The 70,499-nt window shown below is 53.3% G+C and overlaps 2 long non-coding RNA genes and 1 pseudogene across 2 annotated transcripts; 1 reads left to right on the top strand and 2 right to left on the bottom strand.

Moving 5' to 3' along the window:
* The first annotated feature begins 13,395 nt into the window (after positions 1-13,395).
* On the top strand, positions 13,396-16,551 carry LOC103347969 (uncharacterized). Its single transcript, XR_516457.5, has 3 exons — positions 13,396-13,670; positions 15,258-15,393; positions 16,265-16,551. It is a non-coding gene; the product is annotated as an uncharacterized LOC103347969 (long non-coding RNA).
* Positions 16,552-40,856: 24,305 nt separating this feature from the next.
* Positions 40,857-64,172, bottom strand: LOC127490801 (uncharacterized). Its single transcript, XR_016235530.1, has 4 exons — positions 61,544-64,172; positions 50,974-52,314; positions 42,582-42,802; positions 40,857-41,171 (listed from the first exon to the last, which is right to left on the bottom strand). It is a non-coding gene; the product is annotated as an uncharacterized LOC127490801 (long non-coding RNA).
* Positions 64,173-65,272: 1,100 nt separating this feature from the next.
* On the bottom strand, positions 65,273-68,371 carry LOC127490778 (myeloid differentiation primary response protein MyD88 pseudogene; annotated as a pseudogene).
* Between the last annotated feature and the right edge of the window lie 2,128 nt (positions 68,372-70,499).

The following is a 70,499-nucleotide window of genomic DNA, read 5'->3' as shown; positions in this document are numbered from 1 at the left end:
GAGAAAGAGAGAGAGAGAAAGAGAGAGGTCTTCCATCCGCTGGTTCATTCCCCAATTGGCTGCAACGGCCGGAGCTGCGCCAATTCGAAGCCAGGAAAGTGCAGGGGCCCAAGGACTTGGGCCATCTTCCACTACTTTCCCAGGCCACAGTAGAGAGCTGGATCGGAAGTGGAGCAGCTGGGTCTGGAACCAGCGCCCATGAGGAACACCAGCGCCTCAGGCCAGGGCATTAACCCACTGCACCATAGCACCGGCCCTAGTTCTCTGCTTCTTCTTATAGCCCCTCTCTGAGGCTCAGCTGCCTCCATTGCAAAATGTGGCTAAGAAGACCTGCCTCGGAGACACGGAGTGAGGAAGCAAAACAGCGCTGTGCGTGAACGGAGCCTGGAATCCACACGGTGTTCAAGGCACACCCGTGACCACGGTGGCGGTGCAAGTGGCCACCATCTCATGCTTCTCGTGGACCAAACGATCAGGCTGCACTGGCAGTGCCTGGCGGAGAAGCTGACAGAGCAGGCCTTCGCTGTGGAAGAGGGGAAGCCGCCCCTTCTTCCGCGTGAGCTGTCTTGTGTAAAGTGAGACTGCGACAAAGCGCAGCATGAGTATCAGGGTCACCGGGATGGGGCGAGGAATTCAATACATTCCCTACCATGAACGTTGAAGGCCTGGAGGGCTCTTCAGGGAGGACCGAATGATGCCAAGCATTTGCTCCAGCGCTCTTGAGAAGCCGCTGTTTTCAGAATGTGGAATGCGGCTGAGTGCTGGGGACTTGTGCCTGAAGCCGGGAAGGACTTGGAGTTAGGAGTATACTGTCCGGTGGTGGGACGTGGGTCACACACACCCAGTTCAAATCTCACCTCAGCAGTTTGCTCTGTGGATGGATGGCCTTGGACAAATGCTCCCGTGTCTCCGGACCCCAAAGTCAGGAGCCAAGAGCCCCATCTGAGTCTCCCATATGGGTGGCAGGAACTTAACTACTTTCCAGATGCATTAAGAGGAAGCTAGATCAGAAGCGAAGGAGACAGGACTCCAACCAGCCCTCTTAGATGGGATGTGGGTGTCCCAAGACGCAGCCTAACCCACTGTTCAGCAACACCCATCTCAGCAGCTCTTCTTTAAAATTTTTTATTTATTTGTTTAAGAGGCATAGAGACAGAGGCATATGTATGTAGAGAAAGAAGTCTTCCATCTGCTGGTTCACTTTCCAAATACCCATAATGGCCAGGGATGGATGGGGACCAAAGCTAGGAGCTGGAAACTCCACCCAAGTTTCCCTCATTGGTGGCAGACACCCAATTATTTGAGCCATCACTGCTGCCTCCCAGTCTCTGAATTAGTAAGAGCTGGAGTCAGGAGCTGGAGCTGGGTGTCAAACCCAGCTACTCTGCTATGGGATGTGGGAGTATTAAACACCATCTTAACTGCTGAAAGCCTATAGTTAGTAGCTTTTCATTGCTATAACTAAATCCCTGACATAGGCTACTTATAGAGGAAGGAGGTTTATTTTGGAGGTTCACAGTCTAAGATCAGGCGAATCCCATTGGTCTAGCCCTCTGATGAGGCTGGGGGGTGAGCACCTGTGGAGAACAGTCACACAGGAAGTCAGGAAGCAGAGAAGCCAGCCTCAGTCAACTCTGCTTTTATAACCAGCCCTGCCCTGAGAGCTACGTGCCAAGGGCATGACCCCAGGGACCTAAGGGCCTTGCACCAAGCACACCATCTCAACTCCGTCACTGAAGGAAGTTTCCACTCTCAGAACCACTAACCTGAGACTTCGGAGTTTGAACATGGGCGTGAGCTGGGGAGTGAAATCATGTCGAAACCCCAGCGGCAGGAAAGCATGCCACGTGCTGAGCGTGTCTCTCTTGCTGAATCTAATCCTCCCAGGGACCCGGTCACGGGGGATCAGCAGTTTTCTTTTTCTGACTTAGTGGAAACTGGACCTAGCCAATTGCATTTGCAACGTGTACGCCTTGAGCAAGCTACTGAACCTCTGTGCCTCAGTTTTCTCTTCTGAGAAATGGAGGAGCTAAAAATAACCTCTAGTTTCTTGAAAAGTGATAAAGCCTATCTAAATAAACGTCTGCTATTTTTATCCCATTGTAAAGGTCAACTTGGGAACTCCAAGCCCGGTCTACCTCATTGGAAAACACTCAGACTACACAACTCCACAGATAAATATGTAAGGGGACCCCCCACCAAGACCAACGCCTGATAAATAAATTAAATTTCATTGGCTCCTTTGTCCCAAACAGCCCCGGGAACAATCTTGGGAAGCCACAGATTTGTAAGTCGTGCTAAGCTGGAGTTTGCGAGGAGAGGGTGGTGAGAACAGGGCCAGGGACAGAGGAGGGAAAATAACTCCCCTACGACAGCCGCAACGCAGCCAGAGTGGCTCGTGAGATTCCAGACGACAACCATCAGCCTTTTTGTGAGTATTTGATGAGGGCAGTCTCTGGGAGCACGGCCTGGAATTCTCAGGCAGCCTGGGGTTTGGGATTGCAAGTCACAAACATGAAGCTGCAAAACGGAATCCCCAACCCAGGCCTCCCTCTCACCTGAAATTCTGCCTGGCCAGCCTGGAGCAGGAGTGAAGAGGAAGAGGAGCACCGCTCAGCACCGCACCACCCCCCCAACACCTCCACCATGTAAGGGGTCCTACGTGGTGCCATTAGCAAGAGCCAAAGCCACTTAGCCTGCAAGGGAAGAGCTGGGGTAGCGGGAACCAACTCCCAAGCCCCAAACCATCTTATGGCCGCCTCCTAGGAGCAGCTGGGGTTTCTCTCCCAGCCAAGGCTGCATTGCCTGCTCAAGTGGTGCTCAGCTGGAGGAGTCAGACTTTGGCAGCACAGTGAGGGTCTAACAGTGCTGGTGACCCTGGCAGCCTGTTGCGGCCGTGTGAACCCTCACTGGAGAAGGACGCCATGGAGACAGGCCGAGCTGGTTTCACTCTGAGATCTGCCACTTTCCAGCTCTGGATCTTGGGTAAATCATGGAGCCTCTCAGAACCAGCTGTTGCAACTGGGGCAAGCCATGCAAATCAGTTTGCTCAGTGCTTAGCTTCTACCGACTGCTTAATAAATATTAGCTACTTTTTAAGAAAAGATTTTACTGGGGCTGGCACTGTGGAACAGTGTGTTAAGCTGCCACCTACAATGCCAGCATCTCATATGGGTGCCTGTTCATGTCCTGGCTGCTCCACTTCCATCCAGCTCCCTGCTAATGGCCTGAAAAAAGCAACGGAAGATGGCCCAAGTGTTTGGGACCCTGCCATCCATGGGGGAGACCCAGATTTAGCCCCTACCTTCTGGTTTCTGGTTCCTGGCTTTGGTCACACCCAGCCCCAGCCATTTGGGGAGTGAGCCAGCAGATGGAAGATTTCTCTTTCTCTCTCTCAGTAGCTCTGACTTTCAAATAAATAAGCAATTCTTTTTTAAAAAGAGGAATTTTGGCTGAGAGCCAGGAGTAGGTGGGTCCTGTCTTTAGGACTGACAGAAGAAGCTGTCCTGAGGTCAGATTTCTCACCGGAGTCGAGGACAATGCTCCCCGCCTTGAGCTCCTTTTAAGTCACCCAGTACGCAGAGGGCAAGACCACTGGCCTCATGGGTAGGGCCTGCGTTGCACCACATGCTTCCCAAGCGTGTGTTCTTCGGTTCCTCCAGAGCCCCCAGGAGGCAGGAGCCACCGTTTGCCCTTGTTTCACAGATTCAGGGAAGCTGAAGTCAGCACACGCAGCCGGTGGGAGGAGAGGAGGCCCTCGACCCCACCCTATCTGTCATGATACAGATCCCGATGCTCTCAACCACACCACGAGGCAGCTCTGGGCGTGCCAAGTGCACCCTCCGTACAGGGCTGATAGACTAGAGCAGAGAGAACAGCTCTCCCCCAGAAGGAAAGACAGGTCGGCACAGTTCAGACTCCTGTGCCCGAAAGGTTTGATGACAGCCCGTGGCACTCGCTCTGCTCTGCCGGGCTGTGAGTGTGTGTGTGTGTGAGTGTGTGTGTGTGAGAACAGAAGGCCGCATTCTGGCCTCGTGTATCAGCCTCTCAGAGCGGCTGCGACAAATGGCTGCAGCCTGTAGGCTGGGTGTCAGCAGGGCTGGACTCTCCTGGGGTCCTTAGCTTGTGGATGACCTGGGGAGCTTGCCGTGTCCTTGTGAGCGCTTCCCTTGGCACTTCTCTGTGTGCATTGCCTCCTCTGCTTAGGATAGAGCCCGCTCTAATGATTTCATTTCACTTTAAAGACCCTCTTGAATTCTGAGACAGGGGTTGGGACTTCGGCACAGGGATTTGGATGATCACCATGCAGCTCCCAGCCACCCCTGACTCCAGGGGCCACAGTGCCTCTCTGGGCCCTCACACAGGCCTGTGGAATCCTGGGATGCTCCCCGCAGAGGCCTCCTAGCCTGGGGCTCCCAGCAGGCCCTGAGGCTTGCTCACAGACTGGTCCCTTTGGGTCTCCAGCTCGGGCAGACCCTACTCAAGAATCATGCCCACTAGGAGGTCTTTCCTGCTTGTCCCATCTAAAGAGCTCCTTTGTTCACACATCCTGCCCAGTTTTTATCATCTCCCAAGCTAGCTGGGTATTATTGGCTTGCCTGATTATTATCTCTCTCCCCACCAAAATGCCAACTCCATGGAGACAGAGATTTTATTTTGCTCTTTCTAGATCCCCAGCACTTAAAATATCGCCTGCGCCATGGGTTGTGGGGGGAGGGGAGGGGGAGAGGCACGGACAGGGGATTTGGGGGGTGGGCAGTGGAGCTGCTACTGTTAAGTCTGCAATGGTGGATACGGGTCACCGTGCCTCTGAGCAAACTCATGGAATGCACAACACAAAAACAATCCTCATGTCAACCAGAGACTGTGCCAATATTGGCTTACCAACTGTAACATGCCTATCCCACCAATGCAAGATGTCAGTCACACAGAGGAGGAGGGCATGGTGGATAGCAGTGAGAATGCTCTGTCCTTGGAGCTCAGAAAAATAAAAAGTCTACCCATTTTCCAAAACACACCTAGCAGATAATAAGAATCCTATGACTATTTGCCGACGACTGAAGGAATCAACCAATTAGCCTCAATTTGTGCAGTTTTGCTCCAAGCCCTGCTCTGTGACGTGAAAGACCTAGACAGCACAGACCCTGAAAGGGATTGCAGAATTAGCAATTAAAACACAAGGTCAGTGGCAAAAGGGATGTCAATGGTAATGCATTCTAAAGCTCTCTTAAGCCACGTGCCTGCAGGGAGTCTGAGCCGTGAGGTACCTGCAGACAACGCCCCCGCCCACCTGCAGAAATGCCTGGCAGTCCGTAGAGCAGGAGCGACACATTGGGGGACAGCCATGGTGTGAGCTACCCCGCGGGATGGAGCCTGGCTGGCCCCGTGGCAACCTGTTCATAAAGCACCAATGCAATGGTTCTGTCACCTCCTTGCTTCTCGCCAGGCTTCCAGTGGTTACCTCCCATGCAAAGAACTTACTCCAAACCCTTGTCTCAATGCCTGCTTTTGAGGGGACATGAAGGAAGACACCGTCCAGTGGCCAGCCTGGTACAGAGAAGTCACCCCCTCAGTGGTAGCCACTGTTACCGCGGCTCCTACTCATGAGAACAGTCCTCCTCCTCAGTGGGGGGTCTGCACCATGACCCCCAGCAGGTGCCTGCAACCACTCATCGTACCGGCCCCTTCTCCAACCCACCCGTGGGGCCGCCCCGCAGGACCAGGGTTCGTCTGCACTGCCGTCTCCTTCATAGCTCTGCTCTTTTTTTGTGTGTGTGGCCATTATTAGTAAAATCAGGGGGACTTGGACACAAGCACTGTGAGATCTGATCGCCCAGAAAGCCACTCAGGGACTAACAAGTGGAGCAGTGGCCACAGCATGGAGACGCAGACAGGGAGGTGACGCCCGTCCAAAGTGGATCAGGGCAAAACGGCAGGGGCATTTCATCGTGCTAATCGGAACAGCACACAAGTTACAACTTACGAATTGCTTGTTTCTAGAATTTTCCTTGTAACCTCTGCTGATCGTGGTTGACTGTGGGTGACTAAAATGCACGAAGCTAAACTGTAGATAAGAGGAGCTCCCATAGCAACAAGGATCGTAGCTGTGAAAAGCGGAGGCACATGGTGGGGGGTGTCTCTTGTCTCAGTCCACTTAGAAGGTCGATGGCAGACGGGTTCCTCATGTAGGTCTGTCCCATTCTAACTCCTGTGACATTCTACACACCTGCACACTGCCCCACTCTGCGCTCCCAGGGAGCAAGGAGGACAGATGATAAGGATGGCTGGAGTAATCCCAGAGAGCCTCCTGGAGCAGGAGGCACTGGAGCCTCAATGACAGAGCACAGACTAGGCTTGGATCTGTGGCCCTGGGCAAGGCGCCGTAATTGCTCAGGTCCTCGGTAATCCCATTAGAAAATGGGCGTCACAGGACTCGCCTCACAGCACGTTATGCAAATTAGATGTGTTGGTTGAAAGAATGAGTTTTAGTCTGAGGCAGCTCAGAGTTAGAGTTCCAGTACAATCACCAGCAAGTTTAGAAAAGAGGCTTGATCTCTCTAAGCCGAATTCTTTCATTTCTAAATGGAAATAATAACAGTTCCCAGCAAACAGAACTGTAGTGAGAATTAAGTAAGATAGCACATGTAAATTACTTAACACAGTGCATCCGTTGCAATAAATATGCACTAGATACTTGGCACTTTGAATCAGGATATTAATAGCTGTGGCATAAATTGGTGTAAACTATTTTGGATAATGATGCAGTAGAGCAAATCTGAAGTGCACACACCTCTGGTCCAGCCTTCCACTTTTAGGAATTTACTCTTTTTTTTTTTCTTACAGGCAGAGTGGACAGTAAGAGAGAGAGACACAGAGAGAAAGGTCTTCCTTTGCCGTTGGTTCACCCTCCAACAGCCGCCGTGGCCAGTGTGCTGCGGCCAGTGCACTTGGGCCATCCTCCACTGCACTCCCGGGCACAGCAGAGAGCTGGCCTGGAAGAGGGGCAACTGGGACAGAATCTGGCACCCCGACCGGGACTAGAACCCCGTGTGCCGACGCCGCAGGCGGAGGATTAGCCTATTGAACCACAGCACCGGCTAGGAATTTACTCTTAAATTCCTGTAAATGTAAGGATGGTGACTGAAGCATCATTTCTTATTTTTATTTATTGGTTATTACATTTGTATTTATTTGGAAGGCAGACAGAGAGATTTCTTCAATCCACAAGTTCACCCCCACCAAATGCCTGCAACAGCTAGGGCTGGGCCAGGCCAAAGCCAGGACCCCCAGACTCAATCCTGGTCTCCCATGTGAGTGCAGAGACCTAAGGTGCCACTGGCAGGAAGCAGGAATTGGAAAAAGAGCTAAGACTCAAATGCAGGCACTCTGATATGGGGTGCACGCATCTCGAGCAGTGTGTTAACCACTGGGCCAAATACCCAGCCCTGGATCTTCACCTCTAACAGTAAAACACTGGAAACAGTTCAAATGCCCATGGCTGGGGAACTGGTTTTATCAGATGCGGTGATACCCACAAGGAAAGACCATGTAGTTGTTCAAAGGAAGACTGCAGATGTGTGCATACACATAGAGAAAAATGTGCAAGGGGGCATTGCTAAGGAAAAAAAATGGTGAAATATTAGTCTAGGGTTTTTTTTTTCTTTAAAGGCATACACTTGTACTTAGAAATATTCTAAAAAGATTGTCAAGAAACTTTTTTTTTTTTTGACAGGCAGAGTGGACAGTGAGAGAGAGAGACAGAGAGAAAGGTCTTCCTTTTGCCGTTGGTTCACCCTCCAATGGCCGCCGCGGCCGGCGCACCACGCTGATCTGATGGCAGGAGCCAGGTACTTCTCCTGGTCTCCCATGGGGTGCAGGGCCCAATTACTTGGGCCATCCTCTACTGCACTCCCTGGCCACAGCAGAGAGCTGGCCTGGAAGAGGGGCAACCTACAGAATCTGGTGCCCCGACCGGGACTAGAACCCGGTGTGCCGGCACCGCAAGGCGGAGGATTAGCCTAGTGAGCCACAGTCAGAATTACACAGAGGAGAGAAGGAAAGAGAGAGAGAGAGAGAGAGAGAGGTCTTCCATCCGCTCATTCACTTCCCAATTGGCCGCAACAGCCGGAGCTGTGCCAATCCAAAGCCAGGAGCCAGGAGCTTCCTCCGGGTCTCCCACGTGGACGCAGCAGCCCAAGAACCTGGGCCGTCTTCTACTGCTTTCCCAGGCCGCAACAGAGAACTGGATCAAAAGTGGAGCAGCTGGGACCCGAACTGGCACCTATATGGGATGCTGGCCCTGTAGGCAGTGGCTTTGCCCACTACATCACAGCGCCGGCCTCATCAAGCAACACTTACCAGTGGAGGTTCTTGGCAGGACAATTTTGTCACCTCCTCCCTCTCCCACCTGGGGGACATTTTCCAAGTCTGGGGACATTTTTGGTTTAAACAAATGGGGAGTGGCACTGACATCCAGGGAATAAGGCCATGAATGCTTGTAAACCTGCTGCAGCACCGAGGCCCTCCCAGGCCCCAAGTCTCAGTGGTGCCCGGAGCGCAGCCAAGAAGACATTTTCAGGGTCATGCTTCTCTAGTGCCTGACTGTGTTGCGCGACCATCAGCAGCCACCAAAGCCCCTGCCTGCTCTCAGGGCAAGCTAACGCGTGCGCAGTGCCAGCGCCCGGGGAGCACTTGCTAGGTGTTCTCGCACCCTCGCATTTTCGGTTTCTGCTTCTGCAGAAGTCGTTGTGCCAACACCTGCTCGCCAAGGGGGCTGTGAGCCTCCTGTGGGTCACGATGATGCTCCACCTGCTGCGTGCAACTCACACGGAAGCGAACCACAGCCACCCTGCAGGGCCCGGAGACGGCAGCTGGCGGGGAGCCGGGGGGCAGGGGGAGACACACCTGATGCATGAGCAGGGGGCAAGCAGAAGCTTGAAGATGGGCGCGAGCTGACACTCTGAGGTCACACAGCCTGCAGCTGCTGGGGTTGTGGGGGGGGGATGGGCGGAGCTCCAGGGACAAAAACAGCCTGGACTGGCCTTCTGCTAGCACCTCCTGCAGGGACAGTGACCACAGGCAGGGTCCCCCTGGAACAGAGGGCTCCACACAGATTTGTGCCCAGCTGGGGAGCATGGGTGTGCACCTGGGAATCCCACCCTGCCTGCATCAGGAAAACGGGGACGTGTCCGTTTTCCTAAATGACTGTACACAAAAACATCTAACGTCCTAGTCCACTTTCTGTTGCTGTAACAAAATACTCCAGACTGGCTCATTTACAAGAATTAAAGTGTATTTGGCTCACGGTTCTAGAGGTGGGAAAGCCCAAGACATGATGCTGGCTTCTAGCGAGGGCTGCTGCTGCTTCTTTTTTAAAATCCATTTGAGAGATAGAGCTACAGACAGAGAGTGGGGGAGAGGTCTTTCATCTGCTGGTTCAATCCCCAAATGGCCACAAAGGCCGGAGCTGAGCTGATCCAAAGCCAGGAGCCAGGAGCTTTTTCCAGGTCTCCCACATTGGTGCAGGGGCCCAAGGACTTGGGCCATCTTCCGCTGCTTCCCCAGGCCATAGCAGAGAGCTGGATCGGAAGTGGAGCAGCTGGGACACGGACCAGCACCTGTGTGGGATGCCGGCCCTGCAGGTGGAGGCTTAGCCCACTACGCCATGGTGTGATCCCTGGCAAAGGCTTCTTGCTGCGTGACAGCATGGCAGAGGCATCATGTCGGGGGACAGGGCCGGCTGGCAGCTTGGGTCTTCCTCTTTTTATGGAGCCACCCTCATGAACTTATCTAACCCTAAAGACCTCTCAAAGGCCCCAGCTGCAGGTGCCATTGGCATACGACTCCGGGGGACACATTCAAACCCCAGCATCTACCACGGGGACAGTTCTTGCTACACATACATTTTACATATATGCTTTCTGTTCAGTGCTCACACCCCCCAAGGACTTGGGAACTGTCACTTTACAGGTGGGAAAACAGAGGCTCGGAGGGAAGAAGGAAGATTCTCCAGAGCTACGATCCAGGCCCCTGCCATCTGACTGTGGACGTGGCTCTGCCATCTGACAGTGGACGTGGCTGCTGACCACATCATCGGCCTTCCTCTGCCATTGTTATTCTGCGGCTGAAGACCAAGGGCCCCCTGCCTCTCTCGGCAGGGACACTTCTGAAAACCACACCTGAGTTTGAATGGTCACCTCCTTGCCTGGGAGAGAAAAGCCAGTAGCCCCACTGCCCACTTCAATAACATTTCCAAACCTTACTTTGCAGGACCCTTAACAGACAGGGCTGCCAGCCAAAGAGAGGACAGCTGGCCAAATGCCCCGTGCTGTATTTGGGACATACTGACACTGAACAATTACTTATCTGAAGGCTGATGAAGTTTAGAACTCTGTGTTTTGATTTGATATATTCAATGTTTGCTAAAGTCGACTGTCAAAGCAAGGAAGGCGCTGGGCTCATCCAGGAGAGATTTTGCACGTCTTGCTCACTTTCCATGGGAGCTCCAGTGTTCTTAGGGTTTACCCAGACTGATCAGGAGGAACTCTTCCGGAATCTGTTTGGTGTAAGCACCCCAGGGGCAGAGGGGTTGACAGCAGAGGGCAGAGGCTGATGGAGATGAGGCCTGAGGACGTCTCTGTGGCCTGGGCCCCATCAGAATCCCTAATGTGTGTTTGTATGTTTGGACGCTCTTTGCTAAAGAAAGGCGACACACTCTATGAGCTCCAGGTTCTACCTTGCCTGGCTGAGGGAGGCGCTCCCCTTGCCCACACCAGTATGTGACATCGGTGGTTGCTCCTGGTTAGCAGGCACTTGCTATATGGCCAGCCATGAACACCCTTAACCCTCACGCCCACACCCAGGGCTACAGCTCACCATGGGTACCCTACAGATGAGGAAACCGAGGCTGAGGGCGGTGGAGTAACTCCCCTATCACCACTCAGCTGGGAAGTGGCCACAAAGGATTGGAAGCCACATTGAGTTTCCTCCTTGCTATAAGGACAGCACTCAGGGCCCTGGTCCCCAAGGGGGGCAGGGAAGAGACTCAGCTCCCTGAGGGTCCCCCAGCTGTTCCAAGCACTGCCTGAAAGGGTGTCCCCTTGGGGAGAGCTGGGGCCCGCACCAGGGCCAGAGCAGGAGAGGGTTCTAGGCGCACAAATGAGAGTTTCAGAATTAGGCTTGACAGCCAGAAATAGCATCAAGCGCCAATCTCGGTTGCTAAGCGACTGCACAGCAGCATCTCATTTAACCCTCACAGCAGCCCTGCGGTGGCGGTGGCACCAGGGGCTGCATCTTGCAGATGAGAGAACTGGAGCTCAAAGAGATGGCGTGGGTGTCAAAGAGCACCCAGGAGGACAGGGGAGGTAGAACATGGGCGGAGGTGGATGGTGCAAGGCAGCCTGCTGAGAGCAGGGACTTGGCTGGGGAGCCAGGAGGGGCAGTCCGGTCTGGAGGTGCTGTGCGGGTGGCCTGTGGCTGCTGTTAGAAACCACTGCAAACTCCAAGGCTTTGAAGCCACACCAACTTATTGTCTTCCATTCTGGAGGCCAGCAATCCAAGTGCAAGTGGACTAAGACAGATGCGTCAGCAGGGCCGCCTTCCTCCTGGAGGCTCCAGGGCAGGACTCTGATCTTGACCTTGACCTCTTCCAGGTTCTAGAAGCCCCTTCAGCCTGGCTCCAGCGCCCGAGGGGCAGCCTCTTCCAGGCTCTCTGCACTCACTTTCTTGCCTCTTTTCTATCTTTCAAGGACCCTTGTGGTTGCACTGAGCTCACCTGGATAATGCAGAATAACCTCCCCATCTGAAGATACTATCAGTTCCTGACATCCCATTGGCCGCGCCAGCCACATAGTCACAGGTTTGGGGGGTCAAGGCCTCTCTAGGAGGGGCATTGTTCAGGCTTCCAGGGCCACCTTGGCCTTCGGCAGGCTTTGCCTGTGTTCTAGAGGTGAGGGATGAAGTCGCCATGGGTAAAGGTGGGCTCAGGCTCATGGGTGATGGGAGGCCATGGAGACAGGTCACCCCGAGTCTCAGGAGGACCACACTGGGCACTGCCATCGTTCAAGGGGAGCTTTCTGCCCACTGAGCCATGCTGGGGACCATGTGGCTGGGCACAGCCCTTCTGAGGAGTATAGCCAAAGCCTGTGTCCTTGGTGGGAGGAGGGAGAGGCTCTGGCAGGAGGACGGGGCATTTCCTGCTGTGTTAGAATAGGATAACTCTTTCACCCAAAAGTTCCATTCATGCAAGTATCCTGCAAAATGATAGGCACACACTTAATTGCTCCGAAGTCATCGTAGGTTGGAAACAATCTAGCTGTCCACCAACAGGGGACTGCCCTCATGGCACAGTCACAGTAGAATCTGTTCTGTGCTGCCATCAGTGTGGTGAAGAGGGGAGCAAGGACTTAGCCTACTGGTGTTGCCTGAGTCCCACACCAGAGCGCCTGGGTTTGAATGCTCATTACAGCTTCTGATGTCAGCTTCCCACCAGTGCAGGCCCTGGGAGGCCCTTTCTGGCTCCCAGCTTTGACCTAGCCCACTCAGGGACTTGGGGAATGAACCAGGGGATTGGATGCTCCCATCCCCCAGAAAAAGACAGAAATCTTTCAGACAAAAGGTGCAGAAAGTATAGTCTGCTTAGAATACTGCAATTAGTGCAAAAGGGGGCAAGAGAATCATAGAAAAAAATCTACAGGTACTGCAAAATGTTTGTGGAAAATGTACATCATCTTTTAATTCCAATCCTGAACTTGTTGAAGTCCCCTTTTGTATACAATATGTAAATATGCCTGAAACGTCATTGGATCATTGGGAGGATATGCAAGTCACTGAAGGCACTGGCTGCCTCTAGGGAGAAGCAGGTGTCTGTAAGCCAGGGAGGGAGATGTTGCACCCTCAACTCTTTTGCTTTTAAAATGTTGATCCATACATGCATGTTACCCGTCAATAAATGAACAATCAAAACATTGTTTTCAAAGGTTTTGCAAAATGCTCACAGAAACACTCAGTGGTCTGAGCTGTAAGAACTCGGAACCATTGAGCCGCGACCACACCCCCCGGAAGGGCCAGAGACGCTCCATGCCTGCAACACCGACTTCTTCCTTCCCACCGTGCCCTCCTTCTACACCCAAACCTTGGCACACAATGGTCCATCTCACTGCAGTACCCCCACTTCCTCTTCTCACATCTCTGTCCACAACAGTAGCTGCGTTTTCTTCCTGAGCGCACAGCTGGACTTCGGTTCCCAGCTGTTTCCCAGTTGCAGTTGGGCGTGGCCAAAAGATTGGGTTCAGGCCAATGCAATGTGAATGAAGGGCTGTTAGCCTATCTGGTCTGACCCTGTGGAACCACCCGTACCTGAGCCTGCTGGACTTCGGCGTGTACTCTCTGAGGACCGGAGACTCTTAAGACCTGGTGGTAGGCTCAGAAAGCAACAGCTTGGATCCCAGAATGACAGCGTGGAGCAGAGCCCCATTCCTTTCAGTGGACTGTGACACAAGCAAGAAACAAACTGAGCTTAAGCCACTAAGACCTGGGTTGTTACACTAATCGGCCTGCCTTGGCTACTATTTAAATAGCTGGGATTCAGCCTGCAGGCACTGGTTTAAATGTCACTCTGTCCTTTGAGTCGAACTCCCTGGTTGCTTTAACTGCCTGGAGCTGGGACAGAGGTGAGTGAACACGTTGGTGGGGTGTGTCTGGGGCTTGGCCTGGATTGAGGTGGGGGTAGGGCAGACAGGCATTGCACCATCTGCATTGCGGTGGGGCCAACGGCCAATTTCCTTGTCAAGCTAAACCAGTTTGCAGCAAGAGGGAATGGAGGCTCCCCAAAGGGATACCATAGTGGTTCTGCCAAGCGGCTTCCTAAGAGAAAGGCGACACCGCCTCCGGTGTGACAGTAAGGGCCACGCCCAGTCCGCACAAACTGACTTTTTTGAGGCTTGTTTTCTGTTGACGACTTCGATGAATCGTTCAGTGCTGAACGTATTTGTTCATCTAATCTTACTGAGCTCTTTTTCTGCAGCGGGCTTTGGGCAGGGCATCAAGAGTGCAGAGACTAGCAGCCAGCTGCTGCCCTCCCATGCTCCCAATCTAGTGCAGGAATCAGATACAATCATAACCCCCAGAGCTGCGTGCTGGGGCCCAGCCCTCCTGTAGGGGCCTGAGAGGCCAGAGGGACCCTGAGCCTTACCCGAGGGATCTGCCGTGCAACCCTAAGGAAGGTTAGCGTTCAGCTTAGAGAAGGGAGAGGTGACAGCATGTGTAGAGTTGTTTGTTCTGGTTTTGGTTTTTTTTTTTTTTTTTTTTTTTTTTTTGACAGGCAGAGTGGACAGTAGTGAGAGAGAGACAGAGAGAAAGGTCCTCCTTTGCCGTTGGTTCACCCTCCAGTGGCCACCGTGGCCGGCGCACCACGCTGATCCAATGGCAGGAGCCAGGTGCTTCTCCTGGTCTCCCATGGGGTGCAGGGCCCAAGCACTTGGGCCATCCTCCACTGCACTCCCTGGCCACAGCAGAGAGCTGGCCTGGAAGAGGGGCAACCGGGACAGAATCTGGCGCCCCGACCGGTACTAGAACCCGGTGTGCCGGCGCCGCAAGGTGGAAGATTAGCCTAGTGAGCCATGGCGCCAGCTGTTCTGTTTTGTTTTGACTGGCAGAGTTAGACAGTGATAGAGAGAGAGAGAGAGAGAGAGAGAGAGAGAGAGAGAGAGAGGTCTTCCTTTCATTGATTCACTCCCCAAATGGCTACTACGGCTGGCACTGCGCTGCCAGCGCTGATCCAGAGCCAGGAGCCAGGTGCTTCCTCTTGGTCTCCCATGCGGGTGCAGGGCCCAAGCACTTGGGCCATCCTCCACTGCACTCCCGGGCCACAGCAGAGAGCTGGACTGGAAGAAGAGCAACCAGGACAGAACCCAGCGCCCCAACCGGGACTAGAACCCAGTGTGCCGGCATGGCAGGCAGGGGATTAGCCTAGTGAGCTGTGGAGCCGACCTGTTTGTTCTGTTTAAACAGAGAATTCAGTTCTCAACTCCACTGAAACAATGGGCTGGGGAGCCTGTGGTTTTTTGTTTTTGGCTTTTATTTGAGAGGCAGAGAAACAGAGACAGAGAGAGAGCACGCTCCCATCTGCTGGTTCACTCTCCAATGCCTGCAACAGTCCAGACCCAGCCAGGCTGAAGCCAGCAGCCAGGAATACAATGCGGTTCTCCCACATGTGCACAGGGACCCAACCACCTGAGCTGTCACCGGCTGCCTTGCAGGGTACACACTAGGGTGAGACTGGAGTCAGGACCGGACCCAGGACGCAAGCCCAGGCACTCGGATACGGAACACAGCCATCCCAAGTGGCATCCTACCTGCTAGACCAAATGTCTGTGCCAGCATTTGCAGAGATAGGTAAGTGAGGGGATGCTGAACATTCGGGCTGCTAACTTGACCCAGGGTTAAGTAGCAAATAGTAACAACTTAGCCATTTTCATAATCTCCTTCTCATTTATATCCTTGACTTCCTACTGCCTGCCAGGCACTGAAGGAGGCGTCAGTCAATCCTTATAAGAACCCCAGGAGGAAGGCCCCTGGGTTCTCCCTGTTTCTTGCATGTTTTAGTGCTATGGACTGAAAGTGCCACCCCACCCCCATCCCAAACACACAGAGTTCATGTGTTGAAGCCCTACCCCGAATGGCCTATATTTAGATACAGGGACTTCAGGCAGTAATTAAGGTTTAATGAGGACATAAGCATGGGATCAAAATCTAATAGGAAGAAATCTAAAAAAAAATAAGGGGAGGGGCACTGCTGTGGCATAGTGGATAAAGCTGCCACCTACAGTGCTGGCATCCCATATGGGCACTGATTTGAGTCCCGGTTGCTCCACTACCAATCCAGCTCTCTGCTATGGCCTGGGAAAGCAGTAAAAGATGGCCCAAGTCCTTAGGCCCCTGCACCTGTGTGGGAGACCCAGAAGAAGTTCTTGGCTCCTGGCTTTGGATCAGCCCAGCTCCAGCCATTGTGGCCACCTGGGGAGTGAACCAGTAGATGGGAGCCCTCTCTCCTTCTCTGCCTCTCTGTAACCCTGCCTTTCAAAAAAATAAATAAATAAATCTTTAAAAAAAATCCAATAGGATTGGTAACTTTATGAGAAGATCCCCCCCCATAACTCGTTCAAATAAATAAAATAAATATTTTTGAAAAAAGGAGACAGTTGGGGGCCGGCGCTGTGGTGCAGTGAGTTAACGCCCTGGCCTGAAGTGCCGGCATCCCATATAGGTGCTGGTTCGAGACCCGGCTGCTCCACATCCTGTCCAGCTCTCTGTTGTGGCCTGGGAAAGCAGTGGAAGATGGTTCAAGTGCTTGGGTCCCTGCACCCACGTGGGAGACCCTGAAGAAGCTCCCAGCTCCTGGCTCCGGATCGGCACAGCTCTGGCCATTGCGGCCATCTGGGGAGTGAACCAGCGGATGGAAGACCTCTCTTTTCTCTCTCTGCCTCTCCTCTCACTCTGTGTAACTCTGACTTTCAAATAAATAAATAAATCTTAAAAAAAAAAAAAAAAAAAGAGGAGACATTTGTGTCCAGGAACCTCAAGCACCCTTAACTAGCTCCCGCATCTGCGATGAGGTGGCCCCTTAGTCTGGTGGGTGATCTCTGTGGGTTCTTTACCTTCCCAAAGTCTTGGGCCCTGGCATGGCTGGAGCCACCTTGACTCTCTCCCTCCACTTGCCCACATCTCCTCTGAGGGCCTTGGGAGAAGAGGCACTGCCTCCCTTCCAAGGGTGTCCCTACGCATAGAGAAGAGATGGAGTCAACCAGCCAGACCAGCCAAAGGCCCCTGCCGAGGAGCTGGGGGTGGGAGTGTGGGGGGCCAGGGAGGCTGCCGGCGCCTTTCCCAAAGCCAGACCGCAGTCTAATTACAGGCCGGCTCGGTGCTGAGCAGGGCGGGCTGGCTGGGAGGGCACGGCAGGGCTTGGGGGTGGAGAGGGGCAGTGAGTGTCAGGACCTGCAGGAGGGTCCTGGCTGGAGGCGGGGGCGGGGAGAGGCAGCTCTGTGTCTAGTGTCTGCAGACCACACATGCACTGGGCCTGCAGAGGGTGAAGGGCACACAGCGAGGAGAACCACGCTGTAGTACCGGCTATAGCTCGGGGAGGGGGGGGTTAAGCGACACCTTTTGCCCCCCACCTCTTTCTCAGGCAATCCTCACCCCTCCCCCGTCCCCACCAGCAGCCAAGACAAACAGGTGAAGGTTTGCTGTGTTTGACAGAAGACAAAACGGGAAGATCCAGAAGTGACACAGACCGCTCAGCGGTGACAACCTAGAATGACGTTGTGGGGCCCCCTGCTCACGGCAGGGGGTATCTAAAGGAAGAGGAAGGAGCAGGCTTGGCTGACAGGGGTTCCCCTCGCCTAGGCCAGATGGGGAGCTGAGACGTCCTGTGTGTTCACGCCCAGGGGACATCAGAAGGCACGGTGTGGCTCGGGGACCTGAGTGGTGCACATCCGGGCTCTCAGTTTTGCCTTTCTGACCTTGTTGTCCTTCCTCTGGGTCTGGAAGTCCCTCGGAAGTGAATCTCACTGGCCCCCGCCTCAGAGCCCCTCTGACAGCCCTCAGAAAGCTCCTGCCCCTGCAGCTTCTGCGTGGAGTGCCCAGGTGGTTCTTTAGAAGGCGCCCCATGCTTTTGACCTTGGGGGCCTGTTTGGAGATTTCAGTCCCCAGTGGCTTGGGTGCATCTCCGTGGCCCTAGGAGCTGTGACTCCCTCCCCCCGAGCAGCAAAAGCCACCGCCGTGCCAGGCTAAGCACTCTCAGCCGCTTTCGGCACCTGCTCCCGATTCACCGCGGGGACTGCCACACAGCTTGTGGCTTGTGGACGCAGCAGGCTTTCCTGTACTCGGATCCCGGCACCGGCCTCAGATCGCCGAGCACCCACTCATGGCCACTGGGGGTGCAGAGACTTTGAAGCTGCTCAGGCCCTCCCCTGTTATCTCATGCTTAGGGGCACGATCCATTTGGGTACCGGTGATTGTCTTTATCACCCATGGAAGAAGGAAGACACTGCTATGGTCTGAATGCATACCCCACGGTTCGTGTGTTGGCTACGTCATCCTCAAATTGATGGTATTTGGAGGCGGAACTTTGTGGGATCATGGAAGTTGGCTGAGGTCAAGGGGCTGGGGCTCCCGCGATGGTGTTAGTGGCTTTATCAGAAGAGGAAGAGCAACCTTAGCCACAGCTGGCTCAGTCTCCCTACGCCACGGGACACCCTCTGCGTGTGACGATACAGGAGAAGGGCCTCATCAGAAGCCAGGACATGCTCTGGAACTGCCCCGCCTCCGGAAGCACAAGTCGTGAACTATGCTCTGTAAATGAGCCAGGCTCGGGAGGAAGGCAGACACTGTCACAACAGCCCGCAAACAGCTCTTTACAAAATGGGAACTTCCTGGTGACAGTGACAGCTCAACAGGGCAGAGTTCTCTGCTAGCATCTCCAGGGCTGGGGCAGGAGTTGACTCACCAACGACCAGATGTGTGTCACACATCTCCAGCATCTCAGAGGTGGCTAGCAAGGGAACCCACAGGCCTCCACATCCACAGAGATGGTTAGCTAGCGGACAGAACCCGCCAAGGCAAAACAGCTGATGGTGTTAAAGTTTCTGGAAAAGGCTGATGCTAAAAGAGACTAGACCAGGCCTGGTGTGTGTGGCTCTCAGAGGCTCTGCCCACGTCTTGTCCGCCCCATGGCTGCTCTTGCCTTGCTGCGAAGGCAGAAGCAGCTGGCATTGCCATGGCAACCACGCAGCATCAACTTCCAACTCACTGCGGAATGTTCTATCACAAGAGCAAAGCCCCCTGAAAATGTGTTTGGAAATTGGGATCCACAAGCAGAAAATGATGGCAGGGAGCTGTGGAGAACTGCAGAAGGAGGGCGTAGTCACGTTTCCTGCCTCCTTACTTACCCACGAATGCAACCCAAAGGCACAAGACTAACCCAATTTCAAGGCAGAGAAACAGAGAGAGAGATATGTCATCAAGGCTTATCTCTGGGGAGACGCAGAGAGCAGAGGCACTGTTTTCATGACGCACAAATGCTCTGAGTAACTGTTGGCGATCAGCTCAAGAGGAGCTACGAAGACGGCACCTGCTTATCAGTGGGACAAAAGCACAGTGGGTCCCCGCTGCTTCCTCACCTGCAGACTCAGCTGTCCGTGGATGGAAAATTCTATTTGGAAAAAATAAAATTGCATGTGTACATAACAAGGACAGACTTTTTTTCTTGTCATAATTCCAGAAACAATTCAATGGAACAACTATTGACATAGCAATTACATTGTATTAGGTTTTAGAAATCACTAGAGATGATTTAAAGTACACAGGAGGATGTGCGTAGGTCCTAGGCAAATAGCACACCTTTTTATAGAAGGAACTTGCACATCTGTGCTCTTTGACATCTGCAAGTGCACCTGGGACCAACCTCTATGGATAGTGAGGGGCATCCTCTGTGTTAAACTGCTGCCTGCAATGCCAGTGCCTCATATCGGAGCACCAGTTCAGTTAAGCTCCCGGCTAATGCACCTGGGAAGGCAACAGATGATGGCTCAAGTGCTTGGGCCCCTGCCACCCACGTGGGAAATCTGGGTGGACTTCCTGGATCCTGGCTTCAGCCTGGCCCAGTCCCAGCTGTTGTGGCCATCTGGGGAGCAAACCAGCAGATGGAAGGAAGATCAAACTGAACCTCTTCTTTCCCATAAAGCTCCTCTCAGATGTTTTAGTTAAAGTAACAGAAGTCCAACCAACCCGGGAGGTGAGCCTCAGCAGGGCTTCACGACCTTTGTTTACCTTTGTGGCCAGATAACCCTCGCTGTGGGCAGTTTCCTGTGCACTGTAGCCTGCTTCCAGCACCCCGGCTCTCTATGCCTCGATGCCGTTAGCACCCATGAATTTTGACAGCCAAAAGCGTCTCCAGATATGGAGGGCAAATTCACCCCAGTTTGAAAGAACCACTGTACTAGATTAAGACAAAGAAATGGGAGTGAGGAAAGCAGGGGAGGTGAGGTTTTGACTTTCATCATCAAAGAGAGAGAACGGCAGGTGTGAGTTGGAGTCTCAGGAACAAGTGGACTCAGCCCCCGGAATATCACCAGAACATTCTCTCCTTCTTGCTCCTTAATCGTTTTCCAGCCCATCCACCTTGTTCTGTTGGAGGAGGTGGAGCGACGGCTGTGGGAGCCCGAGGTCACAGGGTTTAGCCTTACCAGAGACAGGGATTCTACTTCCTCCCGCCGGGCTTCACTCTGGGCTCTGATTGGCCCAGCCTTGGTCACGTGGCCCTCCTCGCCCCCTGGTGGCAGCGGGAGGAGCAGTGCGCGAAGTGCTAGGAAGATGAAACAGTGGTTGTCCCCCTTCCGGGGCAGCTGGTTTACCCAGGTCTTGGGGGTGAGCTAAGGGACTGTGCGGGAAGCAGCATTCGGCTCGCTTTTCCACGCAAGTGCAGTAAGGAGATGGAGCTGGCCCTGAGCGTGAGCTCCACACTGACCCGCAGGACGGGGGTGGGTTCTGCGTGGCGGGGAGGGGCCCCTCTGGGCTGTTAGCGGAGGCGGATTGATTTGGTGTCAGCTTGGACAGTGTCTCTGGAGGAGGTGAGCGTGTACAGTGTGGAGCTGAGCAAGGGGGACTGGCCTGGGTGACGTGGGCGGGCCTGATGCCACCGCTGAGCGGAACAAACGGGCACCAAGGGCTTCCCCAGCAGACAGCTCGTGCACTCATCTGTGCCCAGGCTCTGCTGGGGCTCCGGCCTGGCAGCCCACGCTGCAAATCTGGGGCGTGCCGGCCTCTGTTCTCCGGTGCCAGCTCCTCCGAATGGATCTCTTACCCTCCCTGTACTCACACTATTGGTTCTACGTCCCCAGAAAACCCTGGTGAATAAGACAGCTTCTCATCAGCTGCTCCCCGAATAAAGAGGAGAAAAGTGGATTTCTAGTTTCTGCAGGAGTCAAGAAGAAACACAGTGGGTTTTTCTTCCTAAAGGCAGAGTAACCCAGACAGAGGGAGAGACAGAGAGAGATCTTCCTTCTGCTGATTCGTCCCCACCACGTGGTCCCAGGGGCCGGGTCGGACCAGGCTGAAGCCAAGAGCCCAGAACTCCATCCAAGTCACCCAAGTGAGTGGCAGGGTTGCCAGCACTTGGACCATCTTCTGCTGCTTGCCCAGGTGCTTTAGTAGGAAGAAACTGGATTGGAAACGGAGTAACTTGGACTCAGCCAGCACTCCGATACGGAATGCCAGCATTCCAAGAGTGGCCTAACACACAGCCCCAAAGTGTAGTGTTTAAGGAAGGAAAGTGGAGGGGCTGGAGCTGTGGCACAGTGGCTTAAGCCACCACCTGCAATGCCAGTATCCCATATGAGCAAGGGTTCGAGTCCCGGCTGCTCCACTTCCTACCTAGCTCTCTGCTAGCAGACCTGAGAAAGCAGTGGAAGATGGCCCAAGTCCCACTTGGCTCCTGGCTTCAATATGGCCCAGCCCTGGCTGTGTGGCCATTTGGAGATCTTGCTCTCTCGCTCTATCTCTCCCTCTCTCTTTGTAACTCTGCCTTTCAAATAAATAAATAGATCTTTAAAGAAAAGGAAAGTGGCAAGCTCAGAACAGCACAGGATAAGGATCTTTCTTGTTAGCAGACATTGAAGAAGCTGGAGATAGGGCCAATAATATCTACAATGAGTACCAGGTGGGCCAGGTCGCAGCAGAGCTCAGCAGGGTGAGGAAGGTTGGGTGTGAAATTCTGACTATTAGAGCAACTAAAAATAGAAGCCATTGATTTCACTGCAGATGAGGGGACAGCAGGAGAGGGAGGCCAAGGCCATGGGCTGAGAAGCCAGGCGGAGGCCGTGGAGAATGAGAACAGGAACAGCCCACGGAGGGCGACAGCAGCCATCCCTGCTGCCTCAAGTCAGTGAGTTCCTGCCACCCGTGGGGCAGACCTGGGCGGTATTCCTGGATCCTGGCTCCAGGCTCCAGGCTTGACACATCCTTGGCTGTTGCAGGCATCTGGGGGAGTGAATCATCAAATGGAAGACTTTTGGGTCCAGCGCTGTGCCGTAGCCAGTAAAGCCGCTGCTTGCAGTGTCAGCATTCCATATGGGTGCTGGTTCGAGACCCAGCTGCTCCACTTCTGATCCAGCTCTCTGCTATGGCCTGGGAAAACAGTGGAAGGTGACCCAAGTTTCCTTGGGCCCCTGCACCTGCGTGGGAGACCCGGAAGAAGTTCCTGGCTCCTGGCTACAGATCGATGCAGTTCCAGCTGGGGAGTGAACCAGTGGATGGAAGACCTCTCTCTCTCTCTGCCTCTCTTTCTCTCTCTGTGTAACTCTGACTTTCAAATAAATAAATAAATAAATATTTTTTTAAAAAGGAAGCCTTCTTTCTCAAATAAATAAATTTTCAGCATTCTTTAAGATTTTTTAAATGTTACTATTATTATTTTTAAATGTTTCAGCACTCTTAAGGGGGCCCTGCTTGATTGTACAGTCACCTCTGGGTTTCTGGAAAGGGAGGGACTGGGGTAGGTCCCAGGACACCTGTAAATACCCAAATCTGTGGGTGCCCAAGTCTCTTATCTAACGTGGCAGATATTTGTGTAGAAGATGAGTATATCCTGTTTAATACTTTCAGTCTTTCTAGATGACCTACAATACCCAATATAAAATGTTATGTGAGGCCGGCGCCGCGGCTCACTAGGCTAATCCTCCGCCTTGCGGCGCTGGCACACCGGGTTCTAGTCCCGGTTGGGGTGCCGGATCCTGTCCTGGTTGCCCCTCTTCCAGGCCAGCTCTCTGCTGTGGCCAGGGAGTGCAGTGGAGGATGGCCCAAGTACTTGGGCCCTGCACCCATGGGAGACCAGGAGAAGTACCTGGCTCCTGCCTTCGGATCAGCACGGTGCACTGGCCACAGCGCGCCGGCCATGGCAGCCACTGGAGGGTGAACCAACGGCAAAAGGAAGACCTTTCTCTCTGTCTCTCTCTCTCTCACTGTCCACTCTGCCCGTCAAAAAAAAAAAAAAAATGTTATGTGAATGTTTGTTACACAGTATTGTTTAGGAAATGGCTACAAGGAAAAGTTTGTGTTCAGTACAGACATCATTTTTTTCTTTTTAATTTTTTTTTTTTTTTTTTTTTTGACAGGCAGAGTGGACAGTGAGAGAGAGAGAGACAGAGAGAAAGGTCTTCCTTTTTCCATTGGTTCACCCCCCAGTGGCCGCTGTGGCCAGCACGCTGCGGCCAGCACACCGCGCTGATCCCTAGCCAGGAGCCAGGTGTTTCTCCTGGTCTCCCATGCGGGTACAGGGCCCAAGCACTTGGGCCATCCTCCACTGCACTCCCGGGCCACAGCAGAGAGCTGGACTGGAAGAGGAGCAACTGGGACAGAATCCAGCGCCCCGACTGGGACTAGAACCCGGTGTGCCGGCACCACAGGCGGAGGATTAGCCTATTGAGCTGTGGCGCCGGCCGACGTCACCTTTTTAAAAAAGATTTTTTGTTTATTTATTTGAGAGGTAGAGTTACAGAGACAGGGAGAGGCAGAGAGAAAGGTCTTCCAACCACTGGTTCACTCCCAAAATGGCTGCAACAGCCAGAACTGGGCATAGAAGCAGGACAGGGAGCTGTGATGGAGCCGCACAGAGAGCAGCTCACGGGCCTTCAATGTGTCTTCATAGCAGAAGCTGCGGGGGCCAACAGCCTTCCTGCACAGAACAGCCCGCAGAGCGCCCGGGGTGGGGGTGGGGGTGGGGGGCTGGGGGGAGGAGAGGCAGGGAGCACTAAGCGGGCCTGGAACAGAGGCTCGGGCCAAAGGATGCTGAACCCGTCACTTTCTAGCTCAGGGTACTGGGAACAGCCAAGTCGCCCTCTCTGTGCTTGGCTGCCTCACACACGAGGGGACTTCAGAATATTTGTGGAAATGTCACCGGTGAAGCGGTGTCGGAGAGAATATTATTACCTTGGTTCTCTGTCTCCCACGGAAGGAGAATTTCCAAGCGGACAAGCAGAGAGATTTAAAAGCGAGAATTATTATTATCAGTGACTTCCAGCCAGGGTGGCATGGAGAGGGGCTTCCAAACGAGATAAAATCCAAAGGGCCCCTTGGCACTGGTATTTTTCTTTTTTCTTTCTTTTTCTTTTTTTTTTTTTTTTTTTTTTGACAGGCAGGGTGTATAGTGAGAGAGAGAGACAGAGAGAAAGGTCTTCCTTTTGCCGTTGGTTCACCCTCCAATGGCCGCCACGGCTGGCACGCTGCGGCCGGCGCACCGCGCTGATCCGAAGGCAGGAGCCAGGTGCTTCTCCTGGTCTCCCATGGGGGCACTGGGATTTTTAAGCCCAATTTTGAAAAAAAAAAAATGTTGACATTCAGTTACAAGGCAGGGAAAAAATCCATCAAAAGACCTGATTTGCAGTCCTTTCCCCTGTGTTCCTGGCTCTGGATAAGACAAAAGAGCCACTCCGAGGGTGGGGTCCCTAATTTGTTTTACAGTAAACCGGGAGCTCAGAAGGGCGGAGTCACCACTCCCCGGCTATTCTCATGATAAGATTGGCCGGCACTTCTGACCTTGCTAAGGATAACTTTTGGGGGGACATTTTCCACCCTTAATTTCCAGACTGCCTTTTAACTCATTTGACTCCTTATTCTAAAAGCTAAGCTTATTTGGGTGCAAAACAACACCTTTGAATTTCACATGCAGTTTTTTCCTAATACATATTTTCCATGGACTTCTTTGAAGATCCCTTCTACTACAGAAATAATGAAAATAACAACCACACTGGGTTGCTGTGCAGATTAAACAATGATAGGGTTAAGCCTGGTACACAGGGAAATGTTAGGGAAAATCCTGGCTCATTTTGCGATGAGGAACTGAGGGTTAGAAATGAAAGGTAGCAGGTGCTGCTAAGCAGGCGCCTGAGATACCCCAGGTCCTAGCTACAGGATTTCCAATGATCCTCACCACCTGCCTGGGAAGCAGGAGCCATTATTCCACGTGACTGACAGATGGGGAAGTTAAGGGACAGAGAGAGGAAGGGAGTGTCCAAGGTCAAACAGCGGGCCCACAAAGCGAAGACAGAGCTTTGTTTTCTAACTCGAAACCCCACCCTCTCCTGTCCTTAAAGCACCTTGGAATGTGCAAGGGGGATGAAGATTTATTGGCCAGACTGTTAAGAACTGCAGAGCAGAGGAAGAGGAAGAGGAAGAGGAGAGGGCGGTGAAGGAGGAGGGCAAGGAGCAGAAGCTTTCCTTGCTCGGACGCTGGGGGAGGAGTGCAGAAATGCTCTTCACTCTAGGATAGTCTCATCCCCATTTCACAGCTAAGAAAGCTGAGACTCACCCAAGTGAACGGCCCAGCCCCAGGAGGCACAGCCAGTAGCTACTAAACCGGGACTAAAATCAGATCTGGCTGTGCACCTGTTGTGGAGTTCAGTTATGCATAATTAATTCAAACCATGAGTTAGTTTAGATTAAGTACATTTGAAATTAAGGCTTAATAGTATGTAGTATGTTAAGATTAAATGATATAAAAAATGGGGCAACATATTAAAATCTTGGTCTTAAGAACTTTCAGGACCTGTCATGAGAACCACCGTTCCTCCATGACAGGCTTTATTTTAAGCCAGAAAAGATGGGCCTAGGGGTACAGGAGTGAAACTATTCCTGGAATTTAGATTCTTCCACCTTCCTGTGTGATGCCTAGCCCCTAAGTTGCTCAAATGCACCAATAAAATGCATAAATTTAGGTAATCACCATATAAGGAATAAGGAACTTGCCTACGTGTGTAGTGATATATGTACTTCTTGACTCGAGTGCATAAAAATGCTGGGAGGGAGAGGGACAGGGCTTCTTGCCTCAGCACTGCGCTGCATCGTATGTGCCGGTAAGAGCCCCAGCTAGCTGGTAATAAAATCCTCTTGCTGTTGCATCCAGCCTGCTTTTTGTGAGTTGTTTTGGGGAGGATCTCATACCGGACACAACACTGTTAGAGTTGCTGGCGCAGAGAGGTGCTCTATAAATACTTGTTGAATACATGCATGAACAGTAGGTGCTCAGTATGCTTTTTTCAAAGATCTATTCATTTATTTGAAAGGCAAAGTTTACAGGAGAGAGGGAGAGACATAGAGAAAGAGAGAGAGAGAGAGAGAGAGAGATCTTCTATCCAGTGGTTCACTTTCCAAATGGCTGCAATGGCCAGGGCTGGGCCAGGCCGAAGTCAGGAGCTGGAATACCATCTGGATCTCCCCTGTGAGTGGCAGGTGCCCATTCCTTTGGACCGTCTTCCACTACTTTCCCAGGCACATTGGCAGGGAGCTGGATCAGAAGCGGAACAGCTGAGACTGGAACTGGTGCTCATATGGGACTCCAGTGTCCCAGGCAATGGCTTAACCTGCTGCACCACAGCACCGGCCCCAGTGTGGTTTTTGTGTGTGAGTGAAATCAGTAACTGCATACTTAATGTTTGCTGGTCAGTTGTATGTGTGTTCCTACATTTAATGCTCATGAACAGCTTTTGGGGGAAGGAGTTGCCCCACCTTTTACAGATCAGATCAGAGAAGGTGAGTGACTTACCCATGGTCATGTGTCTATCGGTGACAAACGTGGGATTCAAGCCAGGTTCTGCCTGACTTCAAAACTGCCGCCTGTTCCACTCATCTGTGCTACCTCAAGATCAAGTGGAAACCAAGCCAGCAGAAGGCTCACTTCCCCAGAGGAATGTAGGGCTTCATCTTCTCACTTCCTGGCCAGAGCTACATCACCAGACCCGCAATCCGGTCGCTAGAACATGGATCAACAGGGAAGCTTCAGGATGATGTCCAGCTGCACCTGTTTGACGTGCATCTCTAAGATGCCGATGAAATAAGCGGCCTCATCTCTGGGCTGCCCCAGCCCTGCTGGTTTCAGTCCTGGGTTGTACAAGAGCTCAGCGAGGTGAGGTAGCTTACCCAAGGCCACACAACCAGGTCCTGGGAGAGCTGGCTGGAGTTTCCTCCTAGCTTGGCTGGACTCCAAAGCCTACATTTTCTCTAAGCTTTCTCCCTTTGTGTTTTATGTGTGCATTCTCAGGTTCAGGATCCAAATCACATCCCGTAGACATCGGCTCTCTTCCCAATCCCAAGTGATTTCGCTCTCAACTCCTTGGCAACTAATTTAAGTTTCATTTTGAATTTTCTCAGTATTCTTTGAGCCTTAATAAGAGTCTCTGGAGACCAAAACATATTGGGGGAGGGGGAATCCATTCAAATAAGCCTTTGAGGACAATTCCAATTTGGCTCAAAGATTAAAGTGTAGTTGATGATCATGATCCCATCTTTCCAGCACCACCTCTTTTTCCTGGGAATTATCCTAGCCCCACTCCAACCACTACCTGTAGCTTAAGAGGCTGTGTTTTGCCCTGGCGCTGTGGCATAGTGAGTAAAGCTGCAGACTACAACAATGACATCCTATCTGGGGCCGGTTCCAGTCCCAGCTGCTCCACTTCTGATCCAGTTCCCTGCTAATACAACTGGGAAAGCAACAGAAGATGGCCCAAATGCTTAGGCCCCTGCACCCATGTGGGAGACCCAGAAGAAGCTCCTGGTTCTAGGATGGCTTCAGATTAGCCCAGCTCTGGCCATTGTGGCCATTTGGGAAGTGAACCAGTGGATGGAAGACCACTCTCCCTCTTTCTCTCTCTCGTCTCTGTCTCTGTAACTCTACCTTTCAAATAAACAAAATAAATCTTAAAAAAAAAAAAGAGGCCATGTGTCTTGTATGAACAGTCTCCCTAGTCACTGTCAACTGAGCCAACCTGAGCCATGAGCCAGTCATGCAATCTCTTCTCTCAAACAGTTTATTTGTTTATTTAAAAGGCAGAGAGTTACAGAGAGGCAGAGACAGAGGCAGAGAGAAAGGTCTTCTATCCACTGGTTCACTCCCTAAATGGCTGCAGTGGCCAGAGCTATGCCCAATTTGAAGCCAGCAGCCAGGAGCTTCTTCTGGATCTCCCATGTGGGTACAGGGATCCAAGCACTTGGGCCATCTTCCATTGCTTTCCCAGGTGCACTAGTAGGGAGCTGGGTTAGAAGTGGAGCAGCTGGAACATGAATCGGCACCCATATGGGATGCTGGTACTGCAGATGGAGGCTTAGCCTACCACGCCACAGTGTTGGCCCCCTCTCAAACAATTTTGATTGATCCCGATAAGATCAATCAGAGACCTTCTGTGCCATTGTAATATAATAAGAATATATATGCAGACATAGTTCATGGAAAACAGAATTAAAAGATAAGCTTATTTTGATTCAAAAACTGTTTAAATCCACCGCATAAGAGGAGTCCTCATAGTGTCCATTGAGGCTATGTGTGGAGTTCAAGCATTTCTTACACCAAATACGCAAGCATCTTACTTCCATTTCCTGTGAACCTTTTAAGTTCCCTCTCACACACATTTGGTCTTTCTCCTGCATTCCTGGAGTCCCTCCAGGGCTCTTCAAATCCCTGTAATTTCCTGAGTGACAGGGATGAGAGGAGCATTTTTGGTGTGTGGTATTTGGTTAGTCCCTAGCTCCCGAGATCAAGGCATCAAAGTCCCTCGGAGTCTGGTGGCAGTGGCGTCAGTGTCTTTCTGCGTGGTAGTGAGGTGGCTGGGGCTGGCCACCAGAAAGACCAAGGCAAGAGAGGATGGTTGGAGCTTTCAGCCCCACCTCTGGAGAGGACGAGGGAAGAGAGGCTGGAGATGGACTCAACCAGCAGCGGCCAGTGATTTCATCAACTCCGCCTGTGTTGCGAAGCCTCCATAGCAACGGCAATCAGTGGCGCATGGAGAGGACCTGCAGTTGGCACCCAGCACGGGGAGGGGTTAGGAGAAGGGTGCATCTGCAGAGAGGGTGGGAGCTCCAAGCTCCTTCCCCCACGCCCCGCACACCCTCCCACCTGGCTGCTCCTGAGTCAGAGCCTGTATAACAAGCTGGCGACCATAAGCAAAGTACCTTTCCAATTTCTGTGGGCTGTTTCAGAAAATTATCCAAATCTCCTGATTTAGAGCTGATTGGTCAGAAGTGTGGGAGCCCCAAAACCTGTTCCTGGCATCTAAAGTTGGGGGAGGAGGCGGTCCTATGGACCCTTAACTTGTGAGGTCTGACCCAAGCTCTAGGTGGACAGGTGTTTAGGGACTTGGAGATCCGGTTATCAGGTGGGAAGCATCCACACAAGTGCGGCTGCCATGCTCTGTGAGACAGGCGTACGTGACTTCCTGCTGTGGTTTGCATGGGTGCCCCAGAAGTTCATGTCCTGGCAACTGAATCCCCAAAGTCATAACAAGTTAGTGGTCTTTGGAGGTGGGACCGTGGAGGGATTGCTAGGGTTCGAGGAGGTCATGGGGGCAGGTGCCCCTGGGATGGCGTTAACAGCCTCCTAAGAGGAGGCCATCAGCTGGCTCTGTGCCACCATGTCCTGCCCTCTGCCCTGTTGTGACATAGCCAGAGGCCCTCACCAGACACCTAGTAGATGCTCTTGAACTTCTAGCCTCAACAAGATACAAATACATTCAGATACAAATGTGTCTGATACAGATCCCAGATACAGATACAAATCCCAGCCCTGTTCGCTAGTCTCTGTAACCTTAAGAACTAGAAAAACCATAGTATCTTCTTCAAACAAAGCTGTAAAAGGTCAAAAAATCCTGCGGTAGGGAGTGCCTGAGAGCAGTTGGTTGCTGTTATTAATCACAAACGTAGCAAACGTCCTGAACTTCTGCAGTTGTCAAGAACTGGAGGCATTCAACCCTCTGGGACACACGAGTGCACCGGTCGGGGTATCCTCGGGGGATACTGGTGCCCCAGCCTGCTTCCTGGAAGTGCCAGCCACTAGGGGCCAGCCTCAGCTCAGCCCCCTTGGAAAGTGTCACTCTCTTCCCACTCCCCACCCTGCTAAGCCCAGTCTGAGCCCCAACCCCTTGAGATTAAGATGGCAAAACACAGGACTCTGGGATAAGCCCAGAGCCCTTCCCTTAGCGTGTGAAATCTACCCCGGAGAAGCCTCTGCCAGCCAGGCCTGCCCTCTTCTCTCCAAGAGACCAGGTATGTGCTGGTACCGGGGCTCAGGAACAACCTGAGCCCACGCACAGGCACGTACGCACCCCACGCCTCCTCAACCTCGCACAGGCACACTCCCAGTTAGAACCCTGAATTCACACATTCCCAGGATCTATCTGCAACCTTGAACTTAGACCTCACATTCAACCCCTGTACACACAGAAACACTCTCCCGCCTGGGGCACATGGGCACAGATGCATCCACAAATGTCATGCCATCACTCACACACACACACACACACGCCTGCATGTGACTCTTGTATGGCAGAGAAACTGATTTTTCTAGGGAAGCACTCAGAGCACAGGCTGAGCAAAATCAAGGGGGAGAGGGAAGTTAGCAGGAGACCAAGTGGGCTGGGGGAGGGGAGGAAGCTCTTGGCAGGAACTGCAAGGTGCTTGAGTCCCGTAAAGACCCAAGGAGCAGGCGCACCTCTTTCCTCTCTTCCTTGAGTTAGGCTGGAGTCCCTCGGACGGGGGCTCCCTCTATGCCTGCCCATGCTCAGTGGGCTTTTGTCAGAAGATTTTCTTGGGGATGCCTTCCCCAACCTCCCAACCTGACCATGCATGGTGCATTCCCCCCGCCACACACACACACACACACACACTCCCTAGCTCCCAGCTTGTTTTCCTAATATCAGCACGAAAAGACTGAAGACTTTACCTTCTTGTTGCTTTTTTATATCTTTTTTTTTTTTTTTTGACAGGCAGAGTTAGACAGAGAGAGAGAGACAGAGACAGAGAGAAAGGTCTTCCTTCCGCTGGTTCACCCCCCAAAAGGCCGCTACAGCTGGTGCGCTGTGCCGATCCGAGGCCAGGAGCCAGGTGCTTCCTTCTGGTCTCCCAGGCGGGTGCAGGGCCCAAGCACTTGGGCCATCCTCCACTGCCTTCCTGGGCCACAGCAGAGAGCTGGACTGAAAGAGGAGCAACCGGGACAGAATTCGGCACCCCAACCGGGACTAGAACCTGGGGTCCCGGCACCGCAGGCAGAGGATTAGCCAGGTGAGCGCCAGCCACTTTTTTATATCTTGTCCATTGTTTAGTCCCCTCTAAAATTTCCACTTCCTGAAGGCAGAGGTTTTTGTTTTGTTGTTCACTGCTTGATGTGCAATACCACAGTGCCATGCAAGCAGTAGGCACCCAAGAAAAATGAAGTTTTATGACTATTTCATTCCCCAAACCTCACCCTCCCCCACCATCACTCTAGCACCACGAGGTAGGGGGTGCGTGAAGCCTCGCCTCACAGGGGAGGCAGCGTGGAGTGGGTGAGGGACACCCCTGTAGGAACACAGCGACCCAGCCATCGAACCCAGCACGCTGGGCTACAGGACCTGGCTGTCAGAGCTGGAAAAGAGCACAGGGAAGCTCACCACCCTTGTCTGCACTCCAGGCGCTCACCTCCACCATGAAGTTCAGCACCACCCTCCCTCGGGCGGCCCCTCGCTTCCACTTTGAGATGTGAGGTCACGCAAGCTTGCAGAAGCATCGCCAAACAGTTCCCTGATTTGATCCCCACAAACCAGACTTCCTGCCCTGCTGCGGAGGCCCCTTGAGGTTCTGGAAGGTGAATCCCTGACCTGAGGTCTCACCCTTGGTTAGTGGTGGCTGCTGGCCTGAGGCCTCTCATGTCCCCAGGGTCCTGGGATGTGCGAGTGGCATGTACTTCTTCCAGCCTCGTCTGTCCGTGGTGGCGTGAGTCCAATGGCACAGGGAAGAAACCATCCTTGCTACTGCTTCTTTCTTTCATTCAGCGGATGCCAGTGAATAAATACCACATGCCAGGCACTCAGTGGACCTCCCCTGCCCCCAGGTGGCATTCAGGGCCTGTGTGTGGTCAGAGGACTGAAGGCAGAAATTGAGGGACCCTGGGGAGTACATGGGTGGGCCCCTAGGAGGCCAGGAAGCCTTCCTGCAGGGAGGAATGAGTGCTTGTACCGAAGTGGCAGCAATGAAGGGTTGTGAGCGAGTCACGGCCCTGGGACATCTCATCTAACCCACCATTGCCCCTGGGAACACAACGCTGCCTGGGGAAGTACCTTCCAAAGCCCCCAGCTGTTGCCAACAGGCAGTGCCTCCCAGCGCCACCCTCAGGCTGGCCGCTGCGGGCTTCTCAGGACCCCTGCAGGTTCCCTGCCGCTGGTTCGCCTCCTCCGTCTCCAGGCAGGCAGAGTGCAGCACGGGCCTGATTTATTAGCCTCATCCTGCGATCATCCCAGATGCTGGCGCTGGTCTCATTCACCGACCTGCCTGAGGGCCGGGGAAGGAAACTCATTAGGCCTGCCGAGCCCAGGGCCCAGCCCATCTGTCCGGGCATCTGCCTCCCCACTTCTCCCCTCCCCACTCCCCCCTCCCTTCTCTCAGTCTCCCTTCCCCACCTATCCTGTCCATTCCCAAGGGGAGGAGACCAGTGCCTGATATCTGGCCCAGGATTATCTAGGCAGTGACACCACGGAGCTGCCAGGCCCCGGGGGGAGGAACCTACCGCAGGCGGATGGAGCCAAAAGGGCCCATGGAAAGTCCTTTGCAGCCCATAGCTCTGTATCCTGCTCCAGGCCTCCTGCCCTGATCCGGGAAAGCCACACTTCCACCTGTGGATGGGGACACCTCCCTAGCAGGAACAGAAGGCAGGTGCACCGGGCCTGGCTGCTTTTCTGCAAAAAGTGTGACTTCGGAGAAATCAGCTCCTCTGAAACTGACAGTCACCTTCGAGGAGTTAACAGGCGGCCTCCAGGGCGCTCTCATCCCAACCAGGGCCAGCGAGATGCTAGGGTGCATCGCAGCTGATGCCCTTTAGTGCATTAGGTATCAGGGCGTGAAATACATGTCATTATATGGGGCTTTGTGATTTAGAAATGAATGGGGGGCCGGCACCGCGGCTCAACAGGCTAATCCTCTGCCTAGCAGCGCCGGCACACCAGGTTCTAGTCCCGGTTGGGGCACTGGATTCTGTCCCGGTTGCCCTTCTTCCAGGCCAGCTCTCTGCTGTGGCCCGGGAGTGCAGTGGAGGATGGCCCAAGTGCTTGGGCCCTGCACCCCATGGGAGATCAGGAGAAGCACCTGGCTCTTGCCTTCGGATAGGCGCGGTGCGCAGGCCGCAGTGCGCCAGCCGTGGCAGCCATTGGTGGGTGAACCAACAGCAAAGGAAGACCTTTCTCTCTGTCTCTCTCTCTCTCACTGTCCACTCTGCCTGTCAAAAAAAAAAAAAAATGAATTGGGGAGATTGCACAATGAGTCTGCAATTACAGGAGTGGGAAAGGGTTCCCATGTTCTGTCGCACAGGAGAATCACCAGCGTGAACAAGCACGTACTGTGTATTTCAAAATGCCTAGGAGAGAGGATTCTGAAACGATCAATGTTTGCAGTTGTGAGTATTCTAATTACTCGAATCTGATCATTACACTGAACCCTGTCACTGGGCATGGTTCTTATGTGTCCATTAAAAAGACGTCCATTTAGAGAAAGGCAATAGTGGTAGAGTCACACCCACTCTCTCTCTTTTTTTTAAATTACTGTGTTTTCAATGCTGGAGCTGTGGCACAGTGGGTAAAGCCACCAACTGCAGTGCAGCACCCCATATGGGCACCGGTTCAAGTCCCCGATGCTCCACTTCTGATCCAGCTCTCTGCTGTGGCCTGGAAAAGCAGTAGAAGGTGGCCCAGGTTCTTGGGCCCCTACACCCGCATGGGAGACCAGGAAGAGGCTCCTGGCTCCTGGCTCCTGGCTCCTGGCTCCTGGTTCCAGATCGGCCTAGCTCCAGCCACTGCGGACATTTGAGGAGTGAACCAGCAGATGGAAGACCCCTCTCTCTCTGCCTCTGCTTCTCTGTAACTCTACCTTTCAAATAAATAAAAATGAATCTTTAAAAAAATTGCTGTATTTTCATGTATAAGTAAGATTGTGAAGAAATAAGTGAACAAAAGTTACACCAAGGGGAACTCTGTGTGTCTACAATCCATATATATAAAATTATGACAGCACATTTAATCCTCAATTATATAGTCATCATTGCCTTGAATAAAGCTGAAATGGGTATTTATTTTTTAAAAACCATATAGGGTTAAATAAAAATGCTACATAAGTAGCCGTTACGAGAGGTATTAGAGTACTCTGCAATCACCCTAGCCTTCAGGATGTGTTTCTTTAAAAGAGCAATGCAGGGGCCGGCGCTGTGGCACAGCGCATTAAAGTCCTGGACTGAAGCGCCAGCATCCAATATGGGCGCTGGTTCGAGTCCCAGCTGCTCCTCTTCCCATCCAGCTCTCTGCTGTGGCCTGGGAAAGCAGTGGAAGTCCTTGGGCCCCTGCACCCACGTGGGAGACCCTGAAGAAGCTCCTGGCTCCTGGCTTCGGACCTGCGCAGCTCCGGCCGTTGCGGCCATCTGGGGAGTGAACCAGCGGATGGAAGACCTCTCTCTCTGTCTCTCCCTCTCTCTGTAACTCTGTCTTTCAAATAAAATAAATCTTTAAAAAAAAAAAAAAGAGCATAAGTAGTGAAGGCATCGCTCAGGTGGGACTTTTCTCCAAGTGAAGCAGACCGTGATGGACCTGGACCATTTCCCGGAGGGAAGTTGACTCCAGGTAGCTTGCTAAGTGGCTCCTGCCCTCAGCCTGCAGCGGGAACCTGCTCAAACCAGACATGGCATGTATTCCGTGATCCAGTCTGGAGATTTATGCGCACATGGCCTCAGGTCTGGGTGAGTGTTCAGCCTCAGTGCCTGGCCGGAGGGGGCACAGCCCGAGGTCCCTGCCCCTGGCAGCTGCGGTGGTGGGACAGGGAGGGAGAGCCTGGGCCAAGCCCTCCTCCCTGCAGTGACCTCTTCCGACTAAGGAGATGCTCAGATCCTCAGAGGCTGCAAGGACAAAGGCGAAGCAGTGTCTGCGGCTTCTTCTATGCTCTCCTGGAGTCAGCACCACCCCCAACACACTCACACAGTCACTGCACCCTGAGCGCTCCACACACAAGGCCTGTTCAGTCTCAGGACTATATATCCAACCACAGAAGACATCCAGCCAATCCCCGCCCTCCCCACCCCCGGCACACACAGCCAGCCCTCTGCAGCCGCAGGTTCTGCAGCGTGGATTCAGCCAAGGGCAGATGGAAACCAGGAGGGAAAAATAACTGCACCTGAACACACGCAATTTTTTCCTTTTCTTTATTCCCTAGAATCGGAGTCTAACAACTACTTGCACAGCATTTACATTGCATTGGATATTCTAAGCGTTCTAGAGATGAACCAAGGTATACAGGAAGATGTGTCTCGGTTCTATGCAAACACTACGGCGTGTACAGAAGGGACTTGAGCACAGGAGCATGCTGGTGTCTGCTGGCAGTGGGGGGGTGGTCTTCAACCACTCCCCTACAGCTGCCAAAGGACGACTGTACCCATAAAAGCACGTGTTCAGGTACTCATAACACACCGATATGACAACCACAGCTCAGCGTCTCCATCTCCGGGCACCTGTTCACACAAAGCTCTAATAGACTCGATATAAATCCTTGCACAGACAGCTGCAAGCCCAGTCAAGAGAAAGAGAAAAAGACACCGCATGTACAGAGGCACACCCATGTGTACCCAGGGCACCCTGGCACCCTTGCTTGCACATCCATAGCCCCACTGTGATACACACAGGGAAATCCACCGAGGGGGGTGCAAAGTAAACATCCTCCCAGCTGCAGTAAGGGGCAGCCCAGTTTGGGCTTGGGAACGCTATGTCAGGTACAGCAGGGCCAGCCCCACGCACGTCCCCTTGGCTGTCAGCTTCTCCACCCACAGAGCATGCCTTGGAGTTAAAGGAAGAGTGAAAAAGAAAGGAAAGACAAAGAGAGAGAGAGAGAGAGAGAGAGAGATCTTCCATCTGCTGGTTCACTTCCCAAATGGCTGCAACAGCCAAGGCTGGGCCAGGCCAAAGCCAAGAAGCAGGAACCCCATCCATATCTCCCACGTGGGTGGCAGGGGCCCAGGTACTTGGGCCATCATCTGTTGCCTTCCCAGGTGCATTAATAGGAAGCTGGATTGGAAGCAGAGCAGCCAGGATTTTAACTGGCATTCTGATTGGAGTGCTTTAATCTGCTGTGTGCCCCAGGGCAGATCTGGCCTCAGGGCTGGATGGGTTTTGTTTCTTTGCACAGAGTGAGCACCACATAGTTTGAGAAATCAGCATGTTTTTATTAAAATCCAAATTTATATTTTTTTCGGGAAAAACACAGAAATCATGGCCACCCCAGAACTGTACTGCTACCTGGCAGCAGCGGTTGGAACTGACCTATGGCTGCTGCCTTGGTGGGTCCTTGCTCTCTGCTTGGCCACAGTCCCCACTCTGCTCTGTTGTCTCCCCGTCACCACGGCCTGGTGTGGCCTGCAGAGTGCCATCACCCTGGAGCTGCGGGGTTGTGAACACGCGCCCTCTGGCCTGGGCTGTGGGCATGCATCTCTGACCTTCGAAAGAAAACGCTGTTAACATGAATCCATGCTCCAAGCCGTCTCCACCACACTCTCTGCTGTTGCACAACCCTGAGTCACTTCTCTCAAAATTCTCTGGGCAAATATGTTCCCTTGCCTCATCCACTTGGAAATAGAAAATCCTGCTCGTGGCCGTACATCCTCCACTGTTCATCTTCTTCTGGCTGCGGCCAAGGATTATTCTCCTCGTCGTTCCCCGGCCCCAAGTCCCCTTGCCTGTGATGCACTCCTTCCTGGGGAAGCCTGGTCCAGGCCGCTGCCTCCCCGCAGCCCCGCCTGGCTTGCCCTTCCTTCTTCACCTAGTGGACCAGAGGCTCCAAGGCCAGACAGCATTGCTAAGTGCTCTATTTATAGGGAGCATGCTATTTATAGGGAGTCGGGGATGGAGACGGGTCAGATTTCTTGAGCTTCTTGGCGCAGAAAAAGCAATCACCAGTTCCCTAGCCCCGGGATTTGCTCGGGACAGTGGGATGCCACCTCTGGACCTGCCACCCGCCCACCCTCAGAGCTGCCTAAATGAAGATGTCCCATCTAAGAGCCCCTCTCCTCAGCCCCCGATTCCGCTCTCCCCACCTGCAAATGTGCCACGGCCTGCCAGCCAGCCTGCCTGCTTCCAGCTCAGCCGCTCCCCCGCCATGTCTTTTCCACTCTGTCTCAAGCTTGGCGAGGTCTCCCTCCCACCTCAGTGCCATCAAGTGCTTCCATCACCTTCAGAATGAAACCCAAGCCCTTGACCAAGAAGCCCAAGCCCTTGACCAACCAGGTGGCTGCTCAGCCTCCTGGCTTCTCCCCACAAGCAGTTGGCACTCAGGCCGGGAAGCCAGGAAGGGTGCACCTGCTTCTGGGCTTTGCCTATGCTTTTTTCTCCAGCAAGAAAATAGTCTCTTGTGAGATGGGGTGCAGGGGAACATTCCCACGGATGCTCTGGGAATCAGGTTAAGCATCACCTCCTCCCAGACTCCTTCCTTCAGCACCTGTCACCACCCAAGGGCTTGGGTTGTCCAGCTTTTCCTCGGCTCATGGTCCTCTTCTATGCCTGCCTCGTTTCACTGTTTACAGATCTGACTCCCCTGGACTCTGAGGCTCTCAAACGGAAACCTCTCGTTCATCTCTGGGTCTTCAGAACCCGGCACGGGGCTGGCACGGTGTCAGTCTAATAAAGACCCAAGGAGTTGAACTGCGGCCACATTGAATTCCAGCAGAGACACAGAGATCTTGCTCACAGCTGGAGCGGCTGCCCGTGTGTCTGTTGAGGCTGCATCTCCCGCTGCAGAGGAACAAGGGCCATTCTTCAAAGACGTGGTCACGGGTCTGCGTCCACCCTTCCCGGCCACAGAGTCCTTCTTCATCTCCCTCACTGTCACAGGAAGACGTCTTTCCAGCACTGCGCACAGACCCTTGACCACCATATGACTTGGGTTACACAGATCATTTTCTGTGTCTAGATCTTGTGACTCAAAATGAACAGTAAGCTCTGTAAGAAAAACTGTGATGTTCATATCCGTCCATCTGCCCATCTGCCCACCTTCCAACCAACAAACTACCCATCCATCCATCCATCCCTTCATCCAGCTGTCCTCCTCTTCTGCCCACCCATGTACCCTTCCATCTGACCAGTCAGCCAGCCAGCCAGTCATCATCCCCCAATCCGTTCATTTATGTGACTGTTTTATCATGCACCCGCACTGCACCATACATTCTAAAAGGTGCTCAAGAGAAAACTGAGAGGGCCGGCGCTGTGGCTCAATAGGCTAATCCTCCACCTAGCAGCACCAGCACACCAGGTTCTAGTCCCGGTCAGGGCACTGGATTCTGTCCCAGTTGCCCCTCTTCCAGGCCAGCTCTCTGCTGTGGCCCAGGAGTGCAGTGGAGGATGGCCCAAGTGCTTGGGCCCTGCACCCGCATGGGAGACCAGGAGAAGCACCTGGCTCCTGCCATTGGATCAGCGTGGTGCACCGGATGCAGCGCGCCAGCCATGGCGGCCATTGGAGGGTGAACCAACGGCAAAGGAAGACCTTTCTCTCTGTCTCTCTCTCTCACTGTCCACTCTGCCTGTCAAAAAAAAAAAAAAAAAAAGAGAGAGAGAGAGAGAGAGAGAGAAAACCAAGAACAAAATCAGGTGGGACCTCTGACCTCAGCACGGCCAACCCCTCGTCCGGAGAGGAGACAATTACACATAACAGGAAGTGTGCACTGGCACACGTGCAGTGAAGGAGGAACCAGCAGCACCATGAGAGCTGGCAACAGGGAGGCTGGGCCTGGTGTGAGGCATGACCCGAGCCCAGTAGGGCAGCAGCAGGGGAAGCTGGCGGAGTGCAGTATGGCTGAGTGGGGCCACAGGCCCGGAGGCCACGCCCAGGGACCTCTGGGTAGATTAGCAAGGACCAGACAGTGACCCGTGTTTGGGCAGAATGAGTCCACTGCTCTGAGATCCAAATGTCTCTATTCACTCGTTTCTACACACATGCTCAGTAAGATATTTTTTAATGCATCTTGCTGGTGATGTCACTTTCTCTTACATAATACGACACTGTGTATTTATAACCGTGTCTGTCTATATATATCCAAATGCACACACGCACCAGCACGAGCACACGTGCACAGAGCTTGACACTGATGCGCAGCCATCACCATCCTCAGGCTTCCTCAGTATGTAACTCTCACAGTGCGCATTTCTATACAATAGTATGCATGTAATAATCACGTGACTCTTTACAAGATCAGCTCTACTCCCTGCTTTGTTTGTCCATCTCACAGACACAGAGCACTAAGACTCAGAGATGGGGAGCCACCGGTCCTGCGTCACACAGTGAGTGAGAGGCAGAGGAGGCAACCCCAGAACCCAGGTGTGCGTGGCTGCTCCTTCTGCCTGCAGTCCCCTTCCTAGCAGGGACCTGAGGGAGCCATCAGACAGCTGGCTGGGTTGGGAGCCGCCTGTGGCTGCCAAAGAGATTGCCTCTGTTTAAAGAAAGAGCCATTCAGTGAATGGGGACATGACCTTGGCTGCACTGACCAGCTGGGCTCTGGGGACTTGCTGGAGCTGCCCAGCCATCCACGGTGCCTGCACAATAGAGCCGCCGGCCCAGCAGTCAGAGGTGGCCCCCAGAGGTCACTGGCCTCTCACCCAGGAGAAAGAGCAGAGACCTGCGACCCCTTTTCCCATGGACCACACAGGGAGGGTGTGCGGGGACTCAGCTCAGATGGACAGCCTCAGGGCCCACTGGGACTTTGTCTGAGGCCCTGGAGGTCAGACTCGGATTCACATGCAACCAGCTTGGGGCTGCGTGTCTGACATTTGCTACATGCTGTCCCATGCATCTTTTCACCCATCCTCACAGTGACTCTTCGAGAACAGCTCTATTAGTATTCCCATTGAGAGGGCAAGAACGGGAGGCTCCGAGAGGTTCAGAGTCTAACCTGAGCACACACAGCTCCCAGGCTGCAGGGTCTCATTCCGGACACTCTTGTGAACTCGTCTGTTTATTTGTAGAGTCACCGTTTATGATATGTCTACTGTGTGCCAGAGACTGTTCTAGGTACTTGCAATACACAGATAAGCATGAATTAATTAAATAAACCAGCATGCATTACTTAAAGCAAATGCATTAAAATTATAAATGCTGCCCTTGTAAGGTTGACATTGGAACACTACCATGCCAGGGCCTGTGCAGTCACCATCCAAAGAGAAATCAGACCCCACTCTTGTTGTCAGGGAATCAATAGTCTAGTGCAGGAGCTGCATACATAGAAAGTTTCCAAGCCCTCCGAAAATTGTAGGGCCCTTCGAGATAAACTAGCAGAGAAGTTATGAGAACAAATGGTACCCATCAGGGAAGGCTTCCTGGAAGAGGTGTTACCTGAAATAAACCCTGCAGGATGAATCAAGGACAGTGAAGTCATTCCAGGGAGCAGTCACAGCAGGAGATGGAGTCCATCCAAGCCTGGCCTGGGCTGCTGGGCTCTGAGTCTCACACACAGCACCCAGGTCTGACTTGTTCTGCAGGTACAGTGTTGGCAAAGGCACAGGAGAAGCAGGAGGGGGTACACGTGGCCAAGGAAGAGGGGGTACATGTGGCCAAGGAGGAGGGGGTATACAAGGCCAAGGAGAACAGGGTGCTGTGGCCTTGGCCTTCAGGAGGCAGAAAGTTAAGAGGAGCAGGGGCCGGGATGCTGTCTGTGACTACAGAGATCACCGCGGGGCTGAGTAGAGGGACCCAGGGTTGAGGGGCCCAAGCAGACGCGGCAGCCATGAACCGGGGCTGCTCCAGACTCAGGGCTCTGGACTCCTAATCCAGTGCTCTGCAAGTAGTTTTTAGTATCTATTTATTTATTTGAGAGTCAAAGTTATAGAGACAGAGGGAGAGAGAGACAGAGGTCTTCCATCCTCTGGTTCACTCCCTAGGTGTCTACAATGGCCAGGGCTGGGCTAGGCAGAAGCCAGGAGCCAGGAGCTTCATCCAGGTCTCCCACATAGGTGCAGGGGCCCAAGCACTTGGGCCAACTTCCACTGCTTTCCCAGGAACATCAGCAGGAAGCTGGATCGGAAGTGGAGCCGCCGGGACTCAACCAGCACCCATCTGGGATGACGGTGTCGGCACCTGCTACACCACAATGCCGGTCCCTGAAAAAAGAAATTACAATAAATTTTAAAGTAATCCCTGCAAAACGTTTTAACTTGTTTATTTTAAAGGCAAAATTATCCTTGCTCATTAAAAAAAAAAGACAAGGAAATATAAGTGTATTTCAAAAAGTGTGTGGAAAACCGAATCATGAGCTTATTTTGATGCCCCTAAACCCTTGAAATCTATACTCACAAAGGCTCTTCAAAAAGTGCATGGAAAATGAGCCTTAAGAGTGGCTTTCCCAATGTTTGGTGCCAACACAAACTTTCCTTTTAATCCTGTCTTTCCCACTGACTTTTTGAAAAACCTTCCTGGAACATGATAACGCACAAACCCGAAGGCAAAGACCAGCCCGCCGTCCTCTGTAAAACTTTGGCGGCAAGGATCTCGGCCCAGGGGCAGCTGTATCAGCTCTATAGCACGCGATTACTTGAAGCGGAGCACAGCGTAAGAACTGGAACTTGGGGGCAGGCCAGAGCCTCCCCACACACACACCTTGGCCCCACCCACAGCTCTGAGTGTTTGCCAAATGTGACTGCGTCCCTAATCTCTGCTTGACGCGTTTGCTTTCAAACTTTGTGTCCGGTGCATCTGAGACCTGCCGCACGCTTCTAAATTCAGCATGAACGTGTCTCAGACTCGTCCCTGGGGGTGGGGTGCACGTGGCTGGCTTCCCTTCCCTCTCAGCACAGGCCCCACGTGACACATTCCTTTGCCCACTGGTGGGCAGTGCCCAGCTGTGGGCCACCTCCCTCGGTGCCATCCTGGGCGCTCTCATGATGTCCCCGGGGAAAGCTCGGGGTGGAGCTGCCAGGCTGCAGGCCCCAGTGCTCTTTGCGCGTCTCTGTCCCAAGTAGGATTCCAGGGGCCCCCAAGTGAGCCTTAGAGCTGCCATCCTGAGAGCTCAGGCCAAGCGCCCAGACCCGGCAGGACCCGGCAGGCACCCAGATGCTCCTCCTCGGAGAGCCAGAGCAGCAGTCCCCCAGCTGGCTACTAATTAGGTCACGAGACGGTGTCATTCTGTCACTCAGGGTTTGTTCCATTTCCTTCAGCACTGAGGCCAAGGAGGGCTCTGTTCACAGCCACAGGACCCGGGGCATGGTGAAAACAGCGGCCAGTTCACACGGAGCACACTGGGCCCCAGGCGTGGGCCAATACACACGCCTTCCCTCTATACACTTAGTCCTCGTAACCAAATACACAAGGCAGATGCTATTATTATTCCCATTTTATAGCTAAACGACTGAGGCACAGTCAAGGGTGTTGCCCAGAGTAATTTGCATTAATCAGTGGTGAGACCAAGCCTCAGACCCCGCATCCTGGTCCCTCTGCTCCCTCCCACTCGGCTATCCCATCTCTCAAAAACGTCAACCTCTTGCTCAGTTCTCAATTAGTCAGCATTCTTTTACCTGCAAGGAAAAGAAGCGAAAAAGTCCATCTTCCACAAGCAGCCAAGGGGCCTTCCTGACTGGAGGTAGGAGGAGACCTCTGACCCGCCAGGCCCAGGGAGACAGAAACGCCAGCCACCCCAGCACCTTTGGATGCCACGCCCTTGCTAGTTTCTGTTGCAAAAGTGCTTCCAGAGGCTGCCGGCAGCTCTCGGCTCCCCTTCGAACACACCTGCCAATTCCTGTTGAAACAAACAAATGGAGAACCAGGGGAAAGTCTAACTCGGGCCGCCTACCCACTCGTGATGGTCTAAATAGCTATGTTCCACCCACCACCCCTCAGCTCAAGCGGTGAAGCCCAAACCTCCAACGTGGTGATAAGAAGAAGACAGAGAGGGGCCAGCGCTGTGGCACAGGAGGGTTGAGCTGTGGTCTGCAGCACCACCATTCCATAGGAGCACCTGTTTGTGTCTGGGCTGCTCCACTTCCAATCCAGCTTCCTGCTAATGCACCTGGGAAAGCAGCAGAAGATGACCGAAATGCTTGGGCCCCTGCACCCATGTGGGAGACCCAGGAGAAGTTCCTGGTTCCTCACTTCCAATAGGCCAAGCTTTCAGTTGTTAGGGCCATCTGGGGAGTGAACCAGCAGGTGGAAGACTTCTCTCTCTTTCTATAACTCTATCATTCAAATGAATGATGAATAATGTTAAAAAAAGAAAAAGAGACATGGGGTGACAGGTTAAATGAGGTAGTGGGGGTGGGACCCTCACGATGGTTTTAGTGCTCTTATAAGAAGGGGAAGGAGCATCAGAGCTCTTTTCTCTGTGCTCAGGACAAGGAGAAGCCACAGAGAACCTACCTCCTCTTGGGAAATTAATGACGGCACCAACAGCTCTTTCTTCCTTGTCTTTACCCAGAATCCCACTCAACAGAAGGGAGTTCCCCTTTGAATGGTGTTCTTCCTAGCCTTCGGGGGAAAGAGGTTTCCATCGGGTGTGTTCAGCCCACAGAACCCATTTGTACATACTCTACGCCATGGAAGGCCCTGGGACCAGCAGGAGTCTGGAGAGACTCCGGAGAGAGACAGGCAGGGGGGAAGGGGCCTCCTCCCAGATCATAAGCGCTGCAGCCCCAGAGCCACACCCTGGCCATGCTGGACCCCTCAGACAGGGCCTGGGTGTTCACCCCTCAACAGGAAAGGCATTTGGGGAGCAGGAAGGGACCCGAAGGCCGGGCACTGCACAGGTGATTTGACTTCAGAGAACCCTGGAGAGGCCCAGCCTGGTCTGTGGCTGGGAATCCTCCCCCTAAGGTTCCCTCACTGTCAGCCTGTCCTGGACTCGGGCCACCCCCCTCCCATGAACCTCACAGAAGGCCTGATGTGTGCTCAGTGAATCCGGGTCAGAAAGCAGCCGAGCAGCAACTCAGGAGCCAAGTAGATGAAAATCTGGACAAGAGAACAAAGCCAACCTGTTGGCCAAGGAAACTCAATCCGATTCTGCCCCAGAGCCCCGTGACCAAGAAGAAAGGGTGCTTTCATGGGCCCAGCCCTGCCTGCCAGCGAAATACGCCCCACCAGGGTCCTGCCCCCTGTGCAGGCGGCCCACGGGGTCTTCTGATCCCTCACCCAGCCTGAGGGTGCACACAGGAAAAGAACCCCTTCCTCGAGTCTCAGAGGAGTCAGGATGTGGGAGAGGGACGTGAGGGTCGGCTGCGGCCAACGAGTGCCTTCAAGGTCGAGGCTCTGTAGATAAAGAAGCCAGCGCGTGTTTGTCCTGGAAATTGGCTCTCGGCAGATTAAATTTAGGAGTAACTGGGGCAGACACGCGGGGAAGCATGTTTCCTTAATGAGCCTGCCTTGATTTAACTGCTCCATCATTTACTGGGCCAAAAAATCTGGAGGTGACTGCAAAAGTCACGAGGATTAAGACAGTGACGGATGGTGCCTCGACAAGCCTGGCTCCGCCGACATCAATTCCCTGCCCCTGCCCTTGTCTGCCTGACGGGATGAGGGGAGGCTGCTGTTGCCGCCGCCGCCAGGCATAGCTCTGTGTGGGCCATCAGCTGCTTCGCTCAGCTTTGCTTTGCCATTTGTCGTCCTTGAAAGGGAGGTCCCTGGTATTTGGAAGAGTTGATTGGCCTCGTACCCTCACCCTCCAGTCTCCTGCATTCCCTCCCCTCCACTCCTCTCCAGCCATGCATGCACGCATTCACTCATTCAGCAAAGTGTTCACCAGCAACCAGTATATGCCATGTGCTTGTGATAAACCCCAAGAAACACAGCACTGAAAAAGTTCAGTGTCAATGTTGCCTTGTGAATGGGGTTCAAGGTGGAGGCACAAACAGGAAGAGCCCTGGATGGTGGAATTATACTCTACGGCCCCAGCATGGTGGAAATGGATGCCCATCCAACTGTGTAACACCAAGAGTGAGCCCTAATGCCCATTACTCTGGACTTCGCCATAGAGATGCATCAACATGAGTTCAGCTGGCGCAACAAATGTACCAGGGTGATCCTGACTGATGGGGAAACTGGGAGAGTCGGGGAGGGGGCCTACAGTTGGTCCCCGCTTTCTGATGGGCCTACTGTGGGTTTCTGGACTTTGCAATGGTGTGAAAATGATAGGCATTTGGTGGACTCTTTGGCTTTTCCAGTCCTCCCTGGTGATGCTGGCCCATGCAGGTGAACACAGCTCCAGCCCCACAGTCACCCAGGAGGCCACAGGGCACTGAGTCTCTGAGCCAGGATGCACAGGAGGGCAGGTGCAGTCAGTGTGCTTCCTGCTTAATGATACGTTCAGCTCACGATGAGTTTGTTGGGACATAACCCCATCCTAACTCAAGGAGCATCTATGTGGGAATCTGTATTTTCTGATAAGTTTTTCCGTAAGCCTAAAACCATAAAGGTCTGTTTTTTAAAAATGAAGACAATTGTCAGAGACCATCATAGGGAGTCTGGTTGGTAGCGGGGGTTTGCAGGCATGTATGTTGAAGTTGTAGTGTCAATGGCCCCCATGTAGCCCTGGTTGCAGCATCTGCCTGCAGGTCTCATTCTTTCACAGGGACCCAACTCTCTAGTGAGTGCCTGTTACGTGCAACTCATCACCAGGCATGGCCCGCCTGTTGTGTGTGTGATGAGGGGGTTTGCTCTTCGAAGGGGTGCACCAGGCTGGAAAGAGGAGCATGGGGGCTGTATAGAGAGAGTTCCAAACAGAGCAGCCAGCATACTAATAAATTTCACATTTTACAAACCAAAAATGAAAACCATTCATTTTGTAATATATGTTGTGGGAAAACTGGACAAAATGTCCTTGGCTTGTGGATGCACTTGAACTATGAGGATACTTCAAAAAGTTCACGAGAAACTAGATTAAAAGGTAAGGCTGCCCTGGTGTAGAAATAATGAAATCATCACATACAAAAGGATTCATGGAAAATGCATATTATAAAAAAAAAAAAAAACCAACTGTGTATGGGTCCCAAAACTTTTTGCACCAAAGTAAACTTGACTTACAATTCCATTTTTCTATGAACTTGTTGAAGCCCCCTCATGGGTGAGTGGACCCTTGTTTGTGTTTGGCCAAAGGAGACGCAGGTTAGAGAAGTCAGAGAAATACTGGCCTGTGCCATGGGAGTGTATTTCATAAGGTGAGCAAGATAATGCGACTCCACATTCCAGAATTATCAGCTCTGACTCAGCAAGCTAAAGCCACATGCCTGTCACATAGCTAATAAGTTCTGTGGGTAGAATTTGAACCCCAACTAGACACACAAGGTCAGGAGCCATCCCTGCCGATAAGTCATGTAAAGGTCTCCAGTGGGCACCAGTGCCGTTCCTTGGGAAACTGGAACTCATGAGCAGAGGGTCAGCTGGTCGCTGGGTCACCCTCTGCCTTCCTGCAGTGTGTGGGAGAGTGGCCTGCTGTGAACTGAGGCCCAGGTCCTTCCTGGGATTAAGGAGAGATTGGCAGAGTGGGGAACAGAAGAGGGGAAAGAGAATGCTTCATCTATGTTGTCTAACTCTTAACATGTTTCAGGTATCTTTTTCTCTTACCTATGTGAGAGACAGAGAGGCAGAGTTCCTATCTACCACTTCACTCCGCAGATGGCCTCAACAGCCGGGGCTATGCCAGGCCAGAGCTGGGAGCTGGGAACTTAATCCAGGTCTCCCACATAATGGCAGGGACCCGATTACTGGAGCCATCACCGGCTGCTTCCCAGAGTGGGCATTAGCAGGAAGCTGGAGTCAGAAGTGGAGCCAGGACTCAGACCCAGGCACTCTGCCCAAGAGACACAGGGCTGTCTTAGCTGCTAGGCTAAACTCACTTCTATTTTCATTATCTGTTTTCCAAAAGGAGCTCATTAAATATGGGTAGATGGGCCGGCGCCACGGCTCACTAGGCTAATCCTCCGCCTTGTGGCGCCAGCACACCGGGTTCTAGTCCCGGTTGGGGCACCGGATTCTGTCCCGGTTGCCCCTCTTCCAGGCCAGTTCTCTGCTGTGGCCAGGGAGTGCAGTGGAGGATGGCCCAAGTGCTTGGGCCCTGCACCCGCATGGGAGACCAGGAGAAGCACCTGGCTCCTGACATCGGATCAGCGCGGTGCACTGGCCGCAGTGCGCCGGCCGCGGCGGCCATTGGAGGGTGAACCAATGGCAAAGGAAGACCTTTCTCTCTGTCTCTCTCTTACACTGTCCACTCTGCCTGTCAAAAAAAAAAAAAAAAAGGGCTAAATATGGGTAGATGATTTCAGTTGCATGTCTTGCTGTCTTCCAGTGCAGGCTGACTACAGTAGGGCTTGGGGTCTAACAACACGGAGAAGTCCTGGTGCCTCCACTTCTAGCAAGTGGCCTCAGGCCAGCTGGCTGCTGTCTCTGAGCCTCAGCTTTCTCATCTTTGAAATGGGAACACTACCTGTCTGGCAGTTTGCCAGGAAGCTCTTATCTGATGCGATGCCTGCAACATTGGAATTGCTTCCTCACTGGCGTTACTGTGAATGTTGGGTGGGTGTTGTTTTCTTCTGAAATAGTCAGATGCCAGCAGTTTTTGCTTCTAAAAGAGATCAAACATCTCTAAGTAAAGCCCTCCCAGGCACGCTCCATTCCCCACCTAGCGTTTCCATAAGGACTGGCAAGTCAGTTGCCCATGGGCCCGACGCTGTCCATCAGGTGGGAGACTTGGCAACACTGAATAAAGGCAGTGGGTTTCAGTTACCCAGGATTACAAAGGAGGGCCTGGCTGTGCTCTACGGCCTGGGCCCAGCCGCCCCAGCGACCTGCGCGATCGGAGACTCTCATGTGAGACATTACCGTAACGTCCATTCCAAAAACGATGACAAGGTCTTGGGCAGTAGAATGGCGTTTGGTGGCCGTGGCTGGCGCTCATCAGCAGCAAGGATGAGATGAGCTGATCGAATCAGCACACAAGTCCGGCAGCTGGGCCTGGAGATCACCCAGGTGGCAGCATAGCCCGGCTGTGGGATGACTTCACTCAATGGAATCCTGGGGGCAGCACCCATGGGCAGCCGGGGCCAGGGGCCGTGGGAGGAGCAGAGGCTGCGTCAGCAAAGAGCAAACAGACGGGGAGGGAGGGGCAGGGAGGTGGACACCTGCGCCCGGTCTCTTGCTTTGTACGTGGGGGTTGGGGAGGGAGCCAGCACCTCATCTCCCATCCTTTCTGGAGAATGTGAGCTCCAGACACTGCTTGTGGTTCAAGCTTCCATTTTGTCACGTGCTGTGTGTTCTTGAGCCGGATACTCAAAGTCTGAGCATCCTCCTGCCTAAGATGGAGAGAGTGTTTGCGCCTAAGGCTGTGGCAAGGCTTCAGGGAAGTTCAGGCATCACGTTCATCACATACAGTGTGACGCTGCGAGTGTCCCAGAAACAGTGGCCGCTGTTCCTATTGTCATGGTCCACCCATTGTCACCTGCAGTGAAAGGTGACTTCAAAGAGGAAATGGGGCCATGGAGAAGTCACCAGACAACGACATGACTCCATGGTGAGTGTCCGTCAGAGAGGAGAGGAGTAGGGGGGATAGCCTGCAGTCGGGACACTCCAGCCCTAGAAATCCAGCCAGTGCCCCTGGAGGAGGTAACACCATGAGTGTTGTGATTGGTTACCCCCTAAGAATGGGTAGAAGTGACCGAGTGGGAACCACCTTGTCATTGCCCTGTCCCTTCTGTCTGAGCCCCTCCCTACTCCCACCAAGGGACCCAGACCAGGACCGTGCTCCTCAGAGGTGCTGTGTGGTCCCCGAGTGGCTCAGTGGGAGGCAGCTCCCACCCAGTGTGGGCTTCTCAATTCTCAGCCAGCCAGAGAACTCTCGAGGGAGGGGTGGGTAGGTGCCATGAGCCCCGGGGGCCCCGTCTCAGGGACACCTATCTCCATGGCATCCCTGCACCCACCGGCTCCAGCCCAGCGGCTGCACCCCTCACCCCCAGAACAGAGGTAAAGCCCACAGGAGGCGGTGGCAGCCCGCGCTGCCCCTGCTGCAGCCCAGCACTGCCCTTTGCAACCAAAAGACAGTCTTAGAGACCAGAAGTAAAACCATCATCATCGCACAGCCCGCCGTCCTCGGCAGCCTGGCTCCAAACGCCAGCTCTGCCTCTCGTGTGCTGAAGCCTTGGACAGCTCGCATCACCTCTCTGAGCCTTGGTGGCTTCGTCTGTAGTCAAAGCTGTAGAAAACTGACCTCCCGGGGTTATCCTGAGAATTAAATGCAAACGCCTTGACACTCTGCCTGCTTGAACCGGACAAATGACTGGACGAATGAACCGGAAAGTTTGTGCTGCGTGGAGAACTAGACATACAGTCTAGACACCTGGATTCTAGACCCAGCCCAGAACTGACTGCACAAGCGCACTTCAAAGTAGTCGTGGAAAACTGGAATTAAAAGATCAGTTTATTTTGGTGTAAAAAATTTTGAATCCTAGCCATGGTTTTGTTCATAACATACATTTTCCATGCACTAACTCTTTGAAGACCTCTCATATATATGATTTCAAAAATTCTTTTGGCACAAAAGTCAATAACACCTTTGAATGCCTTATTTCATGAACCTGTAGAAGTGCCCTTGTATAATAACCTTGGACAGGTTGTTGGCTGCACCGGGCGTCAGCGGCCCCACCTGTCAGCAAAGAGATTGGATCTGGATGACGACAGAGCTTGTTGGCAGGGTTTGCTGGTAAGCTATTATTCAGGGCGTGAGATCAGCAAAGGGCACTTCTTCGAGCCTTAGGTCTACCTGAAGCACAAGCTACGCTGCAATTTCTCCAGCGTTCAGCGGCGTAGCCAACCCTGTGGCTGGCACAGGGGCAGGGCCAGTGAGAAAGCAATGTTTCCATCACAGCAAAGACAGCGTGAGGAAAACCCACTGCCCTGCCATCTTCTTCTTCTTCCTTTCTCTTTTTTAAAGATTTATTTATTTATTTGAAAGCCAGAGTTATAGAGAGGTGGAGGCAGAGAGAGTGAGAGAGAGAGAGAGAGAGAGAGAGAAAGAGAAGTCTTCCAACTGGTTCACTCACCAAATGGCCAAAATGACCAGAGCTGGGCTAATCTGAAGTTAGGAGCTGGGAGCTTCTTCCGGGTCCACCACGTGGGTGCAGGGGCCCAAGGACTACAGTGCCAGCATCCCATATGGGTGCCGGTTCGAGTCCCGGCTTCTCTGCTTCTGATCCAGCTCTCTGCTGTGGTTTGGGAAAGCAATAGAAGATGGCCCAAGTTCTTGGGCTCCTGTACCCAAGTGGGAGACCCAGAGGAAGCTCCTGGCTCCTGGCTTTGGATCGGCACAGCTCTGGCCATTGCAGCCATTTGGGGAGTGAACCAGAGGTTGGAAGACCTCTCTCTCTCTCTGTCTCTGATGTGTGTGTGTGTGTGTCTCTGCCTCTGCCTCTCTGTAACTCTGCCTTTCAAATAAATAAATAAATCATAAATAATTAAAAGAAATGGGTTGAGAGCAGAGGTTCTGAACCCCAGAGGGACTTAAAAAAAATCACCTGGGAAATTTGGCAAATCCAGTGCTGGTCTCAGGCCAGCTACTCCAGACGCCCAGGGAGCGGCCCCCAGTGACTGTCAGTGAAAGCTCTCCCCGATGGCCCCGTGGGTCCCCAGCTTTGAGAGCCAGTGACTAGAACCAAAAGGACAAGCCTTAGGGTCAGACTGGCCTGGGACAAAATCTTAGCCCCAGGCAAGTCGCCTAACCCATCCAGCTCGTGGTCTTATGTATAAAGGGGGTGGGGGAGAGTGGGCCTAGACCCTCACCAGGACACCACAAGGATTCGGCAAGACAGCAGATAAAGTCGCAGGGCCTCCTATTTACAAGAGAGCATTTAATAAAGGCAAATTGCGCCTCGGATGGGCCAGGCTCCATCACTGCCCCATGTATGTATTTGAATTTGCTCATCGGTCTCAGCCCACCTTGTTGTAGGAAAATTGCTAGGACGGTCCGGTGTCGCTGCCTCCCCAACGTTAAGTTGTTCCAAGCAGCGCCTTCCAGGAGCACACGTGACTCGGGTCTTCAGTGTTGGCAGAGGGTCATCCCTGGGAGCTGACAGAGGAGCAGGGCCTGATCTTCGAGGGCAGCTCCATCTCGCCATCGTGGAAGGGGCCTGTCCCCAATGACCATTTGCCTCGTCTTGGGAGCCGCTGCTTCGTATCCTGTAAGTCTTCCCTTGTGACCCCAGAGATAGCTGCAGCTCCTAACCCACAGGGCCTGGTGCAGAGAGCTGGCAGAATGTTCCAGAAAGGAGCTGAATTCCAGGCTCCCCTCTGCTGGAGCTGTGTGGTTTCAAGCGGCTCCTACTGCCTCCCTGAGCTTCGGTCTCCCCATCTGTGAAGTGGGTGTGGCCAGGACTGCCTCCCTACTTTGCCTACTCACAAGGTGGGGAATCATGAAAGTATTGGTTTCCTGCAGCTGCTGTAGCAAATCACACACACCAGGTCACTTACAACAACACCAACAAATACTCTCAGTCCTAGAAGCCAGAAGTCCAAAATCAGTGTGGACTAGCCTGTGCTCCCCATGGAGGCCTCTGGCAGTGTGGACTAACCTGTGCTCCCTATGCAGGCCACAGGCAGTGTGGACTAGCCTGTGCTCCCTATGCAGGCCACAGGCAGTGTGGACTAGCCTGTGGTCCCCATGGAGGCCACAGGCAGTGTGGGCTAGCCTGTGGTCCCCATGGAGGCCACAGGGCAGAACCCTTCTTCCTCCCAGCCCCTGGGAGCACAGCACTCCTTTCTTGTGGCTGCAGGTCCTCCGGCCTCTGCCTCCAGTCGTCACGGGCTCCTCTCCTGCATGCTTTCTCCTCTCTGTGCCTCCAGTAAGGACATGATAATGGCACTGGCCTTGGGGTCCTCCCAGGAAACCCAGATTCGCCTCATCTCAAAGTCTTAGTCCATTCGCTGTTTCTGTAGCTGAATGGCACAGGCCAGGTCCCTCACAAAGAGCAGAGGTTTGTTGGGCTCACGGGGGGCTAAGGACTGCAAGTGCATGGTGTTCCCGTCTAGGAGGGGCTCTTGCTCCATCATAACACGGTGGGAGGCATCCAGGGAGGGCCAGGGCAAGATCCAGAGCTAAGTCTGGAAAGAAGTCTCATTCGCAGGTTCCGGGGACGGGGACATCAGCACGTCATCCAGAGGTCCTGTGCAGCACGCGACGGGCATTTCACAAATCTTGTCACTGTGCCTTGAACTACGCTGTATTGCAAGGGGCCGCCAGATTCCGCGGTACATGCCCATCTGTGGCTTGGGAGGGGTGGCCTACAGAATAAAAGCACACAATCGTTGAGCACCTACTGTGTGCCTGACAACGTGCTGAGTGCTTCACTGCTTGATCTTCACTCTAACCCACGCTGCTCTGTCCCCTCCTCGATGTGGTGACGCACCTTGGCCAAGGTCACCCTGACAGTAAGCGATGGAGCTGGGATTTGAACCCAAGCAGGCTCTTACTTGGCGGGTCATGGTCATGGTCACTGTTACCTGCTGCCTTTTCCAGATAAGCACAGGCCTGAGGCTGGGAGGAAAGGCCAGAACGAATGGCCACAAGTGACAGAAGCCTCTGTATAATTACAGCGATAGTAACTCCAATAATAACCACAGCCAATGGTCATTCTGTTATTATGGCACATGTTACTGCAATAATGAATACATCCTACAGCCAGTCACTGTGCTGACTTACTTTAAAAAAATGATTACTTATTTATTGGAAAGGCAGAGCAACAGGGGCAGAGATACAGAGAGAAAGAGATCTCCCATATACTATCGGTTCACTCCCTAAATGGCCACAAGAGCCAGGTCTGGGCCAGGCTGAAACCAGGAGCCCAGCACTCCATCCTGGTCGCCTACATGGGTAGCAGGAGCCCAGGACCGTGGGCCATCTTCTGCTACTTCCTTAGGTGCATTAGCGGGAAGCTGGATTGGAAGTGGAGCAGCCAGATTTGAACAGACACTCTGAGGGGGGAATGCCAGCCTCACGAGCTACTGCTTAACTTGCTGCCCCACAGTGGCAGCCCCTGTGCTAAGTCCTTTCAATGCGTTGGCTCATCTAACCTCACAAGCACCCTGTGAGAGCGATACTGCAAGCTGAGTACTTCTTATCCACAAGGTTTGGTATTAGAAATGCTTCTGTCAGGCTTTGCCAAGACTTTGGGATATTTGCATATGCATAATGAGTTCTCTTGGGGGTGGGAATTGAGTCTGAAGATGAGGCACTGTTAAGTTTCCCAGATACCTTCCACACGGAGGCGGAAGGTAATTTTATACGATGTTTTTGGTGCACCTGTATTTTGACTATGGCCCATCACATGTTATCAGGGACAGTGTCAGGGTGATGTTCAAAAAGCTCTGGATTGTAGAGCAATTCCAAGTTCAGATTTTCAGCTTAGCCTGCACAGTTATCCCCATTTGTAGGCTTACAAAGAATGCAAGAATGAAACGTGACAAGAGTTGAAAGCTGAGCAATTGGAGGGGAAGGAGAAGCGGAGTCACAAAGCCGGAGAGAATTACAAGGAGGAAACGTGGTTCAGAAATTCCGGGCTCTCAGTCTGGGCCCTGTCCCCCGCCTCGAGCAGGACTCGAGCCTCTGCTGGGTGCATCCCAGGCCAACGGAGAGGACTCAAGGGACCTCCAAGCTGGCTGCAGCTGAGCGCAACACCTCCCTCCTCCAGGCTGGCCAAGCATGACAACCGCACCCAGCAGGCGCCCAGGCCGGAAAGCCCGGCTCCTCCTCCTCCTTGCCACAGTCCGGTGTGGCCAGGAGCACCCTTGCTGATCTGAACTCCTACTCAGTCCTCAAGCCACGCCCAGCTCCCCTGTCCCACACAGCACCCAGTGCAGGCCTCCACCACTTTGCTTTCCCCCCTCATTAAATCCATCCTCTTCCCAAAGGCTAATGCAAAGTAAGCCAAACTGAATTCCAGCCACGTCATCCCCCAACTTGTGGCCCATCCAGGTCAAGTGCAAGCTCCGTAATTGTATGTACAGAAGATGCTGTTATCACTGGTGGCTCCCTCCCTTTCTGCCTCCACTTCCTACCCCTCCCTCCATCACCCACCCAGCTTCCCTAACACCAGCTTGGTTGTAGCCTCTACCTACAACTTGCTGTTTGTACCTCAGGGCCTTTGCACTTTCAAGTCTCCATTCCAGAGTGCCATTTCCGCCTCCCTGGTCTCTCTGCTCCACTTGCCACACTGCACACTGCCTGAGGGCAGTATTGCTCAGCTAAAGCCTGGCCCAGAGTAGGAGAACAACAAATACCTCTGACAAAGTGAAGCCGGTGCTGTGGCTCAGCAGGTTAAAGCCCTGGCCTGAAGTGCCAGCATCCCTTATGGGCGCCGGTTCCAGTCCTGGCTGCTCCACTTCCAATCCAGCTCTCTGCTGTGGCCTGGGAAAACAGTAGAAGATGGCCCAAGTCCTTGGGCCCCTGCACCCACATGGGAGACCCGGAAGAAGCTTCTGGCTCCTGGCTTCAGATCGGTGCAGCTCCGGCTATTGTGGCCAATTAGGGAGTAAACCAGTGGATGGAAGACCTCTCTCTCTGTCTCTTCTCTTTGTGTAACTCTGACTTTCAAATGAATAAATAAATCTTTAAAAAAAGAAAAAAGAAAAAAAGAAGTGAATGGACAATTTGGAGAGGGTCTGAGGTTGAACTCAGCAGGTGGCGTGTCTTCTCTTGGGTTATTTGTCCAGAGGCTGTTAGGGTAGAAGGGTTCAGCCTGAGGTTAGAGACCCAGACCCCCAAAATGCTTCCCAATGAGCTTGGCTGGGCTTACACAGCACTTTCTTTTTTTCAGGGTTTCAAATTATTGTCAATATTTCAACATCAGGCGATTTCATGAAAGCTTAAGTTCAGGCTTCTCTTGACAATAAGGGCCTGGTCCCCACGTGACGAGGATGGCTCGAGCTGAGTAGCAGCTGGCCCTGCAGCCAGGACACCTGCTGCCCGGTCCCCACCGGCCTGCCCAGCACCCTCCGCCTGTCTCTGTCACCTGCCTGGCCCCTCTGGCGTTTGCATCTGCAGGTGTCAGAACGCACCACTGGCATCTGTGAAACCTCCCTCGGAATGCGCCCGCACTGGGACTCGGAGGTGTGGCTTGCAGGAGGCTCTGCAGTGCACTGACGCGTGCTTTTCTTAGCAAAGCGAGAAACGAGATCACTTAGAAGAGCCACAGCACCCAGGAGACTTTCAGAAGCACAAGTTGTGCAGAATCAGCTCAGGTGCCCTGGTAACGAGGACAGAGGGCTGGGGCCTCGGGGCACTGCTTCTCCTGGGGCATCCTTTAAGATGTAGATTTTGGGGCCAGCGCTGTGGTGTAGAAGGTAAGGCCAGCACACCTGCAATGCAGGCATTCTATGTGGGCACCAGTTCGAGTCCGGGCCGTTCCACTTCCAATCCAGCTCCCTGCAAAAGTACCTCAGAAAGCAGTGGAAGATGGTGGGAGACCAGAAGAAGTTCCTGGCTCCTGGCTTCAGCCTGGCCTTGCCCTGGCCGTTGTGGCCATTTGGGGAGTGATCCAAAGGATGAAAGACACCCCCCCCCAACTTTGTGTAGCTCTGCCTTTCTTTTTTTTAAGATTTATTTATTTACACAGAGAGAGAAGGAGAGGCAGAGAAAGAGAGAGAGAGGTCTTCCATCCACTGGTTCACTCCCCAGTTGGCTGCAATGGCTGGAGCTGCGCTGATCAGGAGCTAGGAGCCAGGAGCTTCTTCTGGGTCTCCCACATGGGTACAGGAGCCCATGAACTTGGGCCATCTTCTACTGCTTTCCCAGTCCATAGCAGAGAGCTGGATCGGAAGTGGAACAGCCGGGACTTGAACCGGCGCTCATATGGGATGCTGGCACTGTAGGCAGTGGCTTTACCTGTTATGCCACAGCACTGCCCCAGCTCTGCCTTTCAAATAAATAGATACGCACCTACAGAAATAGGTGTAGATTTGGAGGCAATGGGGCCAGTGCAGGGCCTGAGACTCTGCATTTCTGCAGATCCCCAGGTGAACTTTCAGCTTCAGAGAGCCCCGGACACACGTTCCACAGCAAAGTTCAGTGACAGCTCCCGGAGAGGCTCGAGGGCCCTAAATGCCCAAGTCAGCAGCCCCTGAGGTGGTGCCATCACTCACGGCACCCCAGCCCCGCCGGGATGGACTTTCTTCTAGTCCATTCAGGTGACCTTGACCCCTGCCCCTTGCCTGGTGTCAGCACCAGGACCCAAGATGCCCTTGGCTTGGAAAACACCTGCTTCATTTGGGTTCTGGAAGGGAAATTCAGTAGGAAGAGTGGGGGAGGGGGAGGAGAGCGTGGGACAAGGACACGGCGGTGGTGGCTGGGCTCAGCCATTTACGCTTTGCGGCTGTCTTGCGCGGTCCCAGATGGAGGAAGCTCCCAGAGGGACCAGGAGATCCAGGCTCAAATCAAAGCCCAGGGTGCCAGCCTGTGGTTGGGAGCAGCCTTCCCGCTCCAGCCCTGGGTCCCTGCTGCTGTGTTACGTTTCCAGGCGGAACGAGGGACGGCCAGAGGAAGCAGAAAGAAACCAGTGGCCCACGCAGAGCAAGTGGATCCCCCGGGCTTTGCAGCCGCAGCTGGTGAACAGGAAGCACAGGTAGGCACGCAGGGGAACACCTGCCTTGGCTGCTTTGATTTGCAGTCACTGGGTTCATTCAGAAAAACCGAGCAGAGAAGACTCATCACCCCCACCTGTCTAGCTGTGGTGACACCAAGGCTCGGGACCCAGACCTGGTGGGGGGCGGGGCGGGTAGCTGGTGCTACAGGTGCAGAGAGAGGCCCTCTGAGGAATCTAACCCACCTTCCGCAGAGCCCCTCTTGGAGAGCCAACCTCTCCATGGTAGCTTCCAGCAGTGGGAACTATCAGGCCACCTGCTCTGGGCTTTCATTATTGTCCTTGGCTTTTTCAGCCTAGGTATACAGAAATAGCCCCAGACAGAATGTCCTTTATCAGCTATCAGGAAACAGGGAGAAAAGTCTTCTCTTCGCCAGCATCCAAAAGAGGAGGCTCCCCGTTCTGGGACACAGCCCTCTCTTTCTCGCTCTGCCCTGGGTGGAACACTACGTTACTGTTCCTGACGCCCACCGGGAGGGCTCCGGGCTCCGAGGAGGCTGCAGCCGGCTGCAGGAGGACGTCAGCTGCTCTCGGCCGGTCCGCTGCCAGCCAGAGCCCAGCCTTCCTTTCCCAGGAGAGGAGACGGAATGCAACCTGCCGGGGAACCTGGAAATAATTAACCACAGCAGGAACAGAATCCAGAGGTTTGAAAGCAGAAGTTGCAAGTCTGCTGGAGAAGGGAAAAAAAAAAAAAAAAAAAAAAAAACAGAGAGAGAGAAGTCTATTTGAAATGTTTGGCCCTGAACCAGGATCCCCACCCAAGCATTGTCAAAATGCCAGTGGATCCAGGGCCCTGAGAACCTGCATTCCTAACCAGCCCATGTGGTGCTGGTACTGCTGGTGCCTAGACCGCATGGTGAGAAGCAAGACATGAATGAGAGCCCTGGGGGTGGGGACAAGTCCTGACCTGAGATTGCCCTAGGCTAAGAAGGAGGGGAGCAGAGACAGACTCTGCCCACTATAAATTCAGGCCCCGCCCCCCGCCACTTAGCAGCTGGATGGCCCTGGCCAACGCTCTGGCCAATCCAAGCCTCGATTTCCCCATCTGTAAAATGGAGGTAAAGTCTACCATTTAGGGTTGTTGTCAGAATAAGCGAGAACACACACATACAAAGATATCTCATCAGTTTTACAGAAAAATAGATTTTAAAAATAAGTTTATTTCGGTCGGTGCCGCGGCTCAATAGGCTAATCCTCTGCCTGTGGCACTGGCACCCCGCGTTCTAGTCCCGGTCGGGGCGCCGGATTCTGTCCCGGTTCCCCCTCTTCCAGGACAGCTCTCTGCTGTGGCCTGGGAAGGCAGTGGAGGATGGCCCAAGTACTTGGGCCCTGCACCCACATGGGAGACCAGGAGGAAGCCCCTGGCTCCTGACTTCGGATTGGCGCAGCATGCCGGGTGCAGCACGCCAGCTGTAGCGGCCATTTGGGGGGTGAACCAATGGAAAAAGGAAGACCTCTCTCTCTGTCTCTCTCTCTCACTGCCTAACTCTGCCTGTCAAAAAAAATAAGTTTATTTCAATGTAAAAACAAAACAAAATAAAACAAAAAACGCTAAACTCCATGCACAGTTTTTTTTTTCAAGGTACTTTTCATAGTTTTCCCATGAACTTTGGTTAAAAAGATGTATTTATTTATTTGAAAGTTAGTGTTACACAGAGAGAGGGAAAGACAGAGAGCCAAAGCCAGGAGCCAGAAGCTTCTTCCAAGTCTCCCATGTGGGTGCAGGGGCTCAAGGACTTGGGCCATCTTCTACTGCTCTCCCAGGCCATAGCAGAGAGCTGGATCAGAAGTGGAGCAGCTGGTACTCGAAGCAGCACCCACATGGGATGCTGGTACTGCAGGTGGCAGCTTTACCCACTATGCCACAATGCCCGCCACTGCAATATGGTTTTAAACAAAACAAGTCTTATCACCAGGAGGATCATGAGGAACATCCCGGGGTGCTCAGAGCTGGTCAGGTGAGACGTGGGGTGGCTGTGTTTCAGGTAGGTTGTCTTGCCCGGCACTAACACCTGCTGATACTGTAAGGTTTGGCTTCTCCACAGTAGTACCATAACTTTCGGTTGCTTTTACACCAAATGGAGCATTCCTGAGTCCATCCTGGCTGATGTTAAAGAGAAGCTTTACCGGGCCCAGTCACAGGGAACTCTCCGGCTACGGTAATCCAGTCCTGGTCAGGGCCGAGAATTCTCTCACACTCAGCAAGTAGCTAGCTGTGAACCGCCCCCCCTGGCTGGAAGGATATCAGATGTCATCCACTGTCCAAATCCATGACAAAGAAGAAAGCCCATGTCCCAGTGATGGGATTTCTGGACATGCACCGTAGGATCTGGAACAAAGATTTCGGGGAGTGGTTGGGACACCCGAATGGATGGCCAGGGCTGCTGGTCCAGTTTCAGGGCACACTGTGACTACTGCCCCCTGCAGGCACTTGGATGGCACACTTCGATAACAAATGTGGCTTCTACCCTGCCTGCCCCCGGCAAGCAGGAGCCCTGGCCCTGCAGGACCCCGTGTTGACGCAGTCCCAAGAATCTGCTGATCAAAGCAGAACCAAACAAACATCAGTGCCATGCAGGAGGCCGTGTTGCTTTGTGTCTCAGTTCTGGTTTCTGTTGTGACCGAGCACCATGGCCTGGGTAATTTACAAAGAACTAAGGCTTGTTGGGCTCCTGGTTCCGGGGCCTGGGAAGCCCAGGACCACGGCCCCGGCATCTGCTGAGGGCCTCCGGCTGCATCACAGCACGGCAGAGGGCACGGCATGAGGAGACAGAGCAAGGGCATCAGTGTGGGGGTCTCTTAAGAAGCTATTAACCCCATTGTTGGCCCCCACCCTTACCACCTCATCCAATCCTAATGATCTCCCAGATCCCACCCACAAATCCTACCCGCATACAAGTATAGGGATCGGTTTCCAACACATGAACTGGGGGACTCACTCAAGCCCCAGCACCTTGCGTAACAGAATGGAGAAAGGCAAGAGAGGACAGCACTACTCTGCAGTTGCACAAGGCTCCTTTAAGATTTTGCTATGGGGCCGGCGCTGTGGCATAGCGGGTAAAGCTGCTGCCTGTGGCGCTGCATCCCATATGGATGCTGGTTCCAGTCCCGACTATTCCTCTTCTGATCCAGCTCTCTGCTATGGCCTGGGAAAGCAGTGGAAGATGGCCCAAGTCCTTGGGCCCCTGCACCTATGTGGGAGATCCAGAAAAAGCTCCTGGCTCCTGACTTTGGATCAGCTCAGCCCCAGCCATTGTAGACATTTGAGAGTGAACCAGTGATAGCAAGACCTTTCTCTCTGTGTCTGTCACTCTCTCTTTCTCTGTAACTCTGTCTCTCAAATAAACAAAATCTTAAAAAAGAAAGGGAGGGAGGGAGGGAGGGAGGGAGGGAGGAAGGAAGGAAGGAAGGAAGGAAGGAAGGAAGGAAGGAAGGAAGGAAGAAAGAAAGAAAGAAAGAAAGAAAGAAAGAAAGAAAGAAAGAAAGAAAGAAAACAGCAATACTCATTTTTCCGACCTTTCCCTGCTTAGTGCCTGCTCAGAGCAACAGTTTCTGGAAGGAAACTGAGAATATCTAAGGCTCAAGTTTGGGGACTGGTATTGTGGTGCGGCAGGTTGAGCTGCTGTCTGCAGTGCCAGCATCCGTATGAGTGTTGGTTCGAGTCCCGGCTGCTCCACTTCTGATCCAGCTCCTTGTTAATGCACCTTGGAAGATCCCTGCCACCCACATGGGAGACCCAGATGGAATCTCAGGCTCCCAGCTTTGGCCTGGCCCAGCACCAGCTGTTGAGGTTATTTGGGGAGTGAGCCAGTGGATGAAAGATTTCCCTCTGTGTCTCTTTGTCTCTCCTTCTCTCTGTAATTCTTCCTTTCAGATAAATGAATCAATCTTAAAAAAGTTGGGTGGGGGGGCAGCTGGCACTGGGCGTGGTGAGTAAAGCCGCCACCTGCAGTGCCGACATCCCATATGGGCGCTGGTTCGAGACCTGGCTGCTCCACTTCCGATCCAACTCTCTGCTATGGCCTGGGAAAGCAGTAGAAGATGGCCCAAGTGCTTGGGCCCCTGCACCCATGTGGGAGACCTGGAAGAAGCTCCTGGCTCCTGGCTTTGGATCAGCCCAGCTCTGGCCCCTGTGGCCAATTAGAGAGTGAACCAACAGATGGAAGACCTCTCTCTCTCTGCCTCTCTGTAACTCTGCCTTTCAAATGAATTAATAAAAGTTTTTAAAAAAGAAAAGAAAAAAAAAGGAGACTCCGGTTTTGGCTTCGATTCCTTTCATCTTGCCTTTTTCATCTGGGTAGGCTTCCCTTTGCACGGGGTAGAACAAACTTTCACCCGGTTTCAAAACACAGCTGCTGATGTGTGGAAAACCCCAAAGTTGCAGCCACATGTGCCACAAGCAGGCAACCTTTTGGCTTGCGCGTTCCCATTCTAGGCAGCTGATTGTCTTAGAGTGCAAGGCAGGTGATGCGCTAAGTATTGAGAACAACCCATCTCTGCTGGGAACCGGAAGCAAGGAGTGGGCGCGGGAGAAGAGGATTGAGGCTGTTTGTTCTTAGCGGCGCCCTTCTCTGGATCTAATGCAGCCAATTTAAGTCTACGGGAGTTCAGTCCAGGCAGCCACACAATAATAGACTCTGTGTGTGCCTCTTCTCTCCGGGACATGCGGGTGCTCCCTTCCGGCTTTGTAGAGAGTCCGCACACAGGGCGCCCGACCCGCAGAGCGTCCTGCGCCGAGACGTGCGCAGTGCGCCGAACCCCGGCCCACCACAACCAGGCTACGCAAGCGGCTGTAGGCACAGAATCCAGGAAGATTTAAGAGCAGGAATCCTCGCTCCGCCAGTTCCTAGCTTTGAGAGGCAGAGCAAGCTACTTACGTCTCCGTTTCTTCATCCGAAAAAAGGAGCATAATTTCAGATCCGCTCGACTGTGCCAGATTCGTGACTCATGGTGCTGGGCCTCGGTTCTTCACGTGCTGGCGGATCTGAAACCTGAACCTGTCCTCCACTCAACGGAGCCTTCCACCCCACCCCCTTCCACCCCTCGCCGGGGGCTCCCATCGGCACCGCCCACCCCTGCCCTGGCATTCCTTCTGTTCTTATCCTAAGAGCTGTACAAGCCGGCTTGGCATTCCTACAGCTAAAACACCTGGGAAGAGCTTCTTGGGAAGAAAGAGGGGTTATTTCAGCTGATGGTTTAGAGATTCCCAGTTCAAGATCAGGCGCCTCGTTCGTCTGATGTCTGATGAAGGCAGGATCCCAGGTCCAGAGATGCATAGGCGTGCTTGGCTTACAGAATCATCTCTCTCGCAAGAACTGTCTTCCCCTGGCAAGGCCCCCAGAGACCCGAACACATCCCCCCAGGCCACTCCCAGGCGCCATAATGCGATCAGGGCTCCACCTTTCACCCACTGACGGACCACGTACAACACCTGCATGGGCTTGGGGCACAGAGTCCTCTTCAAGGGGACTTCCAGGAGTCCACAGGGGAAAAAAAGGATACATTCCATTTTCCCCACAAAGGATGTGCCTTCACAGAGCGTTACAAAATTTCACCTCTGGTCCCCATACAGCAGGTTATATTTGATCCAAAGGGTATTTAAAAAGGGACAACAGAAAAGTACACAAAATCCCAAAAACAAGGCTTCCTCTTAAAAATCATGAGGCACTGCAATACCAGACAGTTGTTCCAGTGTAGTGACTGTCGGCTGAGACCACCCAATGGCCCCGTCCCTGTAGAGAACACACCTGCTCTCCATTTTCACAGTCCCCACCACTCCCTAATGTCCCTGCAGGTGATAGCAACTGCAACCCCACTGGACCACTGGCTTTCTTGGAAGGCAAGGTGTGCTTCATCCAGTTGCCTTGGCACATAATAGGTGTTCATTAGTGTTCATTGTGTGTGTGTGTGTGTGGGCACACGCACACGCACATGAGACAGACAAAGCCTGCTGAACATTCGGGATTAAATGGCATTGCAGTATAGACTTACAGTCCACCCACACCTTTCCCAGCCCTCACTCTCCAAACTCTATATTTAATCGCATGTGCACAACCAGAGCCTCCCAGCCGCTTCGTGCCGGAGATCCTTGCTACACGTCAGAAGGGCGGCAGCTTGGCCCGGCAGCAAGTGCGAGCCTATTAATAGCCCCGGCTGCCTCGGGAGCCCTTCCTGGCCAGCTGCATTGTTCTCCAGGGCGGAGAGGCAGCGGCACCTGCTAGGTGAGACCACCCCTCTGCTCAGCCAGCCCTCCCCTGCTTCTTGCCTCCCCCCTCCCACTGTCTGCCCATCAAGATGAATCAGGGCAGTGAGGAAGGGAAATAAGAGCCCAGGCCCCAGGTGAAAGTGCTTTGCCCGGGTCCCCAGAGAGGATCTTGTGTGGCAAGCGGCGCCAGAGGTCACGGTCACCTTGGCCCGGAGCTGGCCTGTTTACTGAAGTGAAATGAAGATATCAGTCAGATGTCAGGGGGATGTGAATGGCCAGTGCTTGCTCAGAGCTCGGGCCTGGGCCTGGCTGGCCTGGGGGACGCTTCCTTCCCAGCTCCACGGCACACAAGGTCCCCCTGGCTTAGTGTCTGCTATAAGGGGTCACCAGGCAAATGACAGGCCCTGATTGCTCCTCTTGGCCCTGTTTCAGGGACTCAGGGCTGCCTCCCTCCACTTCCCTCATCCCTCTTTTCTTCTATGCAGCTGGAGGAAGGGTGAGCATTTGTTAAATGGTCCCCCTCCCCCAACCCTTGCCCTATCTCTGGCAGGAAAGCGAACCTGTCCCCTGTGACCCGCACCTGATGGCACCATGCAAGCCAGCATTCTCCTCCTCCAGCCATAGCTGGGCAAGTGGAGTGTTGGCCACAGGGCGTCACATAGGAGGATGGATGTGGCTGTGCCCTGCAGCGGAAGGGGACAGGAAACAGCCGTGACCTTGTTTATCACAGCGTGATGGGTAACACGCCTGCACAGCATCTGAAACCAGAACCTCAGTGCAGCCAGGCCCAGAGGGAGTCTGCCTGTTAGGGCTGTCCCCGGGGAGTGGCTCCTTCGCATTCCTGCTGCTGCTTTTCCAACGTGGGGGCCAAATCCCAGGAGCGAGACAATCAAGCCCATATATCCATGGGAAGAGTTGCAAAGAATGACACAGCTACTGGGAGGGGAGGAATTTGTGACCCAAACTTGCAGTGTAGACCATCGTCTCTTTGCACCTCACATTCCTTGGTTCTCTTAATTTCCCATAGCTAAGTGAATAGTCTTGAACATGAACCATCTGGGTGCAGTTCTACTTCCCAAAAAGACCCAGCAGAGATTCCGTCTAATAATAACTCCGTCTCCATGAACCACACAGGTCTATTGTGGTTGGTGCTGTGTTCCACAAGTGAAATGGTGAACACGGAGCCTTCTCCATGGTCACCTTGCTAGCAGCCGGATTTGCAGAGTCAGGCTTATATCCCCTGCCTCCCAAACTACCACAGAATACTCAGCACCTCCAGCAAAGGCCTTCCTCTCCAGCCATTCCCCTCTCCCCCTCCCCCTCCCCCTCCCCCTTCCCTCTCACCCCCTCCCCCTCCCTCTCCCTGCTCCGGCCACACTGGCTTCCTCACTGTTCCAAGGACACGCCGAGCTGGCTTCCTGCACTTGCTGTTCCCTTCTACCTGAGATGTTCTTCCTCCTGATCTCTGCACAGCTGACACCTTCTCATCCAATCTCACCTTAAAAGTCACCTCCTCAAGAGAGTCCTCCAGTCTTTCTCATTCACATCACTCAATCTCACTTTTCCCCCAGAGCACCTGTCACTCCCCAATACCTCTCTGCTCATTTAGTGCTGTCCTCTTCCTCCCCTTATGAAGACATAAGCTGTGGACCCCCAGATAGAGCCTACCAAGCCTGGCTCCATCTCCAAGCAGCTCCCTGGCCATAGCTGCAGCTGCAGCGCCTGTCTGCTCCCTGAACAAGTGCTGACATTTTATTCACAGCGGCTTTGGAAATCGGATGTCAGGCCCAAGCCCCGTGACTCAGCCGACACCATGTGAGAAGGCTGGGTTGAGAACACAGGGCCCTGTAGGCTTCAGGGAGACAGTGCCCCAGGGAACCTGGCTGAGCACCATGCCAAAGGGCCAGCCTGCTCCCAGGAAGCCGACTCCCACCTGAGCCAGGCCAGCTCTTGCCATGTCACGCACCTGGGCAGTGTCCCAGCTGGTGGAGGCAGGTGTGGCCCCACTAGGGGTGATGACACCGAGAACGCTGGGGCGGTGGGAGGGATGAGATCTGATTTCTCTCTTTTGCACAGAGACGTGCCCCCTCCTCCCTGCCCACCCTGGGAGGGGCTGCACCCGGAGGCCGTGCTTCTGTGCCAGGCATTCAAAGCCCAGGGGCGTTGCTGCTTGCGTCAGCAGTTCCTGCAAAGTGCAATGGAGTTCTCTGCCTTTGAGATCTAATTGCCTGCCCGTGGCCCTGCGTTCCAACTCCAAAGGCCGTGGCAAAAAGAAGTGGGGGTGGAGACTTTGGGGGGGGGATGCATTTTCATAGAACCAGCGGAGATGAGCCAGTTTCAGCTTTTGACACTGTGCTTTTGGTGGGGGGGGGGGGTGGAGGAGGGAGGACCAATTTCAGAAACAACACCAGTCCAAGAATAGCCTGGCCAAGAGAGAAAGGTCCGCAAAGGCAGCTTCTGTCCGTGATGAGAAAATGGAAATCGCAGGCAGAGGCCGAAAACTCATTCTGCCAGAATCTCCAACGATCTCCAGAATAATCGTGCCCGTCTCTCGAATCACGAGGTGCACAGTGACAGCCCCGGGTTTTCCTAGGAGGGTCAGATGGGTGCATTTTTTTAATTGGCCTCATTTCCAAGCAATGTGCTTGCCCTGCTGCTTTAATCCCAGCCCTGTGCCCCAGCAGCAACGCCTCGTAGCTCCTCGTCTCTTGCAAGCAAATGCAGCTTCTCCATCGGGAACCAGCAACCCCGCTCCCTCTCTTGCAAACGGGCTTCTTATCAGAGGACTGATCCGCTGTGGGTGAACTTGCATTTCTCTTGCATAAGAGAGCAATTTCCCAAAGAAGGAAAAAAAAAAGGAGGAGGAAATCAAACTGCTGGCTGCTCCTTGTTCCCATATTAACATCTCCAGCCTCCGCTCCTGAAGATAATGGGAAAGAAGTGGCTTTACATCACAGGACGGATATCAGTCCTGCAGGTGCCTCTAAGAGGCAAAGGGTTTCCTCGCATTTGTTTTATTTGGATGGAAATCACAAGAGGGAACAAAACCTCGGACAATTTTAAGGGCTCCTCCAGGCAAAATGATAACTTTCTGATGAAATCTCCAAGCAGGTTAAAAGTCAACCATGATTAACAAATTAGAAATCTCCGCCATTATAGCTAAATATAAATTAGCAGGGGCTGGCGTCATGGTGCAGTAGGTTAAGCATCCCATATGGATGCCAGTTCAACTCCTGACTGCTCCACTTCCAGTCCAACTCCCTGCTAATGTGCCTGGGAAAGCAGCGGAAGATGGCCCAAGTCTCTGGGCCCCTGCCATCCACATGAGAGGCCCAGAAGAAGTTCTTGACTCCTGGCTTCTGCCTGGCCCCAGCCATTGTGGCCATCTGGGGAGTGAACCAGCAGATGGAAGACCTCTCTGTCTGTAACTCTGACTTCCAAATAAATAAATGTTTATTAAAAGGGAGCATGGCACTAGACACTCTAGGAAATGGATATGCCACATAGGAATGGAATCGTCTGGTTTTACAAAAGAAGCTAGAAGTCTATAGACGTTGAGCTGAAGTTGCTTGATCTTTAAATTGTGGAAACCAGCATGCTGTCTCCCAAGCAGCTGCAGAAAGGCTGTGAGCACCGGGCAGCCCTGCTTCCTGGCCACCCCCACTTCCACCAGGACACGCCCACTCCAGGCTTCTTCCTCAGCTGTCTCCAGGGCCTTCTGGAACCCAAAGAAGGTGCTGGCTACTGGGCCAGTTTCTGGGGCTCCTCTAAGTCTTGCATATTCCTGGGCTGTGGGCATCAAGAAATTGGGATCAGCGTGTTTCGCCAGCAGCTCAGCCCTACCACTGGACAGTAGGGCCTTGCAGCGGGCAGAGGCCAAAGCCAGCTGGTCACTTTCCAGGGCAGAAGCCAAACAGCACACCCATCATCCCAGGAACACTGCCAAAACCTCCCACCCTCTTGCTCCTCACCAGGGTGCACAGTGATGGAGACACCAGGGATTCAGTCCCTTTAATGCCCCTTCCCCTCCAGGCTCTGCTGTGCCTCTGAGCACCACAGCACCCTCCACCCGTTCGCTCTATAGAGACAGAGTGCAGGCTCAGTCTGTGCAGGCAACTTGAGGAGGGCTGGAGGCTGAACCTACCCCCACCCCCTGGAGCTCCTCCAATCTCCAAGCAAGTGATACTGGGCATCAGTGTGTCCGGAAGGAAAAGAAAGGACAGCGTGTGATGGAGCCAGGTGCTCATGTGTGGGAGGGAGCAGAGCCCTAGGGAGCGGTTTTCAACCCAGAGCCCCGTGATGGGATGTGCAGAGAAGGAGGAAGGCCCCGGTGGCTGTTCCATGAGGACAGACGGGGCGGTGGGCGCTCCCTGGTGGGTGGCTGCTACAGGGGCCCAGGAGGAGGCGTGGAAGGAGGGTGGTGGCTTGCCGTGGGCAGTTTTGGGCTATATTTAGGAGGAGTTGGTGGCAGTTTGGACGAGTGAGTGGGCAGGGGACAGGCTGCTGCCTGCCTCTGTGGCTCGTGGTGCCTGTGCTGAGGCGGGGACTCCTGGGGGCGGCAGGGGTAGTGCTGAAGCAGCCTAGGCAGCTGCATCCCACCAATGCGTTCCCCCAGCACTTTCCTCTCTCTGCCAAGGTCCGCGTCAAATGCTCCTTCCTCAGGCCCAGACATCACCATCACCATCCAGCAGCACCTGGCTGCAGGTTCTAGGCAGACCTGCTTCAGCATAGCCCTAGGCAACCACCCAAGGAGAGGCCCACTGTGCCCAGGCTACACAGGGCCAACATCTGGACCCCTAAGCAGGGCTGTCGTGTACCTACCCCCATGCACCTGTTCTTGATGAGCTCAGTGGTGGTGGACCAGACAGAAGTGCCAGGCAGGATACTGAGGTCAGAAACAACAGCTCCAGCGGGTAGCTCGTCTGCACCAGCTACTGGATCTTCTCTGGCACAAACTGCATGTCGCTGGAGCAGTCACAGATGAGGATATCAGAGAGCTCAGGCACTCGGCTCAGGGGGTCATCCGCCAGCTCCGGTGTCCGCGGAACACTGCTGTCTACAGCCGCCACCTGTAAGGGCTTCTCACAGCCCTGTCGCTGGCAATCCTCCTGGATGCAGGGGCCCAGCTCAGACAGTAGGCTCTAGCGGCCAAGCACAGCCACCAGATCGAGCAGGTGGTCCACCCAGGTGCTGGGGAGACCCTACCAGGCATCCAGCAAGCTAGTCCACTGTGGGGTGGGTGTATGTCTCCAGCAGCCAGATCTCCAAGAACAAGAAGCCCACTTCCCTGGCCAGCGCACTCCAGAGGGGCAGTCACCTGTATGTGCATGTGCGTTGCCGCATGCACAATTTGAAGTTGAGCCCAGCCAGAGGCAGGAAGGACAGGGAGCGCCAGGGGCTGTGTGGAGCACCGTGGGCTGCATGCAGGAGAAGGCACTTACAGCTTGTTTGCTGCCAGGGCCCGCACCTGCCCATCAAAATCAATGTTTTTGGATTCCATGTACAAGTAAGGGCATGCAGCATTTGTCCTTCTGTGCCTTGTTTATTTCATTGACATAATGTCCTCCAGTTTCATCCATGTGTGTCATTTGAATAATTATACCCTGTGTTATGGCTGAATAGTATTCCATCGGTATGCCTACCACATTTTCATTGTCCATTCTTCCATCAGTGAACCCCTCGACTGGTACCACATCACAGCTTTTGCTACTGCCCTTTTCCATGGAACCTGAGCTCCATGGCCCATCTCTGTCCCGACCACTGTGACTAACACTCATTTCCACTGTCCCCTTGGCCCTGTTGACCCTGGTCAGCATCTAAAGTGGGCAGGCAGCTTTCAAATAACCTGCTGCGGGGTGATCATAACTGTGTCGATGAACTTGAAGGCAACGCCCAGTGAGTGAGTTCCAGGAACCACCTGGCTCACCTTTGCCACCCTCCAGGGCACGGCAGTATGCCTTACACAGAGCCGATGGGAGAAAGCTGTGGTCGTTGGCATTGTCTCTGCCAGGACAGACTCGGAGATACACGAGGGTCCTTCAAAGAGTTCATGGAGGGGTGGGCGTTTGATGCAGCACTTCGGCCGCCGTATGGGAGGCCCACATGGCAGGGTCTGAGTGCAAGTCCCAGCTCTGCTCCTGATTCCAGCTTCCTGCTGGTACACACCTTGGGTGCAGCCATGATGCTTCTGTCCCTGTCACTGACCTTGGAGGCCTGGATGGAGTTCCCAGCTCCAAATGTCGGCCTGGTCCAGCAGCAGCTGATGCGCACATTTGGGAAGTGAACAAGCAAATGGAAGACTGATCTCTTTCTGTCTCTCTGTGCCTCTCTCTCTCTCTGCCCTTCAAATAAATAATATTTTTTAAAAAATCATGTGAAAATAGCATTAAAAGATAAGTTTATTTTGGTGCAAAGACATATTTTGAAATCCATGCATAGTTTTTTCCTAAAGTGCATTTTCCATGTATACGTGGGATCTCCAAAAAGTTCATAGACCATGCAGATTCTCATTTGATTCCATCTGCATGGGCTTTTGGACGTGTCCTGTATGTTCCCGAAGCAGCAGGTGTGTTCCTTATCTAGCCCTAAATAGACGAGCACCCCCTGAGGGCAAGGTTGGCTTCCCTCACCCAGCAGCACCGAGGTTTGCCACAGCACTCAGCACGCAGAGCCCCACAGCCCTTTATTCACTGACATCTTCAGTGTTGTGGAAAGGATAAAACTGACCCATCAGACAGACCTGCGTGCAAGTGGAGATTCCAGCCCTTAGCAGCTGCACCGTGGGCAAGGCATGGGTCTGGGTCCAGGAGAGGAAGAGGCCACCAGCAGGTTCAGAGCAAGGATTTACTATTGAGCTTGTTTTCCCACAGTGTGGGAGAAGGAAGGTCTGGAGTGGGCGGTGGAGGGTCTGAGGACCACCAGTCGATTGGTCTAGGGTGCCAAGGGAGCTACTGGGAGGGAAGCCAGGTCTGCTGTTAAGAGTGAGGGTGGGCAGGAAGAGCTGGACACAGACCAGCAGGTGACAACCACCCCGGGACACCTGCTGGCATCTTGGTGTCTCACTGTCACCACAGCCAACGAGGCTGGTCTCAGAGAGTGGTGGCCACTGCTCCCCTCTCTGTACAGATCCCCACGGGCAGGGCTCTTTTGGTCAGCTCAAACCAGAGCCACGTGGGGAAGGGGGTTCTGACCACCTTCACACAGTGTAAAGCACTGAGGCCAAGTATTGGACCTCCCGGACCCTCTGTTTGCTCATCCAAGAAATGGGCACATGGATACTTAGCACAGGCTCTAATCTACGACAGCACTCGATTAGTACTTATTAACTCTTCCCTGTTGCCATGGCGGTGCCTTGAAGAATTTCCCTCCACAAAGCCCAGGGCAGTGACCTCTGAGGGCTGCCCCAGCTACATTTAAAAATCTGGAGTTTTGAACACCATGAAGTCACACCGTACGGGAGTGGACTAATATCCGGTGCTAGAGTAGTTCGCAAAACCAGATCTACCTGCAGGATAACGCGCTTTGGAGCTCATTTCCCATTTCCCGCTGGGCCTGTTTCCAGGGTCCTACTGACGTCACAAAGGGACAGGCATCATCCGAGCCACCCCTGGCAGCCTGGGGAGAGCAGG

The sequence above is a fragment of the Oryctolagus cuniculus genome, chromosome 6 (genome assembly GCF_051225735.1).
Source record: "Oryctolagus cuniculus isolate XC-2025 breed Fujian yellow rabbit chromosome 6, ASM5122573v1, whole genome shotgun sequence".
NCBI classification, from domain to species: Eukaryota; Metazoa; Chordata; class Mammalia; order Lagomorpha; family Leporidae; genus Oryctolagus; species Oryctolagus cuniculus.
The sequence above is the reverse complement of the archived record's forward strand: the minus strand, read 5'-3'. Positions and strand labels throughout refer to the sequence as shown.